The sequence below is a fragment of the Gymnoscopelus microlampas genome (genome assembly GCF_963454915.1).
Source record: "Gymnoscopelus microlampas genome assembly, chromosome: 17".
Classification (NCBI taxonomy): Eukaryota; Metazoa; Chordata; class Actinopteri; order Myctophiformes; family Myctophidae; genus Gymnoscopelus; species Gymnoscopelus microlampas.
Genome location: NC_139954.1, coordinates 12,976,320 through 13,048,408, shown reverse-complemented (window position 1 = coordinate 13,048,408; position 72,089 = coordinate 12,976,320). Strand labels below are relative to the sequence as shown.

At 40.8% G+C, this 72,089-nt stretch overlaps 3 protein-coding genes across 3 annotated transcripts; 1 reads left to right on the top strand and 2 right to left on the bottom strand.

Moving 5' to 3' along the window:
• Nucleotides 1–24,190: 24,190 nt before the first annotated feature.
• LOC311064304 (lactase/phlorizin hydrolase-like) lies at nt 24,191–47,916 on the bottom strand (the record flags this gene model as incomplete). Its single annotated transcript, XM_084084139.1, has 18 exons — nt 24,191–24,207; nt 29,187–29,423; nt 29,794–30,017; nt 31,085–31,216; nt 31,334–31,440; nt 31,811–32,001; nt 32,315–32,513; nt 33,067–33,357; nt 33,879–34,147; nt 34,942–36,483; nt 37,292–37,940; nt 38,039–38,702; nt 40,586–40,670; nt 40,935–41,025; nt 41,144–41,227; nt 41,720–41,784; nt 42,855–43,411; nt 47,885–47,916. 18 exons carry the CDS (start codon nt 47,914–47,916, stop codon nt 24,191–24,193), a joined length of 5,436 nt encoding a protein of 1,811 aa, XP_083940265.1.
• A 555-nt stretch (nt 47,917–48,471) lies between these two features.
• LOC311064303 (lactase/phlorizin hydrolase-like) lies at nt 48,472–64,308 on the top strand (the record flags this gene model as incomplete). The annotated part of the gene is made up of 16 exons (XM_084084138.1): nt 48,472–48,982; nt 50,140–50,210; nt 51,834–51,927; nt 52,342–52,426; nt 52,528–53,206; nt 53,293–53,941; nt 54,051–55,592; nt 56,062–56,330; nt 56,575–56,865; nt 57,926–58,124; nt 59,022–59,224; nt 59,885–59,991; nt 62,595–62,726; nt 62,924–63,147; nt 63,457–63,693; nt 64,091–64,308. The coding sequence occupies 16 exons, from the start codon at nt 48,472–48,474 to the stop codon at nt 64,306–64,308; spliced, it is 5,511 nt and encodes a 1,836-aa protein (XP_083940264.1).
• A 4,497-nt stretch (nt 64,309–68,805) lies between these two features.
• On the bottom strand, nt 68,806–69,640 carry LOC311064302 (gap junction gamma-1 protein-like; the record flags this gene model as incomplete). Its single annotated transcript, XM_084084137.1, has 2 exons — nt 68,806–68,821; nt 69,030–69,640. 2 exons carry the CDS (start codon nt 69,638–69,640, stop codon nt 68,806–68,808), a joined length of 627 nt encoding a protein of 208 aa, XP_083940263.1.
• Between the last annotated feature and the right edge of the window lie 2,449 nt (nt 69,641–72,089).

Genomic DNA, 72,089 nt, shown 5'->3' with positions numbered 1-72,089 from the left:
ACCAGCAGAGCCGAGTCATCTGCGAACAGGAACAGTTTGCAGTCGCAAGCTGAGGACATATCATTCACATATATCAGGAACAGTAGTGGTCCTAGTATGCTTCCTTGAGGAACACCACAAGTCACTGGGAGGGGAGGGGACTGGGTGCCGTTTACTTCCACCACTTGCTCCCTCCCTTCCAGGTAGGATCTCATCCAGTTCACCGACGTGTCATCAAAGCCTATTGCTTTGAGCTTATTGATCATAATTGGGTGATTAACGGTGTCAAAAGCCTTCTGGAGGTCCAGCATGACCATGCCGCAATATTTGTTTATATACCTTTTGTTTATATACCTCCTTACCATATTGCTCTCAAATGGTCCTCTTCTACTTTCGATTCAAATGTATTCACGATGATCCTGTGTTATTGTTACTTCAAGTGAATAATCGTGCAGCCAATGACAATTTGTCTTACTTTGCAGTTTTCTTAGGGAGAGAGACTGGTGGCTGGTGATGATGACGACGAAGACTGATGATGATAATGATGATGATTATACTATCAGCAGAACAGTTGAGCATAATATTCCCGTGAGCCTCTAATAATATGATAACAACAATAGTGAAGAAGAGCGATGGTTATCACTGTGGTTATGATAGCTCATGCAGATGGCGTTTAAATTTGTTATCAAATTGTTGTGGAATTACAATGTTTACGCAAGCGTGGAAAATCTCTCATATTTTCCTCTGAGCCTAGACACAGCAAAATCCTGGGTGTTAAATCTGACTGTAAAGATGGTGGTTCCACACACACACACGCGCACACGCACACACGCGCACACACACACACACACACACACACACACACACACACACACACACACACACACACACACACACACACACACACACACACACACACACACACACACACACACACACACACACACACACACACACACACACACACACACACACACACACACACTTATGAAGTACTTTCAATTGGGTTTCTACTTGTACACCCCTTTCAAGCTTTTTTTTTGTAATCATCTTGTAAGTAGAAGGTCATACTGTTTCTAAAGAATTATTGAGCAAGAACCCTTACTGTAGAGTACCTGCTCTTTGAGTATAGATTCAGGTCATCCCTGTGCCCGGCTATCAGATGAAGTCTGTCTTACTATCACAGTGAGAAGAAAGAATTTAAGCACATTCAGGTTTTACCTACACAACAACACTATAATTGTTTTTATTTGCAACCATTGTTTAACTAGTCCAACACTGTGTTTCAGGCTGACCAGTGGTTCTCAAAGTGGAGTCCAGGGACCCAGGGGTCCTTGAGGGGGTTCCATGGGGTCCCCAGCTAAATCAATTAATCTAGCATCAAACCACTTTAAAACCTGTCTATTGTCTATTTGAAAATAGCCAATCTACAAGCTCACAATGTGCCGTAATGCATTGCATTATGAGCCTTTAGATCGGCTATTTTAAACAAATCTTGAAAAGATTTGAAGAATTTTGAATATTTTTGACTACACAAATCTTGTATGGGGATGGGGGGTCTCTGGCACGGTGTATTTTCAGATGGGGGGCAAAGTATGTGGCCATATACATTTATATAAATACATATTAATTTATGTAAATGCATATAAATATATAATACATATTTATTTATTTATACAAATACATATTAATTTGGAGGTCCTTGACATGAAAAAGTCTGAAAACCATTACACTAGACCAGGGGTCTTCAACGTTTTCAGGCCAAGGACCCCCTAGCTGAGAGAGAGATGAAGCAGGGACCCCCTCTACATTGTATATTGTATGTTTCAGATTTAACTTTTTTTGTTTACTTGTTCTGCTCTTTTTTCCCTCTACACCTAACACCTCTTTGCCAAAAAATAGCCGAGCTTGTAGATCGGCTATTTTTGGCTAAAGTTCTCCTCAGAAAAGGGATGTTAGAGTTCAAGTGGTTAAGGTAAAAAAAAATAAAAAATCATATCACACAAAGATTTGGCGGACCCCCTGTAGTAACTCTGAGGACCCCCTAGGGGTCCCGGACCCCCTGTTGAAGACCCCTGCACTAGACAGGTAAGAGGAAGGCTGGTGTCACACAGCAAAAAAGCCTTCATGACATCAAAGCACACGGCAAAATCAGCGTTAAATCAACACTCAGGACTGTTACAGTGCATGTGCTGCTGACGCCGAAGGAACATTGCCTCAGCGAAACCACAGGATTTCAAATATAACACGGGTACTAAACTGGTTGATCTGTGAAGAAAGAAACTCTACCATGAACTTCCTCTGACAAACTAGAGCAGTTCTTTGATGTGGGCAAAGTCTTGGTGAACGCTGGTCAGCTCATTATGTGACGTCATTCAAAAGTGAAAAGGAGCTGCGCCTGGATTTGATTTAGCTAAAGAAAGATTACGTTGATTTGCTGTTACTTGTATTACTTTCAGTGATCATCTGAAGGTTGTCTTGGTTGTCTGTTACGAAAGAGTGTTTGTTTTACAGTTGACCAATGTTGGAAAATGAAATATTGCCTCAAATTCATTACAGATGCATCGGTCTATAAAAATGATTGTTCGACCTACAGTACATACATTTGTTTGTGATCCAGGGACTTAACCACACTAAGGGTGTGCGTTTAGATAGCACTGAGCGCACTGGCCAATACAAACTAATACGTGAGCACGCTCCCGGTGCGCATTTCCGAACGCACCCTAAGTCACACTTTATTGCATGCTCATTGCTCGCCCTGGGTAAATGTGTCCTCTTCATATGACCCATCTAAAGCACTGGTGAGCCACAGACCAGCACCCATGGATCAGCAGCCCTATAAGACACTAGCAGGAGTATCTCTAACATGCATGTCTTTTTGTGTGGGAGGAAACCAGAGCACCCGGAGGAAGCCCACGTGAACAGAGGGTTCATATACAAATTCCACACAGAAACCAAGTGGAGTTTGAACCCAGGGCCACCATTGAGCCACAGGCTACTTATCTGATTTATACTTTGTTGTGCATCAGGTCAAACACCATAAATAGCAGATCTACAAGCTCACAACCCGTTGCAACTCCTCCTATACGAGTTGCACTGTGCCTCCTGCACATCGCCTTTAACCACTTAAAACATTTACTGTACATTGACCAGGGTACTTGATCTCCTCCTTTCTTCCCTCTACACCGAATCTCTTCACCGAAAATAGCCGACCTACAAGCTCAGAACACGTTTGTTGATGGCTATTTTCACCGAATGCTCGCCTATTGTGACTAGCACAAAATAGGGACCCTAGGGTTCATGTGGTTAATCTCAACAGTGTGGCAAGTCACATCGCCTCCAACGCACATGATGAAGCACCGTCTCAGTGGGTGACACAGGCCGTGTAGCAGAAATAGACAACAGAGGCATCAGCGGCAGCCACTAAAATAAAGAAAAGACACAGTATCAGTGAAAACCAAAACAAATCACTGTGGGGGATTGTCTAGTTATTCTTTTCCTTGTCCTGAGAATTTCCAAACGCACTTTATCAACATGAGAAAACATTCTGCTCAGAGTTGATAGAACGAGATTGGACAGCTGTTGATAACGCTGGACTTCCATGATCAAAGCGGGCCTGACGTGAGCGTCCACCCCGCAACTCACCCCACCTCTTCAAAACAGGAGAAATGAGTGGAGCAGAGAATGGAGGAGAGGAGGGAAAGAGAGAATAAGGAGGAACACTTGGTTATACACAAACTGATGGATAGAAGTGTTGGAATGCAGCCAACGGTGATAACCGTGTGCCGAAGTCTCTGATCTTTGATTGTACTTACCGCTGTTTAGTTTTTGTTGGCATTTGGTCACTATAAATATTGCAAAACAGCAGACTACTGTCTGTCAATGTACACAAACAAAATCTGGAGTGTCATTTTTCAAATTGACCCAGATTTTACTGTCTAGGAAACAAATACCATCAATGACACAGACCCCTGAGTCAGTCCTGAAATGGATGTACTTGACATTACCACAACGTGTAATTGGGATTTTGTAAACACCAGTGCTCCAGGTTCAATGGTGAGAGAAATGGAAGAACTCAACCTGGCCATGCTCTCTCAGGGAATACCACTGACGGAATAATAAGCAGCCACTCCAGTTTGCCTGTCCACATGAGTGTGTTATGGAGGCTGATTTGAGCAGGAAGGGAACAACTCAACCCAGCCTTGCTCTCCTCTCAAAGCGGCCGCTGACAGTTTAATAAGCATCCTCTCAAACTCCACTGTCCACGTCACTAAGTTATGAACCACACAAAACTGAAAAGTTACAGGTTGTCCAGCCAGTGGTGTAAAAATGGGTGCAGTGCTTTATGGGAAAGGACATGGCTCACATGGAGTTCCATACGGCAAGAGGCAGAAGAATGAGCTGGGGTTAGGATTTCACAAGGACCCCTTTAAATTCATCAAAATCACTCTTTACCAAGGAAAAGAGTGGTAATCTGAAGGCAACTGAGCAGGCGCTACACAGCAAAATCTGAAGTGTTGATTTAACTTGAGAGAGTGTAAAAAAGTTAAACAGACACTAATATGATGCAGGAAAGTATTAGGACCAAAAAACATGATGACATTGCAATTTATCCAGGGTTGGGCCCTTTTCTTTAAACTTTTGACTAGACTATTAGGTCTGACCAGTCATGTAGGAGTGCCGCCCTAGTGATACGAAGGTCAGAAAGGGTGTCCAGGAAAAGCTGATGGTTGATTATGTCAAAGGTTACAACATACTAGGTTAAGAAGGATGATAACTGAGGAGTGGGAGGTAACAAAGGCAGGAATAAGTGCCTCTGTGGCTGTGAGAAGTGCTGTTTCAGTGGAGAGATCCAGCTTGGATCCTGATTCTTGACTGGTCGGGATACAACAGGTTATTCTGTGAGAGATGGAGAGAGAGAGAGAGTTGGTTAAAGAGGAACAACTCATTCAAGAGATCTGGACAGAAAGGGAAAGAGTGATACCAGTCTGTAGTTCTTGACATCTGAGGGGTTGAGTTGGTTTCTTGAGGAGCAGAGTAACTCTGGCTGATTTGAACGCTGATGGGACGCAGCCTAAGGTTATGGACGTGTTGTTGATGATGATGGTGATGAATGGGAGTAGATCAGAAGCAATGGATCTGAAAAAATTGGGAGGGGACAGGTACAATGGACATGTTACAGTGAATACAGTACACAGGAATATTTTATACAGATTAACACAGCCAGATGGTTCAGTACCCCTTTTTAGTAAACCAGTTCCGTTGTGATATAAAGTATATTTTTCACTCAAGACTGCATGGGTCAAGTGTTTTTTTATGTAACAGCCTTATAGTTTTAGAAAACATCTACTATTACACCCCTCTAACCTCACACAAATTCAATAAAAACTTAAATCCATCCTTCAATCTGAACCTATAGGGCTGCCCCCCCCCCCCCCCCCCAAAAAAAAACTCTTAAAAGTTGGCTTTATATTGTATTTTCTGTTTCTTTTTTCTTTTTTTTAAGATATGAGGTTTCTTATCTGACAACAGTATTATGTAACTCAGCCAATTAGCAGGGAAGATGAGAGGCAATGCTTCAATCTTGCTGCTAATTGGCCAGGCTCACCGCTGACAGCCGAGAGAACAGAATAGGGTGACAGGACGCGTGCAGCGACCTGCGGTGACTCCTGTTACACAGTCTCTCTCTCTCTCTCTCTCTCTCTCTCTCTCTCTCTCTCTCTCTCTCTCTCTCTCTCTCTCTCTCTCTCTCTCTCTCTCTCTCTCTCTCTCTCTCTCTCTCTCTCTCTCTCTCTCTCTCTCTCTCTCTCTCTCTCTCTCTCTCTCTCTCTCTCTCTCTCTCTCTCTCTCTCTCTCTCTCTCTCTCTATATATATATATATTTCATCGCACAATGGTGTAGCTCACCGACATAATATAATAATATTATCATAATAATAAACTTTACGTTCTCTCTCTCTCTCTCTCTCTCTCTCTCTCTCTCTCTCTCTCTCTCTCTCTCTCTCTCTCTCTCTCTCTCCTCTCTCTCTCTCTCTCTCTCTCTCTCTCTCTCTCTCTCTCTCTCTCTCTCTCTCTCTCTCTCTCTCTCTCTCTCTCTCTCTCTCTCTCTCTCTCTCTCTCTCTCTCTCTCTCTCTCTCTCTCTCTCTCTCTCTCTCGTGTAATTTCAGAGATTGTCACAGTAACGTTTGATAAGTAAGGCCAAGTGAGCATTGTACTTAAAGGAGAAGTTTCCAAATACAATTGGCAGTATACAGTATGCCATCCTTTGTGGGAAAAGAATCACAACATACCGTACAATATTTTAAGTATTAAAAGTGGGTTAGAAACTATGTATTTCCATGATTGGAGAAAGGTCTCTGTCTTGTTATTCAGTAATCAGGCACATAATACCTCTGCATGTACAGTGAACAGCTTGTAGGCCAACACACCATTGCTGTCAACAAACAAACTGTGTTGAAGTGCCAACACAGGCTTCTAAAACCGCCCGCTTCATCGGATCTGGCTGCTTTGGATCCAGATGTGATTTATAATTCTATTTCAGCCCCCCAAATTATCTAAGGCGTGCAGGAGAAAAAGCCATCTACCTTTTCATTGTAATATTGCTTTGACAGCAGTGGCTGGACTTCCTGCCTGTTATGACAGGAAGATCAATTCTTCCCGAACCTCTGATTACGGAGCGTTCTCTGGAGGACACAGCTTTATCTTTCAGGAGATAAGTTAATGGTGGCACATTTGTCTACTGCAAGTTAACGGAATTCAAACTGGGCAAGGGGAGGGGGGGGGGGGTGGATGCCAGAGCAGCGCAAAATGAGGAAATGCATTGTTGGCACTGCTGAAAAACCACAGTGGATCGTGGCCCTGAGAGAACAGGGCTTTACTTGTAGCCTCCCTGGTATAATCTAATAATGATCCTGTTTTCCATTATCTTATTTAATTTCAAGATTTCAGCCACCCACGGAAGAAGGAAAAAGGGCTAACAAGGCTTGTTTGTGGGTCTGGCTAACTAAATTAAGGCCAAGGGTTTTTAGTCCTTTTCTGCTGTGAAAGCTTGACGCATTGATTTGTCCCGTTTGGTCCGGCACAGAGGCAACCTTCTTTCAGACTTGGGTGAGAGTATCGAGGTGGTGCTGGGATTCTCTTCCTTACTGTTTGTTATTCAACATAGTAGACGGCAACATTTCTGACCAGAGCACATGAGGCAGGGACATATGGGCTACTGTAGGTCTGAAGAATATTGTAAATGAGCCACACTGGTCAATTATTGTTCTTATAAATACATTACTGGGGGGCTATACAGTATGCAATGTAGGCTGCAATCGGTTAATTAGTCATCAAACAAAAATGTACAAATTATATATATTTACCAATTGTATGGGGTCAATAATTAGCTATTAATGAATGTAGATGTGCTCCAAACTATAATTGTTACCGATTCTCTTTTGTATCTATTTGCTTTGTTTTTGTTTACTGGTTTTGTATACGACCTCACAAGCTCAGTTCTTCTTTGACAATAAAAGGGTTCTGCTTCCCTTTGATTGTACAGACAGACTGATGTTTTTTCATTAAGAGGGGCTTGACAAGCTGTGTGGACAGGTCACAGACACTGCTCCAGGCTTCAGCGAGACTGCTGCGCTTGCTATCAACAACCAACAATAATAGCGTACTGTATGTGGCGCCATTAAAGGAATGTTATATCCACTCAGCCAGTGTTCCCAACAAGACGTCCCTCGTGAGGTAAGGAAGTACAAGCTGGTGTGAAGTCATAATGTTCATTCTGTGTAACACAGGTGCTGATGGGATCTCTCACAGTGTTCAGGGTGCCATTAACAAGTTCCAATTAAAGCCTGGTCTCAACTAATAGTCCCTGTTTTATTGTATCTGAGTTGGGAAAAGAATCATTTCTAAACGTTGATCAGTGATGAATGAGTGTTCACTGTTCAGCGTAAATGACTTTGAGTTGAAAAGCACAGAGCAGTTTCTGGAAGGTTCAATGTACAACGATGCTTTTTAAAATCCCATCCCTGGGGCGCCCCATAGTTCACCTGGTAGAGCACGTACGATATTAAGGCTAAGTCCATCCGGGTTTGAATGCGACCCGAGGCCCCACATCACCCCCTCGCTCTCTCTACTCACTGTTCACTGTTGAATAAAGTTGAAAAAATAATCTCAGGAAAAAAAGAAGAAAATTCCTGTGTGTGTGTGTGTGTGTGTGTGTGTGTGTGTGTGTGTGTGTGTGTGTGTGTGTGTGTGTGTGTGTGTGTGTGTGTGTGTGTGTGTGTGTGTGTGTGCAACCCGATCGCCAGAGGAAACGTTCTCATTGAACGTTTTTCAACGTTTCTCAAAATCCGTGCATAGACTACTGGAAAACCACAAATTCCGCGCATAGCCGCCTTGCATCTCCCCCATTGTGACTAAACCATTTCGGAGCCGCGCAGTCTCAAGGGAATTGTCGCCGTGTGAAGGACCACCGAGCGAGCTAAAGCGAGCGAGTTGCCGTCCTGAACATTGCGACATTCCATTGAGCCTACTCAGCGCCGTTTGAGTTACGTACCGATGGGCACAGAATCGTAAATTTTGTTGTGGGGACTGCTCTACTTGCTGGTTTTTCCGGGTTGCGACTGGTTACGCCCACCGTGGGACTCCCCGTACATATGCACGGAATTTGGGGGTTTCTAGGCGACTATATGCATGGAATGACGTGCACAAATCCGTGCAATGTATACTAATTCTCTGGCGATCAGGCTGGTGTGTGTGTGTGTGTGTGTGTGTGTGTGTGTGTGTGTGTGTGTGTGTGTGTGTGTGTGTGTGTGTGTGTGTGTGTGTGTGTGTGTGTGTGTGTGTGTGTGTGTGTGAGTGAGTGAGTGAGTGAGTGAGTGAGTGAGTGAGTGAGTGAGTGAGTGAGTGAGTGAGTGAGTGAGTGAGTGAGTGAGAGAGAGAGAGAGAGAGAGAGAGAGAGAGAGAAAGAGAGAGAGAAAGAGATAGAGAGAGATTCACAGTCACTAGACAAATGTCAGCCAACAAAAATGGCGAACGAATGAACGTGATGGAGTGTTATCAAGAACTCTCCACAGGCAGCTGAGATGTGAGGCAGAGCTCTATATGCAGCGTGGCCTCCAGACAGCCGGGTCTCACAGGGCAAGGATAACCGCCTAGCGAAAAACGCCCGCTGACTATCCTCCCTCTACGGAAAGGTATAAGGTGCTGTAAGTGGATAAGACGGATTAATGGTATCCATACCACCGTTCACCGGTCCAATCCTGTTATGTCAAGCCAGACAAGGTGGCAGTGGTGGAAAGTAACTAAGTACATTTACTCAAGTACTATACTTAAGTACAATTTTGAGGTATTTGTACTTTATTTGAGTATTTCCAATTTCCAATACTTTTACTTCTACTCCACTACATCTCAGAGGCAAATATTGTACTTTTACTCCACTACATTTACCTGAAAACTTTAGTTACTAGTTACTTTTCAGATATAAACTATGATATAATAAAACATACATTAACCACTTTAGTCCTATTTTATACCTAGGCTATTTGAAAATAGCAGATCTACAAGCTCACAACGCGTCGCATCGCGACGCGTTGTGAGCTTGTAGATCGGCTATTTTCAAATATTTTGTACTTTTACTGTTGATACTTTAAGTACATTTTGATGCCAATACTTTTGTACTTTTACTCAAATCAAATTTTAATTCCGGACTTTTACTTGTAACGGAGTATTTATATATTGCAGTATTGGTACTTTTACTTAAGTAAAGAATTTGAGTACTTTTTCCACCATTGGAAAATGGTCTCAAACAGCGATGAGGTCTCCTAGCACCTGGGATACGACCTCTGTAAGCTATACAGTGTACGCTTCTGATCCCGTCCCTGCAGTATAGATTCCCCCCCCCCCCCCCCCCCCCCCCTCTCTCTTTCTTTCTCTCTCTCTCTGTTTTTAGCTTGCTCTCCCACTCTTGTTCTCCTTGCCTTTCTTCCTGTGCTTTTTCACGCGGTGCCAACCCTCCTTCCACCGGCACCCTCAGCCGGTCTCTTGCTCTCCTTTGGTATAAAACTGGCTCTCTGCCTGTCCTTGCTTTGGAGGTGCCAGTCAGTATCAGTCGAGCGCATAATTAGCTCACAGGCTTCATAACGAAGAGGGACAAATAAAGATCAAACAGCAGAACCGAGATGAAGAGCTTGCAGAGGATCAAATTCACAGTGCGTCATTGAAAGCCTTCAATGGGGAAAGTTCCAAATCTGATGTCAATGAGCAGCGAAGCGAAAAGGTGATTCAGGTTCATTTGAGCCAAATGACAAGCAGTCTCCTACAGTATTTCTGTACTTAATAATGTACTGTAAATGTTAAACCAGCCAGTCTGGTTCTACTGATCCAGCTATTTGAGCAAGTAATCACTTTATTAGTCACCTGGGATTTAGTTAAGATATGTGTACACGCACGCCCAATTGACTGGATGTGCACAGTTCCACTATTTCATGCAACCTTTTATTTGCACAAATACGCAGACACATCCACAATGCGTTATGAACTTGTAGGTCGATGCAATGAAGTATGAACCAGGCTTTACTGTTACACTGTAACAATGACACATGAAACGCCACTGATGGGCCTAAACTCCATCCTTTCTGATCCGCTGGCCACACAGACCCTCAATTCCAAGCGAGCTCCAGTAAATGCTTAGATTCGCCGCTAAAGCACTTTTCTTGAAACTTCTCAGGGAGTTCGCTCTATACCCCATGTTTTGTTTTTCATTAGATGTGGCTTAAGAGTCCAGCCCCGTAAAGACGGAGAGTGGCTTGTTGTTCCAGGTATTAGGTGTATGGTTGTTTCTGGAGGAGGACAATCGTCTGTTCTGTTTGTGGCAAATTTCACCCCAATGGCACCCATAATAATGCACACCTACTGCACGTGCATGCACCACAAGACAATGTTGAAAGGGACTCAGTGGGGAGCAGGTGACAGGTGTCGAACATGCTGCCAAACACAGCCCAAGTCCTGTGATAGAGTGACAACAACGGATGGTAAACACGTACGCTAATCCGCCACCGACATCAACGCTCTCTGGTACATGAACGAGGAGCGCGAGGAAAGCGATGATAGAGAGAGAGAGAGCAGGGGAGAGCAGTGGAAGAGAGAGAGAGTACTGTAGCTCCAGTTCCTGCTATCAACACGGCACATGGGAGCAGCATCGCCATGGTAACGGTGGATTAACCATCTCTTACATAACAGGGTCTATGCATTTAAAACCCTGCAGGACAAAGAGCCACGCTGTGCTGTTTTGTGTAATGAGTACTATCACGCTGCTACTATGGACGCAACAAATCACTGTGAATCTGTGCGAGTATCCGTGCTGTATCCACAAGCTCATTTGCAGGTTTATACGTTTTCTTTTATCATCCTTAAGTAAATCTTTGTTTACGCCTAGCCCAAACTGTTGAAACAACTATTTTGAAGTTAGCTCTTAAGCAGAATAATAATAAACAAGACTAGGTCAAAACCTATAGCATTTGGCTGGATCATGGAGGTATATAAAGGGTGGGCCTCTATTACTTTTTACAATCACAATTACAACACTGAGTGCACATCCCAAGTAGACAGACAAACGGGATTTAACACTCCAAATCAGCTCTCAAAAATCCCAAATATATTTTCGAGGTAATTAAGCCATTACATATTATGCAGCACTTAATTTAGAAAAGCAGTAGGTGGACAATTTAAGGCATGTCTTTAGAATCATAGGGATACTCGAGCTTTCGTTCATTTAATAATATGTTTTCAGCTTACAGTGCCACAAATAGAAGCTTGCTCAGAAAAGATTAATCACTGTCAGTTAATCCAAGGTGTAACTTTGTATAAAAGATGCAATCAACACTAAATTGAACACACATTAGAATAGTGTTATCAGGACACTATTCTAATGACACTATTCTACAGCCTACGGGACAGCGTGAGTTTGTCAGATGCACACCCATTCTGTCACACACACACACACACACACACACACACACACACACACACACACACACACACACACACACACACACACACACACACACACACACACACACACACACACACACACACACACACACACAAACACACACACAGAATAATCACCTCTATACTCATCCCTATAGCACTCTTTATTAATTCTTTACGTCTGCAATTGTTGCCTATTTAGATAGATGCTAGTTTTGTTATTTAGATAGATGTAGGTTGTGTTCATTCTTTGGGCACAAATGCTAAGTATGTTATTTTCATTGCAAAAATCAATTTCATTTCAATTAGATAGATCCCAGGTTCGATGCCTACAACTGACGAAGCCTGGATAGCCGGAACGTTTGTAAAGACAAATGGAGAAATAAAAGAAACTCACTGATATTGCCACTCTGAGTGCACTCTGAATACAAGAACACTCGCCCCAAAATACGCTCGCCCCTTGGCAAATCCGGCGACCACCAGGCATTCCTAAACGTGACCTCAGTAAAACTATGCCTAAACCTAACCTTATTCCTAAACCTAACCTCGGTAAAACTATGCCTAAACCTTATTCCTTAACCTCGGTAAAACTATGCCTAAACCTAACCTTATTCCTAAACCTAACCTCGGTAAAACTATGCCTAAACCTTATTCCTTAACCTCGGTAAAACTATGCCTAAACCTTATTCCTTAATTTAACCTCAGTAAAACTATGCCTAAACCTAACCTTATTCCTAAACCTAACCTCGGTAAAACTATGCCTAAACCTTATTCCTTAACCTCGGTAAAACTATGCCTAAACCTTATTCCTTAATTTAACCTCAGTAAAACTATGCCTAAACCTAACCTTATACCTAAACCCAACCTCGGTAAAACTATGTCTAAACCTTATTCCTTAATTTAACCTCAGTAAAACTATGCCTAACCCTATAACCTTATTCCTAACCTTAACCTCAGTAAAACAAATACAAGAACACAAGAACTGCTGGGGGCGAGCAGTCCGCGGAAAAAATGGGGGCGACTGTGTTTTAGGACGACTCTTCCGGTTACCTTTGTAAGGCATACTTGTTTTTGAAGCGCTCGGATTACTCCGATCATGCTTACTGTTGTTGGTTGACAAACATGTTGCAGCGTTGTTCATGCTGCGTACGCCTATAGTTCACACCAACAGCGATGTGTGTTTGCTTTTGGTGTGAGTGCACTTTATAAGTCGCTCTGGATGAATGTGTCAGCTAAATGTCAATGCACCAATCTGATGTACAGTATTAGTGTAATAGTTTTAGGGGTTGCTTTCAGTCCGTGTCTATGGGACATAAAGTAACATGAACTCACAGTGTTACAGTAAGTGTTCAAACTGGACTAAAAGGTATTTGTTACTGTATTATGCCCCTGAAAGGGAGAAAGTAACAAAAGAAGAATGAACGTGGTAAACATACACTGGGGGCCTGTAATAAATGCATTGTAATGTTGGAGTATACAGGAAAAGCCTTTTCGCTCAGGGTATCAGAACCCTGAACAATGACCCAACTGCCAGGTCAACGGTCTTAAAAAGGTCTTAAACACATACTTGCTCACTAACAGACAGAGCACACGCTGTATATATATATTTTTTTTGGGACAATCTCTTGCACAAACTGGACTATTGGATTCTTTGGATTGTATCTATTGTAGCTCAGAATGAGTAATACAGTCCCATAAAAAACTTCCATATGAATAAGCCTATAGTTATTACACCACATAATATGCTATTTGCAGTTTGCACTATTAGCCATGAACACATATTCCATAGCTGAATGGTTAAGCCAGAGGTCACAGGTTCAATTCCAGGAGTAGACAATGTGTCGCAGTGTCCCTGAGCAAGACACTTAACCCCTAACTGTTGCATGAGGCGCTAACCCTGTAGCGCCCACTGCTCCTGTTACTTAGAATGGGTTAAATTAAGATAATAATTTAACTCTATATGCAAATACCACAAAGGCATGTGGACTACCGGTATATTATATTATTCTGTATATCCAAGTTGCTAATTTATCATCATTCCATATTCTGGCTGGAACATTCTCTGCCTATTAACCAACAGTTATATGTTCTTAAGTAACCCACGCAATTCAGTCTAAATTGTATATATTGTAGTCCAACTAAGGTCATTCGCTAATCACTACACCAGTGTTTGTGTCTGTGTATATTGCTGCAGTTGTTTGCGCACGTATAAGGTTATGTGGATGTTGCTACGGTACACATTTTACATTTTATTACAGCTCAGTACCCTCGTATTTTAACCTCATTTACCTACTTTAATTATACTGTTTTCTTTGTATTATTATTATATGGGCTGGTCATTGTTAGTACAGTCTGCTGGAGTGTGCCACACAAATTGTGTCACACATTTATTGTGACAAATGGAACCTCTTGAATCTCGGTTGTACTTCCTTGAACACCAGCCTATATGTGTAAAAGCTGCTTGGTAAACCCTTCTAGTTTCATCAAATATTAGTTTTTAGCTTTTATTATTGAATGTCTAAGGAGGGTGCAGAGGGTAGACACCATCACCATGGTGGTGGGCGGGAACTTTAGCCCTGCACCAACTACCCACCGTTTGAACTCTAGTCAACAGTGAGATCCACCCGGGCAAGCATAGCCTCCTCTGTTGAAGGATCATGTCTTAAAATCCAACACAGAAATATGTTCATTTAACCCATAAAGACCTGAGACGATTCTTTAAAAAAATCTAAATCCTAACAGTTTTTTGAAAAGTTTTTTTTCACGATTTTTCAAAAATAGCAGATCTGCAAGCTCGTAACGCGGCACTCGGTGCCACGCTATGAGCTTGTAGATCTGCTATTTTTGAATAGCCCAAAGAAATCTTAAAATGAGACACAGATGCGTCCCCGGTCTTAATGGGTTAACTCCAGGTGTGCCAAGAAAAGTGAGCACAATTAATAATAATAAGGGTAATAATAATAATAATAATAACAATCTTTATTTGTATAGCACCTTTCGTGACATGAAATGCAGCGCAAAGTGCTTTACAGAGCAAGAATACAATTACAGTTACAACTAATTTAACAATGCAAAAAAAGAAAAGCATAAAACAACATTAAAATAATAGCAAAAGGCAGCAAAAGGCAATTAAGCAGAGAGCTGATATTTGCAGGGGGATAGATGGATTAACCCAATTACCGATTTGTTATCGTAAAAGTGATTTAAATCATACTGCAGGCTTTTTTTTCCCTTTAAGGCTGGTACATCATTTCAGATTCTCACTTCGAAATCAGAGGCTATGAAAAATGTAGAGAAAGAAGCAACCCTGATTGTAAAAGCTTGTGTCCGTATTCTTCTCTTAGCAACAAAGTGCATGCCCTTAAGTGTTTCCTGCAGCGAGGCCTTCCTTTTGATTGTGCCAATTATGAGTGTAAAAGGGCTGCTTTGTGCTTTCACCATATTATTAGACATTTTCAGGCTGTAACCTTAGATAGATTGAATATAAATAGCCCTTTATCGCTTTCCTGCCCCTGTAGCTGATTGAAACCCAAGCACTAAATTGAGCTGCGTTTGCTCGGCTACAATATACCATTAGATTTGATACAATGGCTAATCCCCTGACTTGCCGGGATCAGTTGCTTTATAATCAGGTTTTCTGATATAGCATTGTGCTTGTCAGTGCACTTTTAGAAACAAAAGAAGGTAAAAAAAAGAAAGAAAAAGCAACAAGGCTGATGTACTGTATCAGGGGAAGATATCACGCAGGCTGATTAAGATGCGAAATCCAAACCATAATTGGGACAGACATTCTGTACAGTAGGGACGGATTGTGTCACAAGCATTGTCACAACTTGGACTGTGTATACTTTATTTGGCTCTGTCTCTGTCTAACAAGGCAGCGTAGGTGGTGATGAGTCAGCCATTGACTCAATGTGACAGCTCCAAAATAAGAATCCAACTGTGATACAGAGTTGCACACTCTCCCAGAAACATTAGTTGGCCCGTTGAGGTATAGACAGAATAGTCATAGTACAGCAAATCATGTTTTTTTGCACTAGCATATGCTGTACAGTCAGAGAAAGTTAACACACAGGGACTATTTTTAAAGTTTATGTTATCTGTTATCTCCGCCTGGCGGGAAGGCCGGGAGGTGGGAAGTATGTTTTCGCCCCTGTGTGTGTGTGCGTGTGCGTGCGTGTGTGTGTGTGTGTGTGTGTGTGTGTGTTTTACAGATTTTGTCAAAAAGTCACTCAACTCTGGAGTCATGTGATGACATGACATGACATTTTACATCCGATTGGCTATGATTGCCATCCAAAGTTTGCAGGAGGGGCCTATTTGACAAAAAAAAACGCAATATCATGAACACAAATTGGAACTGCATTGAGGGACCTCTTTAGGGCACAGAAGTGGCGGACATTTTGTGGTGCTACAGATAGAAACCCCATTCAAAAATATTTGAATATTTAATTATATTATATACTATATTTAGTAAATACATTTTTTTTGCGGTTTTCAATTATCTTTTGACACAGAATCAAATGTTTTATGGTCATGATTCACCAGGAGCTTGGATGGCTTGGTTCAAGGCTTAAAATAACTCAAATAAATATTTTTGAAAATCTCTATGGGGAAAATGAATGGTGTTTATATCTGTGGCACCACAAAATGGCCGCCACTGCTTTGACCTATAGAGCACACCTCCAAAAGCAGCGCCACAAATGCAAAGAGTTATTTCTTACACAGCCCTGACTAAACAACCCAGCCTGGCGGAGATATTCTCTCTGTGGAGCGCCCTTTTCTATTATCATTTATTTCCCAAGTGCTGTACATTTGCACGTTGCCGCATGGGCCAGTGAGCACTGAGCAGAACCCGGGTACCAGCTCCAGCTAAGGCCAGTGCACTGACAGGATTATGTCATTAATATGCATGACTTTTGGTGTGGGAGGAAATCCACATGAACACGGAGAACCAACTTCAAACTTCAAACCTAAGACCAGCTTGCTGTGAGGCACAGTGCCTCAGTGCCACCCACCATCGGGCCACAATGAGCAATTTAAGCCTTTCTACAATTAGAACCCAATATCTAAGATATTGATTTTGGCACACAAAGTCAATTTGTGGGAATTGAATGAGTTACATACACATATACAGCAGAAAATAACCGATTGCTTGAACTGATTGATGTATTTACTCTCCTCGATTCAATATTGACTTGAGGAGTCTTGGAAGCAATTACTGTCGTGAGTCTATTTGGATTTGACCTCATGTCACCAGGCTTTCCACACATGAGAAAGCCTGGATATCATTATGAATTGACCAGTATCAATGACCGCTTTCCGTATCCTGTAATTTGCACGCACACATATGTACATGCAAGGTTTCCGATGTCCGTATCCGACCCAGACCGGATCCGGAACCTGCGAAGCGACTTGATACCAGTCTATTTAGTTTAGCTATAGCTATAGTATTAGCTATAGTCGCTATCAACTTTGTAGATCTGCACACTAGCTTTTGCTGAGAAAACCTTTGAACTAAAGTTATACAGGATTATCTTTAAGGGTCCACGTGGTATCTTTTACTTTAATTTCAATAATAATAGCTGTAGCAAAAGAGAATAAAGAATAAAGATAACACAATCGAGTTTTGGGCATTTTTAAGACAAAAAGGCCAATCTCAAAGTCCCGGTACTATATTGGCTTAATTGCTCACGCAGCATAACGGATACAGTATAACGTTTACATTATTCAATCTCATATCTCTCCCACAATCTTCAAAATCATTGGCATCCTAAGTCATAATTTATGCTTTTAGCGGGAAAAAAAAGTGTCATGTGACAGGGCGCTCAACACGTTTACACCGACGCATAAATTAGGCTTTTTTTTTGGCACAGCCTGGCACATTTTCACAGAGCAAGGAGACAGCGTCACAGCCTCTGCTCAGCGGGGCATGGGGGTGGGGGTGGGTTAGGGGGTACGAGCCTGGCAGGGAAACGAAGGTCTACATCCTGTCATGGTGGTGGCTGCTGCTAATTGTTTCCCAGAGACCAGTGGCACACCAGACAGCCAGGGCTAATTAGGATTCTGAAACAATCCGACCTGCCAGACGAGATTGTTCAAATCCACCCTGAGTAAAGGCACATTGGAGCGGAGGAGAATGACTTAGCAAGAGAGATATTCCCTTTACCCACTTAAACCGAATATAGACTTTGTTGACCGGGATCCCCCAGGGGTCTATACCTGACCCCCCCCTCCTTTTCCCCTCTACACCAAATTTCTTCACCAAAAATAGCCACGCTATTTTTGCAACATATCTACCCCCATACACTGTGAGCTTGTAGATCGGCTATTTTCGCAGAATGTTCACCTATATCTTCACCAAATGTTTGTTTATTATGACATGCCCATAGGGATACTAGGGTTCATGTGGTAAAAGGTATACGGCAACCGACAGGGACAACTTCTAATATTTACCACTAGTCCGTCCATATCTGGACAAGAATATCAGTTGCTTTTTTATGCTCATTTATTTTATTATATAGAAATTTCTTAAAATGAGAAGTTCGGAAAAGGTTAATGTACAGGTAGCAAATTGGAACTGCACACTAATGAGTAATGACCTCACAAGTAAAGGAAGTTGCTAGTTGTACATATTTGATATCCAATATACCAATATTGGCATATAAATGTACATTGTAAATGCCCAGCTTTAGCAATACTCTGGAAGACTTCTTTCACTCCTGACATCACAACCTTGTGTATTGGGAAATATAGGGGCGGGGAGATATATCTGTTCAAACACTGATTTCTAAAATGTGTAGGCCTATAACATAGTATTTTGTATTAAGAATACCAATTATAACATTACAACTTAAGGGTTTTCCCCACATTATTTGAATTTCTTTCTTGAAGTCCTATTCAAATGTACGTTAAAATGAATATTTTCAGGGTGTGTTAAATGAAAGCACCATTCATAAAAAATTAAAAAGGCAAGTTGCTATTATCTCGCAGCTGGGCTTCTGTTTTCTTTAATTTCCCCCTTTTTGGACAAGACACAGAAGCAGTGTGCTGTGCTGGCATGACATTCTGTTACATGAATTTGTGGGCTCGACCTCAAACTCCCAAACTGTCATTTGTTGTCCCTCCTCCTCTCTCTCCTGCCCATCTTTCATGCCTATCACCACCAGTACCACAAAACTTAATAAAATAAAAATGAAATTGGTAATAGCTAACCTCTCTCTAAATTTCACTCTAATTAGCAAGTGTCATAATCTTACAGGGTCTGCAAATTGGCTTTTAACACTGGTGGCCATTAAGCATGATTTATTCTTTTCACGCGCCTTAAAGGCCACTCTACAAGCCCACAACTCGCCTGTCCGTGACACGTTGCGAGCTTGTAGATCGGCAATTTGTTGGCGCGACACCGCCGCATGACGTACAGCTTAAATGAGGCATTAGCGGATAAACCACACAGAACCGGCAAGCTGTATGACAGCTGTTGTATGCCATGCTGCAGTTCTTTTGTAAGTGCTGTAGCCACTGTGCACTGCCAATCACTCACGCCTGGGGGAATGAGCCAGGACAGATAGGAGGTGCCAAATGGCACACTACAACCATGTCAGTTTCCCAACTGTAAAACATAACAACTGGTCTTGCATTTGTGAAGCAGTAACAGTCTCATGAATATCATGAATATTATTTTTCCTCAAGGTCTAAAAAGCAGGGGTGGGCAACTTTGATGATGGAGAGGGCCACTATATTTCCACACTCACTCCAGAGGGCCACATTGCATATACTGTCGGGCAGACACCTCTTATCCCCGTATTTTAACCTTTTTCGTCATTCTATGTCACACACAAGTAACAAAAGTAGCCGATCTACAGGCTCAAAACGCGTCGCAGCGCGACGCGTTTTGAGCTTGTAGATCTGCTATTTTTGCCATTTTTGAATTGGAATCCAAATTTTTTTTTTGCTATTGTGTTATTGGAATCCTGAAAAGTTACATTTTTATTTAATTTCAAATGCATTTTATACTTATGTTAACTTTATGAACTTAAATACAAATACATTGGACATAAAAAAGACGATATAATTTTAATACTAGTCATTAAAGGTAGGGTAAGTGATATTTTTGGGTTAAAACAAAAAGTATTTTGTTAAAAGGTTAACGCACTATATTCTGATAGTAATCATTGCTATAGAGTGTGTGTTCAGTAACAGGAGTCTCCCCGTCTCTCCAGCTCTTTAATAAACAGAAAATACATTTTCCGGTAGGTGTCAAAATCTCAGCCAATCAGGAGAAAGTACCCATTTTTAAGCTTCATTTTTATCGTGTTCCAGTTACAATTTTGTCTGCTCATTTCTTAGTGTCATCACTTCCAATTTCACTTGTTTAATCTATATCCTGATTGAGTTCTCTATCCTGATTGGATAAAATTGGAAATGAAACTGAAACTGAAACGAAAATGCATTTTCTGTTTAATAAAGAGGTGGAGAGACAAGGAGACTCCTTTTACTGAACAAACACTCTATAGCAATGAGTACTATCAGAATATAGAGCTATTTAACACTTATTTTAACCAAAGAAAATCACTTACCCTACCTTTAAGCTACTATAATATAGATTGAAGTAATTAAAGCGGGTCATGTTTGCATGTTTGGAATTATAACAGCTGAAATCTTAACCTGCGGGCCGCACTAAGTGAAGGTGGGTGGGGGCCGCATGTAGCCCCCGGGCTGCCAGTTGCCCATGTATGGTTTAAAGCCTGGTTTATACTTAGTCACGCGGCGTCGTCACTCACCGCAAATAATAGTTTTAAAGTCAGTTCTTTTCAACAAGCGACACCGGCATGTGACGAAGCATACCGTACATTTTGACTTGAGATATAGATATCGAACGACTGTAGACCGTCCCAGTCGCTGGTATTGATGACATTAGACGCTGGGTCTGACCACGTGAGACTAGGCTTGAGAGGGCCATTAGACAAAAACATACATCTGGTGCGTAGCCTACATAGGACCGGCATGTTCAAAGGAAATAGCAATAAGCTCAACAGGACCCCTCTTTTCAATTTCCTGCACCAGTTTCCCCCCCCCCCCCCCCCCTTGCTTTATTTCGTGCAGGGACCTGTAAAGTTGTAGCCGCAAAGGCAGAATGCAACATTGAGCTGATACGGCTCCACAGAGTGCCAAACGAGGAAACCGATTCTGTCAAAGGCAATATCTGTGATAATGATCACAATAAAGAAGCACAGGGATTTCAAAGAGTGTTATGAGGATGCTTTCCCCTCGGCCAGGTGCCCGGTAGAGCGATGAATCTGGCATGAAAGGAGTGTATATTCACAGTAAAATCCTGAGTGAACGTAGGACACCAGATAAGGGACAACTTCGTATAACTACATACTAGTTCATATCTAGAAAACAATATCAGTTGCTTAAAAAGAAAATAATCACATGGAAATGACTTGAGAAAAGTTACTGCTGAAAAAGCAGCTGTCCGAGTATGAAGAATCATCATGAGTGGAGGAAGCTGTAGTTGTACAAACTGTATTGACTGTACTTGAAATCCAGCTACATTTGCAATGCTCTGGAAACCTTTCTACTGTTAAATGTGAGATTAAATGTATATAAGATTTTGTTTCCACAGAGCTTGGGTGAGTTGTTTGAGCAGATGTATCTGCTCAAACACCCATTTTCCAGAGTGTATAACATATTTATTGTTTTTGAGAATGCCAAATTATAATACAATATATTTTATTGTCCAGCATTTAAAATGATCAGTTGCCATGTCTTTAAGTTAACTCTGACAGTGTTGGACCAGTTCCATTTGTACATTCTCAGACTTAAATTAACACAATGGTTTTACAGTATACTTATCAATTGACTGACGGACAGACTGTCAATTTTTTAAACACTATTTTATTTAAAAAAAATAATAATAATAAAAAAAACACCATTTGCAAAACAGCTTCAGAAATGTTTGATTTTTTACAGAAATTCAAATGGCAGTGTAGCCACGGACCATATAAAATCTGCCCTTGTACCACGATTGGCCCCTGAGTCGGACTTTGAAATGTCTGGCTTAAGTGATTCATTCATAATCTTTTTTTTTTTTTTTTTTTGGTCTCCAAGAAAAAACAAATTTTTCTTTTGAGTCTCGAGCTGAAAAAGTTGTCAATTCCTGCTCAATTTCATAACAAAACATCTAAGTTGTGTGTGTGTGTGTGGCTGTCTGTGTCTGTGTCTGTGTGTGTCTGTGTGTCTGTGTGTCTGTGTGTGTGTGTGTGTGTGTGTGTGTGTGTGTGTGTGTGTGTGTGTGTGTGTGTGTGTGTGTGTGTGTGTGTGTGTGTGTGTGTGTGTGTGTGCGTGTGCGTGCGTGCGTGTGTGAGAGCATCACTAATTAGCCTTGTAAAAGTTAACACACAGAAACATGTCAACCGACCTGGCTTTCCACATCTAAGGTTGTCATGGGTACCAGACACAACAACACCCAACCAACATTTACAAGTATAATTATTTACAGATGTTATTTCTGAGACTAAGAACCGGACTGCCAATTCCCCAATTTCCTCTCACACTTACTTTTAATCTATTTCTTGTCATGCAAATGTATGTACACCCTTTGTAACAGTAATACTGACTTAATATCACATTTGTCAAAATTACTATTTTATTAAACCTAATTACTTATTTGCTGTATGACAGTAGTAGGCTACTGGCCATGCTAGCAGCTTCATTTCTCACTGTAAAATTGACTGAGCTTTTACTAGAACAGACTCTGACAGCTAAGCATGAACTGCCCAGATGGATTTATATGTGTGGTTATAATAATCAGAATAATTTTATGGATGTACTCTTTAAGATTTTTTTATTGTTTCCCCCCAGAAATAAAAGGGGGGCCTTAAGTACTGTAGTGTCACCCACTGAAGATAACCTTAGCAGAGCTTAGCAGCACACAAGGTTAACTGTGCAAATCTGTGTTATTGCAGAGGGTGGTGGAACCAATAGCCATATCCCAGCTGGAAACATTCCTGGAGTATCACATTGCCATTATTGGAGTGAAAATATTCCTGCACCATTTCGGGAGGCTCCCATTCCAGTTTCCCATCCCGCACAATTCCTTTACAATAATGTTTTCCTGCTCTAGTGTTTCAACGAAGAAGACCTCAGTCTCTTTCCTGGAACGCAACAGAGTGAGATACGTTAGTCTGAGTGAAAAACACCCCACTGTTTTCTGTTGCCCTCGCTGAAAGGCAGTGTCCTTGGATAAGCATATCAGCTAAATACCTACCAAAAAGTCAAAAGTCAAAATGGACCCACGGCCCACGCCTCTACACAACCAGAAAGTAGAGTAAATAATGAATGAACGACATGACGACAAAGTGACAACGTTCTCATTTTTGTGACAAAACAAACAAACAAACAAACAAAAACAAAAGGAGTTGCAGTTATATCTGCAGCCGCTCATAAATGCTGAAGGCCAAGGGAGCAGAGATTGCTTGTGGCAGACTGCAATCACCATCTCTGCCTTCATGGCACAGAGGGGACCCTTCCACCCAGCAAGCATTTGATTAAAACAACAAACCAGGCCTGCGACTCATCTTCCTTGTTCATGGCAATGGCTTGATAGGTCCATGCACAGTCAAATCTTCGGTGTTGGTTTAACTCTGAAACTTTTGAACCAAATAGACCAGTGGTTTTCAACCCTTTTCATATCAAGGTCCATTATTTATTCAGAATTTGAGGCAAGGACCAAGGTTTGATGAGATTTAGACTCTCAGACTCCCATGCTGTATTGATTTTGGTACCATAGGAGAGATGACAGGCGAACGTTGATCAAAATAACAATTCTTTAACTAAGTAATGCAGACGTTTAACAATAATTCAACTCTTGAGAGAGTAAAATGAAACCAAATGGACCCATTTGGTTACCAACTCTCCATCATTTAGCTGGGGAACCACTGAAATAGACCGTTCCATTTGTACACGCTCAGAGTTAGAAATGGTTTCGGGTCCATTTGGTTCCATTTGTATACTCTTAGAATTTCAGATGAGTAAGTGCCCATTTGTAGACTTATATTAGCACTCAGGATTCCAGGATTGTGTAGTGCATGGTGGCGGTGTGTTGTGTTGTTGTGTCTTGAGTACTACGGCATTTGTGTGTTTCTGTTGTACCTTAATTGTGTTGTTCCTGTAGATTTGGTATGATTTCGTCATGGACTGGACTGCAATTTAACCGGTCTGTTCAGGACATCATGCATTCTGTGAGAAGAGACAACAGAGACGTTAAAGACAATTACAAATCTAAATAAAACTTAAGTTTTAACTTAATCACCTTCCTTACATTTTCATATATTGGAAGCAGACTTCCATTGTTCTTCTTTTCATGCACAGATACAAAAAGACGTAGCATATCATTTATCAAACCCTTATTTAACTCAGAGGTCCCCTTGAGATTAGAAATATCTTTTCCAGGCCATACAATTGCCAAGGAATGCAGAGACAGCTCCCAGTGCTGTTATGCTCAAAGCCTGTTCACAATTTAAACTCTCCGAGAGAGACAAGCTATTTTAGTGTTTTAGCTTTGTGAAGTCCTCATAAATGTCCTCACCTCACCAGGACAGAAACGTGTTGATTAAAAAAACATTATTTTAAAAAATTTATTGCGAATGATTTCCCCCCTTTTTTCCTCTTAAATTCATTGTTATGTCAATTCCTGAATTCCCCCTTGTTGCCAGTGAGGAGCTAGCTTCACTGGCAACGAGGCCTTGGATCACAAGACAGCCATCTGTCATATAATATATGGCAGTCTTGTATCAAGGCTACACCAGTCAGTGTGAGTGGCAGAACACCCTAGGATTCCTATTCCCCACAGTTGAACCCCCGCCCCTGCTAGGGCACTGTTAGCATGGGGCGGCAGTGGAGTCAGTGGCCAACTTGGAATCCGAAGGTTTGATCCCCGGCTCCTCTTGGATGCGCACGCGTGCGTGCGTGCGTGCGTGTGTGTGTGTGTGTGTGTGAGAGAATGGGTGAATGTGAAGTACATTGTAAATCGAGTTTGGGGAAAAAAAGAATGCCTCCATCCGGATTCCTTACTGTAAACGTGGGGAATTGTACTCATATGGCCAGAGAGGAGTCAAACACCTGGTTTCTGCGGTGGTGGACAAGAACCCCAGTGCCTCCCTCTAAGATAAAAAAAAACGTAAGGAATTGATCAGCTTCTTACTTTCCAATAAGACATTAGGGTCAGATAAAGGATTATAGGCTAAAGGGTTAAGGTTAATCACCAGGGCTATTTCAATCTATTTTTGTATTCTGTCATGCACAGATTTAGTTAATGTTTTTATATAAAATGCTGCTCAGATTCAGGGTCAAACTGCATGCATGAATTAATAATCAATAGTGAAGCTTCACGTCAATAGTTAAAAGTTTAGTTAAAGATTAGTCAGTCGGTGTAGCTTTTGACTCAGTTTTATTTCAACACAAGGCTAGATGTTGGAGGGAGAGTGTGTGTGTGTGTGTGTGTGTGTGTGTGTGTGTGTGTGTGTGTGTGTGTGTGTGTGTGTGTGTGTGTGTGTGTGTGTGTGTGTGTGTGTGTGTGTGTGCGCGCGCGCGCGTGCATGCATGCCCACACGAAAGTGTGAGTGTCTTTTTGTGTGCACGCGCATGCATGTGCACTTATGCTTTTCATCGCATCATCGAATCTTAGTGACCTAAAAACATTTCATGAAACTGCAGGAGGTGGTATTTCTCGTCAGTGTGAACCATAGCGTGTCCCGGCCACATCTCCGAGGTTCCAGGACGGACCCCCCGTTGGTGTGAGCTGTTGAGGAACAGGGAGGAGGAGGCCATGCAGGAGAGACACCTGGCGTGTGCTAGCGCGTACATCCTGTTGAGAAGGGTTGTCCTGGAGACCAGGGGCAGAACTCCCAGCAGGGGTCCAGAAAAGATCCACCATATAAGCCGCTTCAACGCCAGTGGTGGAAGAAGTAAAAGTAGCAATACAACAATGTAGAAATACTCCCGTAATCAAAATGTAATTGCGTGAAAGTATAGGCATTGAAATGTACTAAGTACCAAAAGTAAAACGTGTCACTTGTCTTTTTCAACTTGTTTCAAAGAACGTCCAACTTTTTCAAAAATAGCCGATCTGCAAGCTCACAATGCGTCACATCACGATTTGCGACACATTGTAGATCGGCTATTTTTGAATTGCCAAAGTATAAAATAAGGCTTAAGTAAATGTATGTTAGGTACAAAGAGTATAAACAATTACAATATTTACCTCTAATATGTAGAAGAGTAGAAACATGGATATGCTCAGGTACAGAACACGCATGCTACCTCAAAAGGGTATAATTTTGAGGCCTACAGCTACTTGAGCAGTTACTTTCCATCACTGTTCAGCGCCTTAGAGATATATGGTCTCTGTCGGGTGGAAACATCATCATCATCATGTCTAAAACTGTTACTTTTCAGGATTCAAATTAAAAAATGGCAAAAGTAGCAGATCTCCAAGCTCAAAACGCAAAAAGTTAAAATAAGGAGATAAGCAACGATATGCTGAGGCATAGTTAACTGGGCTGCTGTGATACATACAGAGTTTGTTAGCTAATAGTCATTGTTATTCAGAAGCAATGTGGTTAGAGAGCTTGTGACATTGAAGAACAGACTGTTACATCTGGACAAGGAAAGTAAACAAACTAATGCTTTCCTTTCCCTCAACAACTCGTCAGGGTTACCTTGACCATGGGAATTCAATTAAGTGATATATGTTTGGTTAAAAAAACACTCCATCACATAAGATTCATGATTGGCTTAAAGTTGTTACCTGGCCATGTAACTTAAATATTGGCATCGAGATTACAAAATTGATATTCCAAATTGCACAGTGAAACAGGTCTCAAAGTCACCTTTTTAGCACATGAACGTAAATAAAGCAGTTTCTGCCAATGTATAACATTACAAAACACGACACAGCATTTCTTTTTAAACGACAACGAATCGAAAATAGTAAAATCAAGACATTTCTTTTTAATAAACAAAATTGCACTAAAAAACAATAATGTTATCCATTGGCAGACGTCAACGAGGAGACTATTTTCATGAATGTCTAATAACCCTCTTCGTCAAAGATGAAGATGACAAAACGAGGAAGGAAGTGAAACTATTGTACCGACGTCTGCTGCCTGGTCAGCGCTGCATGCATTTCAAATGATGCATTATGGTAGCTGTCGTGTGGAAACCTTGTAGTAGCCCATGTTCAAAACTGTTACTTTTCAGGAAATGGAAAAAGAAAAACCTATATGTAATTATTATTTAGTCACAAAAACTTTTCATTGGTTCAACATTATAAAACCCACAGACTTAACCACTTTCACTTCACTTGAAAATTGTTTTTCAAATGTTTTTTTTTTTCTTCTGTAAAACAGATATCCGAAAGAATTGTTACAAAGTTGTCCAGTTGGGCTTTAATGAAGTTAATTTCTACATTTTACTACGCCCGTTATGTTTACACATACTAGAAATGTGTCTGTCAGGTTGATGAACTACACTGATTTATGACATTTCACAGTAGTTACTTTTGAACTACTAGAATAAAGATAGGCCTACAGGGTAAACTAATATGCTATACAAGTATATACACAGTACAGTGCTACAATATAGAATTTGATTTGATTTCTTTAATTGCTTGCAACCATCATATAGACTTCAAAGACTTATTTCCACTGTTGTCCTACACATAATCCAAAGACAATGAAACACAATTTACATCAAATACAATCAAATATAATACAAATCTCTTATATTCATGTCCAGAAACGATCCTGAATGCTCTTAGCCAATCATCTTTTGAATTATATTTGTGAGGAAAGCATTCTTATCTTTAGTTGAAAAGACAACTGCTATACAGGTCTGGGGGGAAAAAAACTTATGTGATGGCGCCACCCACTGGTCACAATATGACAAGTTCAGCATTGGTACCATCACTGGAGCTGCAGTCACTAATGACTTAAAACTTAAAATAATTGACAAAACATTGTATGATATTGGCAGCCATATAGCCAATATCAGACAGTGGCCGTGGCTATTTTCAAACCACCAGAAGTAACTGCAAGTATTGTAATATAGCCAGGATAGGATAGGCAGTCTGTTCATAGTCGTTACATTTAGTAACAAAAAAGATAAGATAAGAGCTTCCATTCTTCCAAAGCCTGCAGTTTGCTCTCTCCAAGATGACAGCATGTTTGTGTGAGCTACGGTACATTGCAATGTGTATACTCTCTGTGCAGTCATTGGCACACCATGAAAGTGTTATATATAATAAGTGTCATATACTATTTTCACACTTAAATGGTAGTGTGGCTTGCAATTAAAGGGTATTTCTGTATCCTTTGCACATTAAGCCCTCCATTCAGCTCACATCTTCTTCATTCTAAGAGATTCTACAGCCGTTTTCTTTAGTTTACTTTTAGCTTTGAAGAGTCGGTACATAACAAACATGATCCCAATGGTACTTAAAAGAAGTAACCCAAAGAAGACATAAAGAGCCACCTCAGCATCACCAGCTAAAAGTTCCAAGCCCAAAAAGCTCACCCTGTCCTGGGGGAGAGTAGTAGGCACAGCCGTCTCCAGGGTTGTATATGGGGCACTTGTAGCTGTAGTGAAATGGTGACAGAAATAAAACAAAAAACAGAATGAATTATTCTTATTAATTGCAAACGAAATATGCTTTCAAATGCTATACTTTCAAAGAATATTATTATGGTCTGAATGATGTTTCCACCTCGGTTCATATCTGAACCCCCTCCTGCCTTACCCTGTCTTATAATAAATAATCATAGCACACTGTGAGATGCCTTTGTAAGGTGCTGTGTGCATAGGTCCTATTCCTAAATGACATACATATATATAGTATGTTGTTGCTGTTGGACAGAAACCTTGTAATCATTTCCTATTTTTTATATTTTTTCATACATTTTTCAATAATGTTATACTTGTATGAAAGTGTCATGCAAAAGTATGTGTATGAATGTATGTATGTATGTATGTATGTATGTATGTATGTATGTATGTATGTATGTATGTATGTATGTATGTATGTATGTATGTATGTATGTATGTATGTATGTATGTATGTACGTACGTACGTACATACATACATATAGGTCTTAATAAATGTGTGTGAACATCTGTCAGAATTACTACTTGCGAAAACCTTGTGAGCGTACAAGTTTTACCTTCAGGTTCAGGGTTCAAACACTCATGGGGCCCAAGTGCGGGGTCTGGAAAGCCGTTACAATTGATGATGGCTGTGTAGCGAGAAGCCGAGCCCTTGGCAATGCGAGGAAGGGTTGGGTCTGAGCGGTTCACATAGAAAAGACCAAATCTCTCTGCAAAGCCGGCGGCCCACTCAAAGTTGTCCATCAGCGACCAGGCTGTGTAGCCTCTCAAATCAACCCCGTCCAGTACCAGGGCTGAAAGATTACACAGTAAAATCCTTAGTGATCAAGACATAATGTTCGCTCTTGGAGTTGCAAATGGATAAATTAACACTGAGTATTTTACTGTGTAACAGAGTCAGTTATGTTCACTAATGTATACATGGCAAACATTTAATGCCTAAATGTGTTGCATGACAAATTGAGGGCTCATTTTGATGCTCATTGAGGCATTAATTTGTAAAACTAGTCTAAACTAAACTAAAAAGTATGCAAAGGAAGATGTGACATAAATGTAATTCTCACTTGTACAATAAGTCTTAATTAGAAATATTGGAAACGACGTAATGGATGCCAGAAAATGCAACAAACACCTGACTGCCTTTTGCTGCATCTACTACTGTACCTTTCAGGGCCTGGTTGATGTAATTGTTGTAGTAGTGTGTTCTGTGGAGGTCATTGAGGTCCACTGCTCCACGCTCCGAGATCCCATTCTCGGTGACATAAATAGGTGGGTTTCCATACTCCTCCTTGATAAAATTGAGGATCCTCCTGAATCCAAATGGAGTAATCTTCAGCCAGAAGGAGCCCGATTCGATCCAGCTACGGTCCTGGATAGTTCCAGCACCCCTGTGGATCAGATCAGAGATCAGCTGACACTGTATTTAGCGCCTATAATGCTGGCCAACTAGACCTCTCATCCATCATCATAAAAAGACACCTGAAAGTCATTTCCAGATGCATCTACTGTCTGGTAAAGATGTTAACTTCATTCTGGGCATCTACAGTAGTCCTAAAGTGCTGTCACTCACATTGCTATGTATTCAAATTTAGTGTGATTTTAGTTCCAAACAACATTAGTCTCACTCACTCTCACCCTGTCTCTCGATTTAACCACATGAACCCTAGCGTCCCTACAGTGTTCTGGGAGTGAACATTCAGTTGAAAATAGCAGATCTACAAGCTCACCACGCACCACATTGCGACACATTGTGACGCGTTGTGAGCTTGTAGATTGGCTGTTTTCAGCATAGATATTTAGTGCAGAGCGACAACAGGAGGGCCTAATAGACATCTGGAGGACTCTAGTCAACAAAGTATGCAGGGTTTAAGTGGTTGAGCAGGCGGAGATGGCTCCAGCTGGATCCGGCCAAACAGGATTACTTTTACTTTACTTTTGGAAAAGTATTGAAGAGTCTCAGCCTTCAGTCATGATAATCATGAAACAATCAGGATTTAGAATTTCAGTTAGCTTTGAACCTATAGGGCTCACTGAATTGGAGGGATTCGTTGGTGAAATGGTGACGGTCAGTTACAGACCTATGAAAGGTCCATCCGGTTCCTACTTCCTAACCAGCGATCATTCAGCTGGGGACCCCCTGCAACCCTCTCAATGACCACTCGGGGTCCCCAGGCCAGACCCCACTTTGAGAATCACTGTACAAGCTTTGAGCTTGTAGATTTCTTAAACTTTTTGAATAGGGCAAAAGTGTTCAAATAAAATTAATTCTACATTAATGTTCTCAAATAGAAACTTTAATCAAGTCTTTCAAATTGATTAGAAAATACTGAACTTTTTGACAAAATATATGTAATCAGTGGTCCAAGGACTCTCCAAAATCTGCATTGGACTATAGATTCTGGCATAGGTCGGGCTCTCGGTAGAATATTTTAGTTCTCTAGCCAACTCTGCTTACCTGTCACCGTCATAATCCTGTCGATCTCCAAAGTCATAAGGGTAAGCCAGGACAGTGGTGTAATGGTTGAAGCCAAAATAATCATGAGTTCCTTTGATCCTCTTGATTTCCTCAGGGGTGAACTCAGGAAGCCTTGGTCATAATGAGGTAAAATAGGTATTTAAACAGAAGCGTTTTTCCATAAGTTCTTCCATAAGATGCAGACATTTTTTTAATAATACCAGCAGCACATAAACCTCAGAATCTTACCTCGAAGTAGGAAGACCAACGGCAAGACTCCTCTCTCGAACGATGGTCTTCATTAAATCATTATAATCTCCATTGAAGATTGGATTGGCAAACCAGCCAATATAAAACTGCATAATAAAATTATATTTCATCACCACTGCTGAGATACAGAACACTGATGAGATTCAAATGCCCAGATCTGGGACAAATTCCAATTGCAAATAATTCTCATTTAACCAGTTTTTGGTATCAGATGGGTGTTTTCTTTTTTGCACATAAACAACACATTGAATTCTAGAAAGGTACCGAAAAGTACTTGAATGTCATTGACAAAGAATAATTCAGGCTTCAGTGTCCAAGTGTCCTGACTAAGACACAGTAGGAATGAGGTTCAAATGTGATTCACAAAAATCGGTTTATTTTGTGTTTAGTCTTTTTTTGCTGGCAGTCTAAAACATAGCCTTTGCCAGGCCTGTCCCCAAATAATACAATATCTACCTGTAAAACACGCCTGGCTGCATCCACATCCTCTTGTTTATGTGGATTCCGTGGCTCTGCCCAGTCAGAGTTAATGGTAATGGAGATGAGGCCACCTTGCTTTGCACGGTACTCATCATTGTAGAGGTGCCAGGCCTCAGCATGCGCCTTGATCAGGTTGTGACCTGCAATGTACTGCTTACCCACAATGCCTGCAACATGGGAGACGTTTATGATTATTATAAAGGTGTCTTTTGGGTGATGATATCAAACATGACTTTAATGGCTTCTTAAATGTGAATATTTTCTGATTTCTTTATTCCTCTACGACAGTAAACAGAATATCTTTGGGTTTCCTGACATGACCAAACAAATATTTTTTTCAAGAAAATAATCCAGATAAATTGATAATGAAATAGTTGTTAGTTGCAGCCATACTAGTTCAAAGTGATAAAAGGATATTGAAAGCTTCTTGTTAAGAGCTGGAAGAGTTTCAACTAAGAACAGATAGTTGTTTGTTTGTACCTGGAGCAAAGGAGCCATATCCGTAACCAACATTAGCCACAATGTAGGGTTCATTAAGCGTGATCCAGAACTTCACTCTGTCTCCAAGTCGGCTGAACAGAACGTCAGCGTAATCTCTGAATCGCTCAACAATTGTGTCGTTCTCCCAACCGCCTACTTTCTGAAGAGTCAGAGGAAGGTCCCAGTGATAGAGGGTCACCTACACAATGGGAAACATTTAAATCATTTATTTTCCTTTCAGACATCGAATATTAACCAACTAAACCCTATATGCTATTGTTGACATGGGCTCTATAGGTCCGCTATTACTTCCCGCTACACCAAATTCTCTTGGCTGAAAATAGCTGAGTGATTTAGATGCTCAGAAGCTTGCAAATCTCGTTTGTTCCAGAGTAGGGACACTAGGGTTCATGTGGTTAATTTCAGCTACAGCATTATAATTCTCAACAGTGTCTCACACAACCAGTGGAATTGCTGCAACAAAACTTTCATTTGGAAATTATTTTTAGTTTTTTTAGAGGAAGCTGAGGGTAGAGAGCAGGACAGACATATGGCTCCAGCTGGAATCAAACCGGACGACTGAAACCATTTGGTTGGCCCAGCACTAACCATTCACCCATCGATGCACCCAAAAAGGTTTATTCGAGGTAATTCAATAAAGCATTATGAAACATTTTAACAGTAGTAATTCCAATGCGATTAATTTATGACAGTCAAATATAATGTAATGAAATCATTGCAACACTGGTTACCTGAGGTTCAATATTGGCAGCTTCCAGTGCATCTAACAGTCTGTGGTAGTAGTTGAGTCCAGCCTCATTGATGTGTTTGTTGGTTCCATCAGGAAGCACTCTGGTCCAGGATATGGAGAAACGATAGTGGGTCACCTTCAGATCCTTCAGGACCTCCACATCTTTGTCAATCTTATTGTAGCTGTCACAAGCGAGATCGGCATTGTCATTGTTGCCCACTCTCAGAGGAGTATGTGTAAACTTGTCCCAGATACTCAGTCCCTTGCCATTAGCCCTCCAGCTCCCTTCAATCTGGAATAAAAGGAAGGCAAAGTATGTAGATGGGCAATTTGGCAATGCTTAGGTACTCATTTGAAATGTAGTTAGGTAGTAAGAAATAAACACTTTGATCCTAGTTTCTTTATTTAGGAATACAGAGCACAATTTCACCAGAAGCCTGAATGCATTGACTATTTGTTGATGTACATGAAAAAAAAAAGAAAATTACAAATCGTTGCAGAAAAATATCAAATTATTTTTTCCCCCTTAGACTAAATCAAAAATCCCTAAAAAATTCCTAAAAAATAGCAGATCTACAAGCTTTTTGGTATTTTGAAATATGTATTGTTTTATTCAAATCGGTATTTGTTTATTATCGGCTTTACTGTATTTTTGAAATCTATTATTCTATTTAAATCAATATATTTTGTAATATTCTATGAAATTGATGAGTTAACAAGCTCACACAACTTGTGAGCTTGTCGATCTGCTATTTTCTGTGAAAGCTTTCCCCACAATACGGATGCTGGGGTTTAAGAGAAAAATAGACGTACCTGGTATGCAGCACTAGCAGTGCTCCAGTTGAAACCATCAGGGAAATGTCCATAAAATAGCTTCTCGTCATCAGTTATAGGGAAACCATTGTCTTTCATGACTTGGTAGTAGTAGAGAGCTGAGCGTTTCAGTGTCCTTGGTCTATTGGGGTTTGTGAAGTCCACATGATGAAGTCCAAAGCCTACTGAGTATCCATTGAGCCACTCAAATGAATCCATGAGAGATACAGCCGTGTACCCTCTCACCTTCACTCCATCCAGGTTGTGAGCTATAATGGAGAAGGATTTTTTGAAAATAAATAATAGAATTGTCCACAGAAATAACAGTGTGTGTGAATCAAGTATAATACCTAGAAATGTGTAATAAACCGGAAATATTTGACCTTTTTGGCATTGACCTGAGACCCTTATACAGTACCTAGACCAAACTACAATGAGAGGAGCACAGTGTTTCGATAGTATGCTGTGTGGCTATTGCGCCAAATCAAATAGATAGTGTAGATGTTGAGTGTGTGTGTGTGTGTGTGTGTGTGTGTGTGTGTGTGTGTGTGTGTGTGTGTGTGTGTGTGTGTGTGTGTGTGTGTGTGTGTGTGTGTGTGTGTGTGTGTGTGTGTGTGTGTGTGTGTGTGTGTGTGTGTGAAATTATTCTATCTAATAGTAATTTATGGAAGGCCCAATCTGGAATATTTTTTAATAGACAGTATAGATTCTTCAATAGTTTGATTTCTATAGAAAATATTATATTTGGAATGTTTCAAATCCATCATGAATCAAAATACAGGTCTGTTTACTTCAGTGTTTACAAATATTACCAATACCAATGCAGACAAATCCATTACAGCTCTACAATACAGTGAATACAGTTAGAAAAATCATGCACGTGTTGTCTTTAATGTTAGTCCTTCTATCAAGAGCTGAATCAATCACCTACAAGGGAGAAATATTTGTGATGGTAGGGATACCCATTTGCTTACATTTGTATCACTGATCAGGCCTTTGAACAATGGAGTCAATAATTCTACCCCTCAACAAATATAAATAATAGTGTACTGTGAATAGTTACCTTTAAGGGCCTCGTCAATGTAGGTTTTGTAGTATAAAAATCGATCTGTGTCATCAACTGTAGTCTCTGCATTAGTGGCTACTCCATTCTCACTAATGTAGATCTCTGGATCGCCATATTCTTCTTTGATCCAGTTGAGGAGCCTTCTCAGCCCCCATGCTACAGCTCGCTGGTTATTGATGGCGGTGCTGGGAGATTCACTTTCCTCAGCTTCAGACAAGTCACGATCCAAGTCATAAGACGCAGGGTTTAGCCGAGCTGTAATATGGCTTACTATCTTTGTTGAGAAATGGTTTATACAGAAGACATCAGCAGTGCCCCTGATGTAGGCCTTCTCCTCTTCAGTGAAGGACGGTAGTCTGGATTGTGGAAGATCTTGGAGTTCACTCTTGTTTGCAACTTGCCACTTCATTGCATCCGGATAGTCTCCGTTTTTAAAAATAGGATGTGCAAACCAGCCAAGCTGGAACTGCAAAGCACGATCAGCAGCCCACACTTCTCGTGGTACATTGACATCTTTGGGTTCCATCCAGTCAGCATTGAGCGCAATAGACACCAAACCATGCTGGGTTTTGCGATACTTCTCATCATACGTGTGGTAGGCCTTAGCGTGTGCCTTTAGAAGGTTGTGAGCTACTCTGTACGGTGCATCCCCTGGCTTCTTCACGTTTGGTGGGATCTGTCCGAGTCCATAACCTGACCATGCGATTGTATGAGGTTGGTTGAAGGTCGTCCAAAACTTTACTCTGTCTCCAAAGGTGGCAAAGCAGAAGTCACAGTAGTCATTGAAGATGTCAATCATATCAACATTGTCCCAGCCACCAAGGTTTTGCAAAGCCTGAGGAAGGTCCCAGTGGTAGAGCGTCACCATAGGTGTGATGTTATAAGCTAGGAGACCATCAATAAGTCTGTTATAATAGTCAACACCTTTTTGGTTCAAGGGAGTAAGTTGACCATTAGGAAAAATCCTGGACCATGAAAGAGAAAATCTGTAGGATTTCACCTTCAAAGCCCGAAGCATGTACAGGTCTTCTTCCAGTCTGTGGTAACTGTCACAAGCTACATCTCCATTAACAATACTGCCAGGTTTGTGGGTGAATGTGTCCCATACACTGGGTCCTTTCCCATCAGCATTCCAGCCACCTTCAATCTGATAAGCTGAGGACGATACTCCCCAATCGAAGCCATGGGGGAACGTACCATAGTGATAGAGCTTCCTCTGAAAAGTGGTTTGGCTTGAAAACCTCCTCCATACAACCTTAGCTTGTGATGGGACTTCGGATGGGGGAAGATGAGATTTTTTTGTGTCTATGGTTTTAAATCCCTGAGCATAAGACAGTTTTTTTGTCGATGCAAAGCCATTTCTCTCGATGAGTTTTGAGTAAAGATAGGCAGACTGTTTTGGAGTTCTGGGCCTGTCAGGATGGTCAAAGTTGACATGATACAATCCAAACCGTTGACTGTAGCCTTGTGGTCCTTCAAAGCCATCCATGAGTGACTGAACAGTGAAACGCCGTACATCCACTCCATCCAGATGGATTGCTGTTCAGAGAGGGAAAGAAATATTAGCAAATGTTATTAGGCTGCGATTATATTCTTCAGCAATTATTAGTATCAATTACTTTTTAGATTAATCAAATAATCATATTTTTAATATAGTATCAACGAATTGACACGATGAAAATTCAAATATTTTTTTTGTTATAATCAACTTAACTGATTAAACACTCTATAAACCCTATTTTGCAAACATGGCAAAAAAAAAGCTAGTATTACTCCACTAGCTCACAACACCTTGTAGATATACATATTTTTGATTGTTTTAAAATGCATTATTTTTTATAATCAAATAAATCGATTGGTTAAATTAACTGTTGCTCTAATTGTGATTGCATAAGACATTATGCAATTGAACCATAAGACCAACATTAAAATTGCATAAGATGTTATGAATGATTTGTGTTATGATTTTACATGAAACAATCTGTTATTTAGGTATAAATAGAAATAAAAAGGATCTTCTGTTATCATGGCTTGGCAGGATCAATCTGGCAGATATTTCCATGTACATATTAAAGAAAATAATCAACAAATTGTTTATTTAAAAGTTGATTTTATTATTTTACTTATTTATTTTATTTGTATTTTTACTTTTTAAAGTTTTATTTTAGTAACTTTTTAGTTTTGTGTGATCAAGATTCATTTCGTGTTGAGCAGAGGGGAGTTTGGGAAGTGGGGTCGACCTTATATTGTAATTTATTGTTTATTTTTACATTAAGTCCTGACATTAATGAAGGAAAAAAATTAAACTAAGTTAATAAAAAGTTGAAAAAGAACAACATAGGCCTACCTTTCAGCGCCTCATTGATGTAGCTTCCCATGTACTCAGTTCGACCGGCATCATTCAGCGTTTCCCCGCTATACTCAGTGGGCATACCATTCCCAGTTATGTAGATGGGCAATTTGGCAATGCTTAGGTACTCCGTTGAAATGTAGTTGAGAAGTCTTCTAAGGCCCCACGGTGCTGAATGGATCCAGTCTGACGCTGTGGAGGACCAGGAAGGGTCTGCGTGTGCCTGGTAGTCACCGACCCCCTGAGGTCCAGGAGTGCAGCCCCCATCACTGGATTTGACCAAACGGGACGTATAGTGGTTTAATCCAAAGAAGTCAGCTGTTCCTTTTATCCTCTGGCTCTCTTCTGCAGTGAAGACTGTTAGTCTGGCAGGCTCAGAGAGAGGACAATCCATCGTTTTCTGTTCAATCTGATTCTTGAGTACTAGTGGATAATCTCCATCTACAAATATGGGATGGGCAAACCAGCCCAACATAAATTGTAGATAGCGATCTGCTGCATTTACATCTTCAGTCCTGGAAGCATTGGCAGGTTCAGCCCAGTCTGAATTTAGAGCAATGCCAACTTTCCCTCCTTGCTTCTCCCTGTACTTGTCATTGTATGCATGCCAGGCCTCAGCATGGGACTTGAGCATGCTGTGAGTGACCTAAAGGGGACAAGACAATGTGTGTTTAACACTGCAATGTGGAGAGAAAATAATACGTTTCTCATGTTTCTCATCTAGTATTGAGACAGCAATCTTACCTGATAGGAGGCAACCACGTAGTCCTTTATTCCAGGGGGATGCACACCTGTTCCATACCCAGCATGGCTCACTACCCAGGGACTACTGAAAGTGTTCCAGGTCTTCACTCTATCCCCAAACCTAGAGAAGCAGAAGTCTGCATAGTCCTTGAAGGCTTCAATAATGGACGCATTGGTCCATCCACCATAGTCCTGCAGTGCCTGAGGCAGATCCCAGTGGTGTAGGGTGACAACTGGTTCTATACCAGACTCAATGAGAGCATTGATCAATTTGTCATAGTAAAGAACCCCTTTCTCAGAATGGCTCCCCTGGTGGCCAGACGGGAAAATACGGGCCCATGAAATGGAAAACTGGTAGGTGTTGACAAGGAGCCCTCGGAGGAGGTAGACATCATAATCTACCTTATGGTAACTGTCACAAGCCAGATCAGCTGTCTGATTGTCAAAAACATTGTTCTCATGACCGAAACGGTCCCAAATGGTCTCTCCCTTCCCATCTTCTGACCAGCCACCTTCAACTTTGAAGGACTCACTGGAGGAAGCCCATTGGAAGTCAGTGGGAAAGGATTCATTCAGGAAGGTGTCTCGCTCCGATGAGGACATGAGGGAAAACATGCTCCAAGTCTTTTGGTAGCTTGAGGAAGGAGTTGGTGATTTAGTATCCCTGTGAAGAAGGGAATTTAAAATGTTTAACTGATCCTTTGTAGACATGGAAAAAATGCAGTTTTGAAAATGTAGCATTATTTTCCCACCTGAAGAACACAGCATGCTGTGTCATGCATGTGTCTCCCCCCACACACACATAAAGGTTAGCATTACAGATTTTGTACAATATACTATACATATTTAGAGGGGGCCAATCCTTATTTAAAACCTCCAAGTGCTTATGCCGCCGCAAAGTGCAGTAAACAGCCCAACATCTCATTTGGGGATTTTATAGCATTTAAGTACCATTCTTCAAGTGTATGAGACACACCAATCTACATGTACATGTGTATGTGCATATTGTTATTGGTTTACTGCCATGGTACAGTAGCAACATGTTTACATACAAACTGAGGAATAACATGAGGCAAGAAAGGAGCCACGCAAAGAAGAGATGTGGACATTTAGTATTGCAAGACTCCTTCCAAAGCAAATCATCTCTTAACCACATGAACACTAGCGTGCCTATTCTGGGGCGAAAATAGTCGATCTACAAGCTCACCATTCTCGCGCATTCGGGTGTATGTATATCTTACACACACTTTCACACACGTGATGGTGTGGGTAAGTATGAAGTCATGAATGTAAATATTGAAACATTTTGAGAGTTCGATTAATACGAACAACTAAAGTAGTTTTGAATCTAATTGCGGATCATTTTTGAGTGTTCATTCAATATGAACTTTGTAACTATGAATAACTTAAACCAACATGTATAAAGGATAGGCATAAATAAGCTTTTCGATCAAACAGTATGAAATATTGAATTACAGTGTGTTATGTTTTGTGTAACTGTTGATGTGGATCGAAATAAACTAAACTAAACCATTAGCCTTACTGTATGTGGACTATGCGGTCAAACCTGACACCGATACTCCTCTCTGCACCTTAACCCCATGTACAACGCACTGATATTTTATTATTCTTGGACCTTAACTAACATATCATGTACAGTATATTGACTGATTGAATACTTTATTAGTCAGAAATGTACGTACAGTCAGACATTAAGGCTAAAAGGATAACACAAAAAGTACTGGGGACACTAACCTCAGGTACATACCACACCGGATAGATATACTATGTGTAAATATATAGACACATTGTTATTTTTATTGATCTTTCTCTCTTTTCCCCTTGCTCCCCTGCCCCTCCCTCTTCTTATTCCCTTTTTATGGAAATAACAAAAACAATGGAACTTGGACAAAAACAAATTTCACCCACTGTTTTACACCTGCATGTAAACCTGTGATGTAAGTCTGATTCTGAACGTGAAGTGTTGTGAGCTTGTAGATCGGCTATTTTTGGCAAAGAGATTTGGTGTAGATTGAAAAAAGGTGGAATTCATATAGAACCCTGGGGAGCCGAGGTCAACAAAGTATTCTGTAATAGTGTTAAAGTGGTTAAAGCAGCACTATAGTTTGGGGCATCAGTGGACACAACTAACATGGCAGCCAACATCTTTGACTTCATTACCCAAGAGTCTCTGCAAGCATGTCTGGCGAGGACGCGCTGTGATTGGCCAGTCTTCGCTGACTGGCAGTTCTGCCTTGGCAAATGCCAGGATGAAACTCATTGTAATACAGTCAAGCCCTTAGCAGGGACCCCCCTGAGTCTATGCATTTATGGAAGGATGATTGTTATCTCTTAAACATGTAACTTTATAATTTTGTGGGACATAATATGCTATATAGTTGTTAAAAAGTTACATAGTGCTGCTTTAAATGAACTCCAACCAAGGTTTGAATCTAATCACTTTCAGACCATTTTACTGCTACTGTGTGAATGGGTCATGTTGTATTTGTTAAGTCAGTTATTCATTCTCGGTTTGAATCACTTTACCTCTGAGGGGTTATCTCATCCTCAAGCATTTCAAACAAGTCCACCACATCAAAGCCAAGTACCAGCTGGTCTTCATTGTTCATCCCTGCAAAAATGTCATTACAATTAGACATGTGTTGTTCTTTAATATACTCTTCGGTGTTGCATGATAGACTGTACAAGTCTATCATTGTGATACATACAGGAATATATATCACAGTATATATTATTTATTATTAGTATATCAGTAGTATCAGAGACATTTAAGAATTGGGGACAATCGTTACTTTATGATTTGTACATTTTGTTGTACTATGTACATAATATGAAACGGCAACTGAGGGGCATCTATAATTAATGGAGGATTTACCTTGTAAGACTCTGCTAAAGGACAGGAACTCTCCAAATGAGCAGTCATTTATGTTCACCTCATAAAAGAGGATGGGTTTCATGCTGGTCCTCTGCAACATTACATAAAGCATGAGTACTGTAAGTAACAAGATGTACACTGTACAAATAAGAGTGTAAAAATGATCAACCAGTAAAACATTTAAAAAAAAAATTGCATGGAACACACACCTTTAAGTTCCCGAGCTTCTCCTCTAGGTTTTCTCTGGTAGAACAGTCGTACTGGATGTTTAATGACAGGAAATCTAAGGATTTCTGAAAATTAAGATTGTGTAATGAAATAGTCAGATGTGGTCTCTGACATAAGTGCATTTATCTTCATTTTATGTGTTCTATACTAGGTCTGGTGTCCTGTGTTATAATGTAGCTAATCTCTCAAGAACAGATTCAGAGCTATTAAAGGTAAAAACAAAAAACAGCAGAGGGCGCTGTTCTTCCTTTTTTTTGACGATAGGTTCCCAGATTGTAACGTAGCAGACATTTTTCTCCCATTAAGTATTAAAAATACAATAAAAAAATATTAAAATATTATTTGTTTCTATAGTATACTGGCACACAATCACACTATTTGATACTTAGCTGCACATTTCATTCTTTAAAACAAAATGCTGATCTTGAAGCAGGAAAAGCATCCAGCTATATGACCATGGGTGCGTTCGGAAATACAGCACTGAGCGCACTGGCCAATACTAACTAATAGGCGAGTGTGCTCCGGTGCGCAATTTCCGAACGCACCCCATATCTTACCTCCATTTGAGCATCATGCACAATCTGGATACTGCTAGCCATTACTCCAAATGATACTCGCCCACCTGAAACACATGGCAGTCAAATACAATTAGTTTTTCACCTCCAATCTAAAAGAAAGAGACAAAGAGAAGAGTATCTGTATTAATGCAAAATCTCACCATGACCTTTGTTAAAAGCGGTGATCAGATAAGAAAACTAATGTCTCCTTGAACCATATTGTGTCTATTCTGGGCATGTCATAATAGGCCAACATTCTTAAAAAAAATACAGATCTACAAGCTCACATTGCATCACACCGAGTGGTGTTATGACGCGTTGTGAACTTGTAGATCTGCTATTTTTAGCAAAGAGATTTGGTGTAGAGGGAAAAAGGAGGGGGCCAAGTACAGACCCCTGTACTTGGTCCATGGGTTTACGTGGGTAATCAATGCAGATGTATACTCTATTGAGTGCTGTCATTAGAGTATACATAGTTAAGTTTGACGATGTGACATTTCTGAAATGCATGATTTATAAAATACAGTAAACTAATTATTTAAAAAAAAATGGCTAAAGATGTGGAAAAGGATGTAATCAGAAAATCATTCTACTTCTACATCTAATGCATGCAGGAATCAAGCCTTTTTCTGTCCTTTTCACATTGTAGAAAATCACTTCATAGCACTTTCGCAGGAAGTTCCCCCGACCTTTTCCTACAGTATGCAAAAAACTGTGAAACCAATACTGTTAAAAGTAAGTACTTCAAAACTGAACATAGGTATCTTTACAGCTTTCTTGCCATCAAAACAAAACATGTCGATTTGAATTGAAAAATATGTGAAATAAACAAATGCTAAAATAACAAATAAATATAAAATAATGAACCGATTCCGTTATATTTGCCGCAGCCTTTATGGAAGAATGACAGATCTGTTTTAATATACGTATGCTGATGCTTGAACAATTTTAACTGAAAATAGTAACACTTTAACACAGGGCCTTAACTCTTTCTAAGTGTCTGAATAGCAGCATTTAAGACTCATTACTCACCCCTGCTCTATAGCATCCGATTAAAAGCCATTTGAGATTTTTCATTTCCCACGTGAAAATGCACATGTTCTTAGTGCCTTTCTGTTAAAGACTCAGCACCCACCTTTACCAGGAAACAGCTGATGGTAATGTTGGTAGACACTAGCATGTGCAGCAAGGGCATTTTGTAACTCAGCATCTCTCAGTTCATCCAGGTGGCTCAGTGTCACCCAGGAGTGACTCAGTTCTCCAAACTCTTGAAAGGCAAACTCTGCGTACTGCTCAAACACGCTGATGAGCTCAGGGCTTTCCCAGTCCCCATACTTTGACCTGAGGGTTTCTGGTACCGCAGAATCATGAAGAACAGCCAAAGGCTGGAGGCCGACCACCAGCAGTTGTTTCATCAGGGTCCGGTAGCAGGTCACCGCAGCATGCTGGGGCTGGCTGGGGAGGCCCGTGGGCAGGAGCTGAGACCATGATAGCGGCACCTTGAAGTGGGTTACTCCCCTGCTGTGGAGGTACTCAAAGTTGTTTTTAGAGCCTGCGTGTAAGGCATGGATGCAGTCAAAAGCCTGACGTGATATTCCTCCAAAATACTTGGCATTAAGGTCCTCCACATGTTGATCGGTCAAGGGTCCAGCTAGAATGATAGCATCTGTTTGCACATTGTCTTCCTGACACCTACACCCGCAGATGCACAGTAGGCCTATATAAAGGGAGACAACTTTCCCCGGGAATGTCATACTGCCCGAGTGAGGGCCGGGGAATTCACAGAAATGGGAGATGTCTAACTACTTATAGCGGCGGCGTTTATCATCTTGAACTCTCACACTCAGACCCCGAGTTTCATAAGCGCGAGTACTGTATAGCAGGGTCACCACTGTTGTGATAGTTTATGGCGCTTGTGGCGATAGTGGCCACAGCCTTGAAAAGCTTCTGATAAAATGAGAAGGGTCGCACTGAAGGTTGATACTATCTGATGATAAACATCTGTGCACAGGTCAAGCGGTGAATAATACTGCAGATAGCAGAGGCCATAGTTGTGTTTAATGCTATAGTAGTCCCATGATATCATATTGAGACAGAGGTAAATATATTTGACCAGACATGATGACAAAACACTAGTTTATAAATGCAAGGGTGCATTTACAAGTGGAATAGTTTCCAAAATAATTAACTTTATTGCAGGACCGAAATGTTGCCAACAGCAGGGGCAGAGCCAGTTCCTTGAACATGTATTAAAGAAGGGTCCAGTGGTGGAAAAAGTACTCAAATGTTTTACTTAAGTAAAAGTATCAATACTGCAATGTAGAAGTACTCTGTTACAAGTAAAAGTCTGGAATTCTAAATTTACTTGAGTAAAAGTACAAAAGTATTGGTATCAAAATGTACTTAGAGTACCAACAGTAAAAGTACTAAAATGTTTGAAAATAGCAGATCTACAAGTTCACAACCCGTCGTGATGCGACGCGTTGTGAGCTTGTAGATCTGCTATTTTCAAATAGCCTAGGTATAAAATAGGGCTAAAGTGGTTAATGTGTGTTTTATAATGTAATAATTTACTGTATATCTGAACCACTGGAAGGGTCAAGGATTCTGACTGGGTCAAGGTAACACAGTCAGAATCAGAAGCATTGGACACAGCTGGAGCCACTAGAAACTCTGTAACAACAAACTGGCAGTGTCTGAGCATAAGGAGTCCAGTTTTACACAGGATACGATGATGATACAAGAAAGCACAAACAATGACTCAAATGGATGCTGTAAATGATTACATAAAGCACATACACCAAAAGGCTATTTAATGCCACAAATCAGAGCAAGCCTTTGCAGGTGACAAAGGCAGTGTAACTGTAATGGGAAGCTGAATACTTCTGTATGGAAGGGGGTTGGAATGAGTCACATAGAAACGTCTGCATCTCTCCCACGCATGGTTGTCCATCAACGACCGGCCAGAGAGAACAAAGATAGATACTCATGGAATGGCTGTGAACGATGCTACTTTCAGGGTTAAGACTGATTAGAAGCCAAAAGGAGTCTTGTTTCGCTTAACTCAGAAACCAGAGAAACAACACTGCCAATTTGTGCTGACATATGGCATTATCCAGACAGACAGACAGACAGACAGAACTAATAACTAATAAGATATAACCAACCATAAGTTATACTTCTATGGGTAAATGTATCCTCTAAATTGCAATTGTAAATGACTTGAGGATGAGATAACCCCTCACAGGTAAAGTGATTCATACTGAGAATTAATAACTGACTTAGCGAATCGTCACTGTCGGGTGGAAACCTTGTATCTCCAAATCTGTGACTTATCAGGAAACAGACAAAAGAGCAGTGAAATAGTTGAGATATGGCGATACAAGGTTTCTGCTACGACAGTAACCAAATGACCCATTCACAATGTAGCGATACAAAAACAGTCTCATGTAAATGACTGCATGCAATAGAAGGATATTGACACAAACGTCAGTAGATAATATTCACAGTGGTGCAGTTGGTCTGTAAGATTTGACCAAAATGTTTCTATCTACACTTACATCACTTGTTTTGGCCAAGTTATAACTGTATAAATGCAGACTTCAATCAGCATTTGTATTATTTAATCATTGATTATTGCTGTTCTCAGGGTTAAACACATAGCAGTGATTATGGGATATATAGTTATCATTAAAAAACAAATGAAAAGAAATATCACATAGCCATAATATCAATGATATGACCTAGCCCAGGGCATCTCAAAGTGGGTGCCGTCATGCAAGTCCAGGGTTGCCGCTGAATACTTTGATAATATTTGGAATTCATCAATATCACTTCAGTTTAACCACTTAGACCCAGCTATACTGGACTAAAATGGACCTGAGTTGCTCTGTACTTGTACTTTCTTTTTCTATCTACACCAAATCTCCTCACCGAAAATAGCAGATCTACAAGCTTACAACACGTCACAACGTGACGCGTTGTAAGCTTGTAGATCTGCCATTTTCGGTGAATGTCCCCAATTCACCAATTATGCTATGAGGCTAAAGATATGTACAACTGGTAATGCTGCACTATACTGTCATAGGTAGCATTTTCATTGCATTTATCCTGGTGGTGATTTGCACTCTGAGAGCACCTTTCTAGTTGCCACTGGTTGACTGATACATCATGCACCCATAGATGCATAGTAAATCAGGCGAGAGAACCGTCCCCAGAAATGTCATAATGATGTCCACTCACTCAGACAATGACACTCTGGATGGCTAACCATTTATAGGGGAGTTGTTTATCTTCTTGAATTCTCACACTCAAACCCTGTGTTTTATAGCCATGGCAGAGTAATGATACTGTAGCTTATGGAAGTTGCAATGATAGTGATCAGATCACAGCCACTCGTCCATCTTGAGACTAGAAGGGTAAAACTGCAGGCCATTGAGATGACTGTGATCTCCTCCTGCCACCAACCACAAGTCTCACAATGATGTCTCCAGTGTGGCATACTTGTTTAGTTAAAGCTGCACCATGTAACTTTCCTGTTCTACCCCGGATTTGAACCCCGGTCTCCTGTGCAAATGCTGAAGTTTTTACCATTGAGCTAATAGAGCCTGTCTGCTTGCTCAGAGGATAAATTGAATCTTCAGATACAGGATCGTGTCAAAGGTCATGTCTCACCTAGACACAGAGACCAAATACAACCGCCCTGATTGTATAAGTTATATTGTATTAACATACTCTACCATACAGATTTGACAAAATTAAAAAAAAGTTTCATAGTGCCGATTAAATTAATATCTTAATAGAATCTATGAATTCACTTAATTTATCTAAATTCTAAAGTGTTTCATTTGTGTGTGCGTGTGCGTGTGTGTGACAATCAATCAGTGCATTGACTTCAAAATATCAAAACACTGATCTTTTGAATGTTTCCAATGAAAATATACCGCATTCCAAAGTAATCCAGTAATATCAACCAAAAAATAAACAGAAAATCTTCTGTCCAAAAAGAAAGTAGCAATGCATTGCATAAAAAGAAAAAATATATTCTTCTCACCCAACGTCAGGACGCTCCAGCCTCTAGGAGATTCCCTTGTTCCTTTAATCTGTTTCAGTTCAGAATATCCACCATCAGAGTTAATTTCAACCAAGCTTCCCTTATTCAGGTCTTAAAGTTTATCGGCCACAATATTGAATGGTTTAATGTTCTGATTTGGATTACAGTGTAGGCTTTACAGAGGTTCTTTGTCAAACCACACCAAACACTCTTTCACACCCAAAATGCAACCCCCATACCTCACTTAGTTCCTGGAACTTGTATAGCTGTTCCTGCATGGTAGCCTACCTCACTTCCTGGAACTTTTATACCTGTTCCTGAATGGTACATCACTTCCTGGAACTTTTATACCTGTTCCTGAATGGTACATCACTTCCTGGAACTTTTCTACCTGCGATCGCCTGATATAAAATGATATTTTATGATATAAAACCTGACAATAGAGAATGAATGGATGTCTTCATCAAAACAAAACACCACAACACAACTTTCCGTGGTGTTAAATATTCAACCAGCCAGTGTGTGTGTGTGCGTGGGCGTGCGTGTCTGTCTATGTGTGTGTATACGTGTGTGTGTGTGTGTGTGTGTGTGTGTGTGTGTGCACGTGTGCCCAGAATATAGGCATCATCATTGTTGTCATGTTCATATATGGAGATCCCCGATGTCTGTGCAAAACCAACATTGTTAGGCAATGGTACAGTAATAGTGTTTTAATTATGCCTAAAATACGTCACAATGCTGACGTCATAGCTGACTGACATCATGGGTCTCTCTCTCTCTAAGAGAGAGATAGAAAGAGAGAGATAGAGAGAGAGAGAGAGAGAGAGAGAGAGAGAGAGAGAGAGAGAGGGGAAGGGACAGAGAGGGGGAGGCCGGGATGGGGAGAGAGAGAGTGCGAGACAGAGTCAATTTGGCTTCTCTAATCAGTCGTAACCCTGAAAGTAGCAAGATCTACTTTCCCAAGCATTCCTTGACTATTTCTCTGTATTTGTACAGTTTCTTTGTCATTTAACATACTGCTTGACAGAAGGTGTGGACAACTGTGAGTGGCCTGTTGGCTATGCTGAGAGATCGTGATTCTTCTATGTGACTCATTCCAAACCATTACACACTTGTGTTGTGCCTTCAGTTTCTGCAGATTCATCTCATATCACGAGCTCCCACCTCCACCCCTTTCCTGTTACTCTCCAATGAACAAATAAGATATGCGAGAAAATACGAATCTTCTAAGCCTAGATTTGTTGGAAATATGTAAGCAAATATTAGCGCCAGTGATAGTGTGCATGTCATGGGTTTCCGGCACAAGAGTAAAATGCGATCCTAAGCACAATGTTTTCAATTTACTAGGATGCCATTATCAGCTGACATGTGAGTCCAGAGTCCTTCTGACTATACTGATAGTCAAAGCGGCAATAAACCCTGCAATTTAACTCAATCTGATATCTATCATGATAATCATATAATGATATGATAATGTAGGTATTATAACCTATCTATTATGTAATGTTGCAATAGTTCAAACTGGAAAACATTATTGCTTTAAAGAGCTTGTCTGTGGGTGGGTAATATCAGTTCATCTAGGGGAGCCAGGATGAAGGGCCCATGGTGGATTCTCTCTCTCTGCCTTTTGTCTCTCTTTGGTTGTCAGGGTCGTGATGTGAGTGGACGAGAGGAGTTCATGCTCCTTGCAGGATCGTTAATGAGACAGTCAGGTAGAAACTCAGACAATGGGGCAAATTATGCCTTTGACTGCACCGAGTCCATACCAGCAAGATCCAGGGCCTATTTTGAGCATCTCAAGAGCAGGGGAGTAACACACTTCAGGGTGCTCCTGCCATGGTCTCAGCTCCTGCCCACGGGCCTCCCCAGCCAGCCCCAGCATGCTGTGGTGACCTGCTACCGGACCCTGATGAAACAGCTGGTGGAAGTGGGCCTCCAGCCTTTGGTTGTCATTCATGACTCTGCAGTACCAGAAACTCTCAGGTCAAAGTACGGTGACTGGGAAAGCCCAGAGCTCATCAGCGTGTTTGAGCAGTACGCAGAGTTTGCCTTTCAAGAGTTTGGAGAACTGAGTCACTCCTGGGTGACACTGAGCCACCTGGATGAACTCTGGAGAGATGAGCTGCCTGATGCTGCCCTTTCACTGCAGAATATCCTCCAGGCCAATAGAAACATCTACCAGCTCTACCATCGCTTGTTTCCTGACAAAGGTACAGTAAGTGCTGAAGATTGAATGGTATTTGATTTGGCGGGAGCTTATAGCTCCAATCTGGATTCATAATGTTGTACCCCGCAGATATAGTATCCTGCATTAGTTAACTTTCTTGATATTACTTAATATTTATAAAGGACGTTTGCTCCTTGAATGAGTTCTTGAGCAATTGAAATAGCTCTTGGTTTAAATGTTAGCTGTATAATTGTACATTATATTGAATCTGTAAATCATTTCTATTGTTTGCATTAGCACTGTGGTGAGGATCAGAGAGCTAATATTATCATTTTTTAAATGTCCAAAATACATTTGGCCTTTGTGTAGTTGATTATTTTCGATATAGTGAAGCTGTTTAGATAGATGTTGGGGCGGTAGTGGCTCAGGGGTAGAGTGGCCGGGTAGAGTGAACTGGAAAACTGCAAGGTTCCCAGTTCGATCCCGGGCTGGGGCGCTCCCCTAGAGTTAGTGTCGAAGTGTCCTTGAGCAAGACGCTGAACCCCTAATTGCTCCCGATGAGCAGGTTGGTGCCTTGCATGGTTTCCTCCGTCATCGGTGTATGAATGTGTGTGTGAACGGGTTAATGGCACAATCAATGTAAAGCGCTTCGGATAGAAGCGCTATATAAATGCACCATTTACCATTTACATACTTGTTATCGCAGCACTATAATCCCTCAACCATGTTGTTAGTTGACCAGGGTTCATATACTGATCTTGCTTTGCAAGTTACTGTGGACAAGCTTGTGTGCTAAATGCCTATACATTGTCAGAATGTACAGTATATTCGAAAATGTGTTAAATTGTTTGTCAACTGTCATTTCCCTCGCTATATTCCCACATCATCTGGGATAAAAACTATTGCCAGTAGGCTGTGAATCAAACTTTCATGGTGAAATGGCTATCTTCTGTTGTACCTTTCATCCAACCAACACACACACACACACACACACACACACACACACACACACACACACACACACACACACACACACACACACACACACACACACACACACACACACACACACACACACACACACACACACACACACACACACACACACACACACACACACACACACACACACACACACACAGAGAGAGGTAGAAGTTCATTGTGATAAGAGTGCTCTTCATGGCTTTTATCTCTTCACAGGAAGACGTCTGTCAATTGGCTTGAGAGCTAGAGATGTTAGTATTATTACCCAAATCAAACGTCTCTCCATGGTAAGCTGCATCCTGTACTGGAGTACAAATGAATCTACACACAAAGAGTGTTAGGGAATCAGTGATGATTTTTACATCTCTCAGTTCGGCAGTTTAAATATTACAGAAGGGACATGGCTCACCGTCTGCCTGCTTATTTAAATATCACTTCACAAGAACCATGATGTCTTTTAACCACTTTAAGTCCATTAAGACCTGAGGCCGGTTCTAAAAAAAAAAAAGTTTTCTAAATCCTAACATTTTGGAAAAAAGTATATAAAAAAATGTTTTCACGATTTTTCAAAAAAATAGCCAAAGAAATCTTAAGTGACACAGATGCGTTCCAGGTCTTAATGGGTTGACCACTTTAAACATGGCATCCCTATATTGGGCATGTCATTATAGGCAAACACCAGGGGTCATCAATATGTCCGTACACAGACAAATGTGTCCACGGCAAAGACTTGGTCTTGTCCGTGGCAAATGTTTGATTTACACACCATTATAATGTTCTTATTTTGATACACAACACCCAATAACTGAATGTCAAGTCTCCAGGTTTCCTTCAGAATATGTATGACACTTATTTACTATGACACTATGTACGGCACATTAGGAGTCCTACTAGTACTAGTGGTTCTAAAATGTTTTATTTGCAAGGACCACCATAACTCTGAGAGTGTATAAATGGAACCAAATGGACCCGTAAGGGTCCATTTGGTTCCATTTGCACACCCTCAGAGTTACAGACCTGTTACATGGGCGTGTTTCTGGTAATATTGTTGTCCACTCATTTTGTATGTCCGCGGCAAAATTGGAATTTTGACCAAAATGTCCACCACAAGGAAGCATGGTGATGACCCCTGGCAAACACTCTCACAAAAGTTCTCACAACCCTTTGCATCAAATATGATTCAGGCTTAAGTGGTTAAAAACAATTTCAACATAGTCAATCAGGACTGTTAATTTAACACTGAGAGGTTTAACATTGAGAAAATGGCTCAATCTCCCATAGTAACACAGATTTTGCAGTACATATTTGTAATACATGTTTCATACATTGAAAGTGCGGTGAGCCTTCCTATTACACAGATTGTTCTTTCAAGAATGTTCTACAAACAAATGGCCATCTTGAAATAATGCAGATCATTCTATCAACTGCCAGAACATTCATGAATCAACTAATGTTTCCATCAAAACATGTTCACTCATTTCACTAATATTCTCCCCCATTTAAATACAAACAAATTGTTCATATTGATTCCGAAATTAATACACAATTAAATCACTTGTATAGGTTTCTGCACTGAATGTATTAGGTTTCATTCATTATATATAAAGACTTATTTTTCTCCTTCAGGTGGATTTCTTGTCTGTGCAAATTGATTGTGACTGTACTTCGCCCCCGAGATTTGAAGAGGAACTGAGAAACCTGCAGGTGCAGTAAACATAAAAAAAGTCTTCATAATTGCTGCTATTCTTCTGCACTGGCAAATATTCTGATATACATAATAATTATATACAGTATGTAAATGTATATATCAAAACTATTGACACTGTTGACATACCTTTTATACTAAAACAAGTTGAGAAAAAAACTCCAATGCACCCACCCTGTATGACTGTTGATACTGTATGTTATAGAGATCCAGCGGAGAGACCTCTATCCTGCTATACAAGATAAACATTCAAGGTTGCTCCTCCAATGAATTCCAGCCACTTGGCATCATTTTGCAAGGTAACTGCTGACTGTGCTGAACTTTTAAACCAACCGTGATCTGATTAAATGATCCACCATGTAAGCGCTATTTAATTGATACTATAAACTTTTACAGCACAATAATACAGCCTCCTTGCTGTTATCAAAGGGAATAGATGTCAAGTTCCTTGTTTAAATGTTCCCATGAAAGGTCAAATAGGAACTTGTATGCATTATCAGTGGCATTATTTATCTTATAGCACTATTATGATGAATTCAAATGACAGTACAACTCTATTATGACTTCAGCTCATAGCTCAACTCTGTTATAATGTCATTTGATAGGTCATTTCTGTTATGAATTATAGTGATAGCTCAACATTCATGAATTCAGCTGAGAGCTCAACTTATTACTTAATCTAATAGCTCAACTCAGTTGTGTATTAATTACAGCTCTACGTAATGATGACCTCAATATTTTGGGGTGTGACATGTTGGACATTTTTGGTAAGCTGGACATTGATGACACTCCAACCAGGTAACAGTTTACTGTGATAACATGCATAGATCCAGAACTTCTAACATATACAAGTCTAATAAGAGCATCAATGTTTCACATAATGTTGCATCCACCTGCAGGGTACCAGACTACAGTGGCAGCAGAGTGGCAGACATTAAAAACAGTTACCAGAGTGTGTGGGATAGGTTTGGAGCCCAGATCACATCAGAAAGAGATGTCTTTCTGAATGAATCCTTTCCCACTGACTTCCAATGGGCCATTTCCAGTGAATCCTTCAAGGTTGAAGGAGGCTGGTCAGAAGATGGGAAGGGAGAGACCATTTGGGACCGTTTCGGTCATGAAAACAATGTCTTTGACAATCAGACAGCTGATCTGGCTTGTGACAGTTACCATAAGGTAGATTATGACGTCTACCTCCTTCGAGGGCTCCTTGTCAACACCTACCAGTTTTCCATTTCCTGGGCCCGTATTTACCCCTATGGTCACCGGGGGAGCCATTCTGAGAAAGGGGTTCTTTACTATGACAAATTGATCAATGCTCTCATTGAGTCTGGTATAGAACCAGTTGTCACCCTACACCACTGGGATCTGCCTCAGGCACTGCAGGCCTATGGTGGATGGACCAATGCGTCCATTATTGAAGCCTTCAAGGACTATGCAGACTTCTGCTTCTCTAGGTTTGGGGATAGAGTGAAGACCTGGAACACTTTCAGTAGTCCCTGGGTAGTGAGTCATGCTGGGTATGGAACAGGTGTGCATCCCCCTGGAATAAAGGACTACGTGGTTGCCTCCTATCAGGTAAGAGTGCTAATATTTAAGATGTGCCAACACTGTTATATCGGAAGCCTTGTTTGTTATGTAACCATTATGTTTGGCTTTTATAGGTCACTCACACCATGCTCAAGTCCCATGCTGAGGCCTGGCATGCATACAATGACAAGTACAGGGAGAAGCAAGGAGGGAAAGTTGGCATTGCTCTAAATTCAGACTGGGCTGAACCTGCCAATGCTTCCAGGATTGAAGATGTAAATGCGGCAGATCGATATCTACAATTTATGTTGGGCTGGTTTGCCCATCCCATATTTGTAGATGGCGATTATCCACTAGTACTCAAGAATCAGATTGAACTGAAAATAATGGAGTGTCCTCTCTCTGAGCCTGCCAGACTTCCAGTCTTCACTGCAGAAGAGAGCCAGAGGATAAAAGGAACAGCTGACTTCTTTGGATTAAACCACTATACGTCCCGTTTGGTCAACTCCAGTGATGGGGGCTGCATACCTGGACCTCAGGGCGTTGGTGACTACCAGGCACACGCGGACCCTTCCTGGTCCTCCACAGCGTCAGACTGGATCCATTCAGCACCGTGGGGTCTTAGAAGACTTCTCAACTACATTTCAACAGAGTACCTGAATGTTACTAAAGTGCCTGTTTACATAACTGGCAATGGAATGCCAACTGAGTATAGTGGAGACACGCTGAATGATACCAGTCGAACTGAGTACATCAAGAGCTACATCAATGAGGCGCTGAAAGGTGACTTACACTGTTGCTACAAACAAATAACATTCATATCCAGTGAAGAAATTGAGAAATGTAATTTGTAATTTGATTTGAATATTTGTATTTCTGTTTTAATATTTAGCAATACACTCCGACAGAGTGGATGTTCAGCGTTTTACAGTGCAGTCACTCATGGATGGGTTTGAGGGGCGACAAGGTTACAGTGAAAGGTTTGGTCTACATCATGTCAACTTTGAAGATCCTGACAGGCCCAGAACACCAAAGCAGTCTGCCTACTTCTACTCTCAAGTTATCAGGCAAAATGGGTTCAGTTCAAAAAACAATGACGACCCTAAAGGATTCGAGTTTAAATTAAACGGGCACCAGCTTAGTCTACCACCATCTGAAGTTCCATCGAAATCCATGGTTGTCTGGGAGAAGTTCTCGCACCAGTCGAAATTTGCGAGGAAACTCTACCATTATGGTACCTTTTCTCACAGTTTCCTTTGGGGAGTATCATCCTCGGCTTATCAGATTGAAGGTGGCTGGGATGCTGATGGGAAAGGACCCAGTGTATGGGACACATTCACCCACAAACCTGGCAGTATTGTTAATGGAGATGTAGCCTGTGACAGTTACCACAGACTGGAAGAAGACATGTACATGCTTCGGGCTTTGAAGGTGAAATCCTACAGATTTTCTCTTTCATGGTCCCGGATCTTTCCTAATGGTCAACGTACTTCCTTGAACCAAAAAGGTGTTGACTATTATAACAGACTTATTGATGGTCTCCTTGCTTATAACATCACACCTATGGTGACGCTCTACCACTGGGACCTTCCTCAGGCTTTGCAAAACCTTGGTGGCTGGGACAATGTTGATATGATTGACATCTTCAATGACTACTGTGACTTCTGCTTTGCCACCTTTGGAGACAGAGTAAAGTTTTGGACGACCTTCAACCAACCCCATACAATCGCATGGTCAGGTTATGGACTCGGACAGATCCCACCAAACGTGAAGAAGCCAGGGGATGCACCGTACAGAGTAGCTCACAACCTTCTAAAGGCACACGCTAAGGCCTACCACACGTATGATGAGAAGTATCGCAAAACCCAGCATGGTTTGGTGTCTATTGCTCTCAACGCTGACTGGATTGAACCCAAAGATGTCAACATGCATCGAGAAATAGTTGCGGCTGATCGTGCTTTGCAGTTCCAGCTTGGCTGGTTTGCACATCCTATTTTTAAAAACGGTGACTATCCGGATGCAATGAAGTGGCAAGTTGGAAACAAGAGTGAACTCCAAGGTCTTCCACAATCCAGACTACCGTCCTTCACCGAAGAGGAGAAGGCCTACATCAGGGGGACTGCAGACATCTTTTGTATAAACCATTACACTACAAAGATAGTGGGGCATGCAACCACCAGGCTTTCTCCTCAGTCTTATGACTATGACCGGGACTTATCAGAAGCAGAGGAAAGTGACTCGCCAACCACCGGCATCGATAACCAGCGAGCTGTAGCATGGGGCTTGAGAAGGCTCCTCAACTGGATCAAAGAGGAGTACGGAAATCCAGAGATTTACGTCACAGAGAATGGGGTCGCTACAGAAAGAACGACCACATGGGACGACTCCGCAAGAGTATTCTACTACAAGACATATATTGATGAGGCGCTAAAAGGTCAATAGCCAGACACATATTTAGAACACTTTTAACCCATTAAAGCCGGGAATGCATCTGCGTGTAACCACTTTAACCATTGCTTTACACTTTGGGCTATTCAAAAATAGCAGATCTACAAGCTCGTAGCGCGGCACTATGAGCTTGTAGATCTGCTATTTTCCTTTTTTTTATACCATGAATTTTTTTGCAAATCTTTGAATGTATATATATATTTTAAAAAAGTTTTTTTTTTAATAGCAGATCTACAAGCTTGTAGCGTGACACTCGGTGCCACGCTATGAGCTTGTATATCTGCTATTTTTGAATAGCCAAAGAAATCTAAAAATGACACAGATGCGTCCCCGGTCTTAATGGGTTAATGATAAAATGATTACATTTTATCCATTGCCTACTCAAAAATTATTTGAATATTGCTTTTGGAATATCTCACTTTTTTCACAATAATTGCTTGTGTGTCCATGCATAGCCTATGACCTGGATGGTGTTAAGGTGAGAGGATACACGGCTGTATCTCTCATGGATTCATTCGAGTGGCTCAGTGGATACTCGGTAGGCTTTGGACTTCATCATGTGGACTTCACAAACCCAAACCGTCCAAGGACGCCAAAATACTCAGCTCACTACTACTATCAAGTCATTAAGGACAATGGCTTCCCAAGGCCCGCTGATGAAAAGCCTCTGTATGGACACTTCCGCAAGGATTTCATATGGAGTACAGCAACAGCATCTTACCAGGTGTGACTACTTGAGATTGAGATTACTTGTCAGATGTATTTCCCCCTTTTTTGGGGTGACCTTATGATTTAAGTGTCCATCTCCTACTTACACTAAACAAAAACATTATCCAAATATCCCAAATTCATTCAATGATGAATGATTTAAAAAAAAAAGCATCCCTCTTTCAATAACGTAAGATGAATTATTTAAAGAAAGCATTAACAGTATTGTAATCTTAATTATAATTTGACATAACTTTCAGATTGAGGGGGGGTGGAGGGCACACGGAAAAGGCCTCAGTATCTGGGACAAGTTTGCCCACACTCCCCTTCGAGTGTTCAACGACGACACCGGAGACATCGCCTGTGACAGCTACGACAAGGTCGAGGAAGACGTTGCGATGCTGAAGAAGCTGAAGGTGACCCACTATCGTTTCTCCATCTCCTGGCCCAGGGTGCTCCCCGATGGAACCACCAGACACATCAATGAGGCCGGACTCGACTACTACTGCAGACTGGTGGATGGACTGCTTGCTGCCAATATCAAACCTCAAGTAGGTTTAACTGCTGACATATAAAAAAAAGATATATATATATATAATCAACTACAGATTGACCACGTAGTGCAGTGGTTCTCAAACTTTTTCATGTCAAGGACCCCCAAATCGACACTTATTAGCCCGCGGACCCCCCATTTGAAAAGATACGCCAGGGACCCCCCACAAGAGAAGATTTTTACGGCTCTAGCAGTGATTCTCAACCATTTTAATTTCAAGGACCCCCCCCCAGTTTGACATGCATTAGGGCTACGGACCCCCATCTAATGGCATTTATATCTCTGGGACCCCAATTCATATTGTTCAATCAATGTTAAAGAGGTGGTGCCATGGTTTTGCACTTTTTCTGTTTTTCATGTGTCTATGAGGTTGATAGAACTTCATTAAGGCCCCCGCTGGTGGTTTTATGGTGTTTCATGTCTTCTCTGACTATTTGGAGTTTTTTCCTGGAGGCTGAAACCTTGAGAGTCAAACGTGCCAATCCAAAAACAGGGGCATAGTGACATCACAGAGCCCCCAAAAAACATACCCTCCCCCTCATTATCATAACACAACAGGTGTGGGCATGAGGAGGAGGAGGGACTAGGACAGGTGGGTGGTGCTAAGGTGGTGGAGGAGGTGCTAAGGTGAGAACCAGGCATACTTAATGAACTGGAGGCGTGTCCACAAAAACATTTTTTTTAACAATTTCTGTACACTTTTTTTTTTTGAAAAAAATCCTTACATAATAATAATACCTTATGATCAGGTTTTAGGGTTGAAAATATCATGGCACTCCATCTTTAATGTAACTCTGAGAGTGTACAAATGGAACCAAATGGACCCGTCAGGGTCCATTTGGTTCCATTTGTACACTCTCTGAGTTACATTAACATTAGGGTCCATTTCCTAACTATCCATCATTTAGCTGGGGACCCCCTGGAACTCCCTCAAGGACCCCTGGGGGTCCCCGGACCCCACTTTGCAGAACCAATGACGTAGTGTACTGCATTTCATCACATACCGTGTGTCTTTAATTACTTCTCTCCATTGTCTTCATAACCCCCCCCCCCCACAGATTACCCTTTTCCACTGGGACCTTCCACAAGCTCTGCAGGACGCTGGCGGCTGGGAAAACATCACCACCGTCGACCGATTCAGGGACTACGCTGATCTGATATTTAGCCGCCTTGGCCACAAAGTGAAATTATGGATCACCATAAACGAGCCCTACAACGTTGCAAATGTGGGCCATGGCTACGGAGCCGCTGCCCCGGGTAAAGTGTAGAAAGACTGAATGTAACCGATAACAGTATTCTCCAAGTACACAGTACTCTCAGTACTATTGTTGAGTACCAGCTTTCCTTTACTTTTGCAGGCCGATTGATTAAGTTAACGACAGGACAGTATACTAAATGTGCATTTTATGCCAATACTAAATGTGCATATTATGCCAATACTAAATGTGCATATTATGCCAATACTAAATGTGCATATTATGCCAATACTAAATGTGCATATTATGCCAATACTAAATGTGCATATTATAGAGCACCGAAGTCTGATGTAATTTACACATCCTATGTTTGTCTACCTGGTTCGTGGTTTTCCACCCCCATTCTGAATCCCCATAGACGTATTTAATATCGCGTCAAATAAGAACTGTGTTCCAAAAATAAACAAATGACCCCGGCGGTTTGACTCTTATGGATATGAATCATCAACTGACGGTGAGAAAATGATAATGTTACTTCCGCCGAATTTGTTTCATTTTCGCCAGAAACAGACTGTATCAAATATAAGTGACTGACTATCATAAACGATACAGAACCTCCTCCCTGACAATATCGCCGAGACAGTTTGTTTATTTTTGGACCACAATTCTTATATGAGACGCGAAATAACTTTACGAACCTGGGGATGAACGAGTGACGTCAGGACTTCTGTACTCTATGCCAATATCAAATGTGCATATTATGCCAATACTAAATGTGCATATTATGGCAATACTAAATGTGCATATTATGGCAATACTAAATGTGCATATTATGCCAATACTAAATGTGCATATTATGCCAATACTAAATGTGCATATTATGCAAATAAATACCATTAACATGGAAATATCTTTTGATACATGAACCCTAATGGATTTGCACCTTATCAATGTCCAGGCATCAGTTTCAGACCAGGCACTCTGCCCTACATCGTTGGTCACAACCTGATCAAAGCCCATGCGGAGGCCTGGCACCTCTACAATGAGAAGTACCGCCCGAAGCAGGGTGGACGCATCTCCATTACCATCAACTCTGACTGGTCAGAGCCCAGGAATCCATACAAGCAGGAGGACATTGATGCTGCGAGACGTGTGGTACAGGTACAGTATTTGGCTACAAATTAATACCTGGAAAGCATCTGTGTCATTTTTTGATTTGAGCTAAAAAGTCATTATTTTTACACTTCGGGCTATTCAAAAAAAGCAGATCTACAAGCTCATAGCGCGGCACCGAGTGCCGCGCTATGAGCTTGTAGATCTGCTATTTTTGAAAAATCGAGAAACTGTGTGCAAATCAATATATTTATATTCTTTTAAAGCAAACATTTTAACTCAAATCTTCGCTTCTGGGGGTCCCTCGAACAAAATATTTTGCCAAATACACATAATTCTGGGGGTCCTTGAGTTTGAGAACCACTGATGTAGAAACATATGTTTTTCAGATACTGTTAGGATTTAGAAGACAGTAGTAAGAATCGGCCTCAGGTCTTAATGGGTTAAATCACACACCGACATATGGGTGATTGAAAGACGAAGTTTGTACAGAAGTAAAAACTCAAATGGAAAACCCCGTACACCTTGGAGGTAATCTATTAGATTAACTCTGGGAGCATGAGCCAGTGTGCAAACTCTGTTTTTCCTATTCTACCAAATAAGTACCTCTAAGCGGTGTTACATGTCATGTTCTTTGCACCAGCTAAACATAAAACATGAAATGGACAGGCAAGTCAACCGTTGGATGTCTCTCTCTTTTTGGTGCAGTTCTACATTGGCTGGTTTGCTCATCCCATATTCAATGGAGACTACAGCAATATGATGAAGACAATCATCCGTGAGCGAAGTTTAGCTGCCGGCCTCCCAAAGTCCAGGTAAGATGATGAAACAGTGTGCTGTGTGCTGTGTGTGTGTGTGTGTGTGTGTGTGTGTGTGTGTGTGTGTGTGTGTGTGTGTGTGTGTGTGTGTGTGTGTGTGTGTGTGTGTGTGTGTGTGTGTGTGTGTGTGTGTGTGTGTGTGTGTGTGTGTGTGTGTGTGTGTGTGTGTGTGTGTGTGTGTGTGTGTGAGAGTGAGTGAGTGAGAGAGAGAGAGAGAGAGAGGATGTATAGCAACAACACTATAAAAAAAGGTTGGGGAGGTGAGACAATAAGATGGGGGGGGGGGGACTACCAGAACCCTTACTCTAGCCATCTGCACCTGGTCTGACGTGAGTTCAGTTGACATAATGTTCTGTATATTCTATCAATAAATATAATGAGATACACTGTATTAATCCCCAGGGGGAAATTAAGGGTGTTAAAGCAGCATGACATGAAATAAGCAAGAGACAATACAAACAACAATCAACAATTCACTGATAGTGTTGCCAGATTCTGTGAGAGAAACAAGCAACCAGGTCTAGGAAAACCAGCCCAAAAGAACCTTAACATATACATCAGCTATTTGAAAATAGCAGATCTACAAGTGAGATTGTGAGCTTGCAGATCGGCTATTTTCAAATAAAATCTTGCGGGGAAATTATAATAAGCAGATCTGGCAACCCTGTTGTTCACTGAACTCCTTCTCTCAACCATGCACACCTCGTACTCACACTCACAAACAAACCCACACATCCCCACATCAGGGACTCACTCACACGCAAGCAAACTCACACTGGTTTGTTCAGTAGTCTGATAAACTCTTCAACACACAGTCCAAGATTTATGGATGACAAAGGCGGGGGGGGGGGGGAGGAGTTCTCATACATTGTACAGTCTGCCAGCTGTTGGACAAAGGAGAGTCTGTATACCGCTCCGCTTTAACCCATTAAGACCTGAGGCCGATTCTTACTAATGTCTTCTAAACCCTAACTGTTTTTTGAAAAAACGTATGTTATTATAATCAGTGGTTCTCAAACTTTTTCATGTCAAGGACCCCCAAAATGATATGTATTTGGCCGCGGACCCCCATCTCAAAATATTTTGTTCCAGGGACCCCCCAGAAGCAAAGATTTGAGTTACAAATGTTCGCTTGAAAAAATATATATATTCAAAGATTTGCACACATTTTCACGATTTTTCTAAAATAGCAGATCTACAAGCTCGTAGCGCGGCACTCGGTGCCGCGCTATGAGCTTGTATATCTGCTATTTTTGAATAGTGTAAAATAATGCTTTATAGCTCAAATCTGAAAATGACACAGATGCGTTCCAGGTCTTCTCTGGCTAAAGGTGCTCGCCCTCTTCCTCAGCTCATCATAGAGTGGATGGGAGGGGTTTAAGGATGGAGTTGAGTTTGTCCCCCCCCCCCGGGGGGCAACAGGCTGTGCGGCTCCAGTAGCCTACAGGTCAACGACGGAAATGGCCTTCTTTATTATCTAACCCTTTAAGACCGGGAACGCATCTGTGTCATTTTAAGATTTCTTTGGCTATTCAAAAAAATAGCAGATCTACAAGCATGAGCTTGTAGATCTGCAATTTTTGGGAAAAATCATGAAAAATCAGTGCAAATCTTTGAATATATATATCTTAAAGCGACCGTTTTAACTCAAATCTTTGCTTCTGGGGGATTCTAAACATTCTAAATCCTAACATCCTTATGTTGTTTCAATATCAGTGGTTCTCAAACTTCATGTCAAGGACCCCAAAATGCATTTGGTGCTACTGCTACACACAGACGTACGCCTCCTCAGGAATTACAGCCTGCTCTGTTCCTTGCCGTCGACAGCCTCAGTGTTGTGCAAGTTAACACCCAGGAACTTATAGAAGCCCATATACAGTCTATCAACAGTGGATGTAGTGGCTATTTGTCCTCAAAACAACAACCAAAACCCAAAAGGCCACTGAGGCACCGGGGTAGCGATACTAGCGAATCTTACACATGTCAGGGATGGAAATTAGTTGTCCAGGCAAATATTATACGTTTGCGGTGTCATTTATTCTATTTAGCCTCTTACAGGTTAAAACAGCAAACCTTTCAAGGGTTCAAGGTTGTACAATATTGGCCTACAATATTGAGTAGGCCTATACAGTATGTACAGTTATTAACATTGAATGTAGTGAGTAAATATACAATCTATCAACAGTAAAATGGTCTGTTAACAGTTAATATAATGGGTAAATATACAATCTCAAGAAAACAAAGAAAGAAATGGCACTCAAAGATTAAGATTTGTGTGAGTAAATGAATAATTATTAGAATGAGTTCAAGTGAAACGACGAGGGGGAAGAGGCTGGATGTTGTATGGGTTCAAAGTAATGGATGATCTTGATCCACTCCAACTTTTTTCTCCAACACAAAACAGCCTAAACTGTAATTTTCAACATCTCATGGCCACTTCACTACCATACGATTCATGGACCTTATTGTGTAATGCTATACTAATATTGTCATGCTGATAGTTCAGCTGAAATAAAACAGTGCAGTCTCATATCCACTGTAGGTTTGACATTCGGCTTTTGAATTTTAATCAAAGTAATTTCTTCAATTGACCTCTGCAGGCTTCCTGAGTTCACCAGTGAAGAGATCCTTAGGATTAAAGGGACCCATGATTACTTTGGCTTCAATCACTACACCACAGTCCTGGCGTTCCCTGTTGACTACGGAGACCTGCAGCACTATGACGCCGATAGGTAACAAACTACCTACCAGAAAATAAACAGTGGCTGCTATGCATAGTATAGTACAGAGAACCTGGCCTAATAAATGACTAGAGCTAAATGAATTGGTGCCATTAATGCCATTTTATTATTTAGTGTGTACTGGGGTTTTACAACACCTTGACCACATTAAATCAGATAATTTACTCGATGCCGGTATTTTAAATCAGGGGTGCAGGAACAATTGCTGACCGCACCTGGCTGGACTCTGGCTCTTCGTGGCTGAAGGTGTCGCCGTTTGGATTCCGGAGGATTCTCAACTTCATCAAGGAGGAGTATGGCAACCCACCCATTATTATCACAGAGAATGGCATCTCAGAGCGTGGGCCCATAGATCTCAACGATGTCCACAGGAGCCACTTCTATGAACAATACATCAACCAGGCCCTTAAAGGTACAGTATGGCACTACACATATTTACACTTCAGCAGTGGAAGACAATCCTGGCTCTAATAAATTAGAACGGAGAATGTAACTATTTGGTGTGTGGATCGTTCATCTCGAATCTATAAGGTCCAGCACCCATTGCATTGGACATTGGGATGTGCATGTCAATTCTATCTTTTCTTATTAGAAAATCATAGCATCACAAATAGCTTGAAACACTTTTTACACAAATTGTTTGAAGTACAGATTTCAGCTATACTGTTTGCTCAAATCACTTTCTTCCAGGTAAATGATGATGCTTGTTGTCTCGTTGCAGCTTACTTAATAGATGGGGTCAATGTTTGTGGATACACCGCTTGGTCCCTTATGGACAATCTGGAGTGGGCCACCGGATTCTCTGAGCGATTTGGCCTTTTCTATGTCAACCGCTCAGACCCTAACCTTCCACGCGTAGCCAAGAACTCTGCTGCCCGGTATGCAACCATCATCTCGTGCAATGGATTCCCAGATCCAGCTTTAGGTCCCCATGAATGTCTGAACCCTGAACCTGAAGGTAAACTACAATAGATAGAGGATGGAAAGGACATTTGCTCCAAATGATTATTTTATATACATTAGCTGATCATGAATCTTTATTGTTCCGTTTGCCCTCATGGTATGATTGGTCTATATGTCATTTGTTAAATACAAGTATACCAGTATAAAGTCAAAACAGTAGCTTGTCAGTTATTACAGTGTAAGTGTTACACGTGTTCTTGGAAGCATGCAGAGTATTAGAAGATTTGAAAAATATGTGTTTCATTGGAAAATTATTATTTGTTCCCTTATAGGAACCAGTGCACCAACCGCACCACCTGTAACAAGTGCACCAACCGCACCACCTGTAACAAGTGCACCAACCGCACCACCTGTAACAAGTGCACCAACCGCACCACCTGTAACAAGTGCACCAACCACACCCCCTGTCGTGGACAAAGACAACATAATTCACTTCCTGGGTATGGAAATCTCTCCTGGTGATGCCGAGACTGGACTTTACACAGTGTTTGCGTTGCTCATTGCAGCCACCATAACAACTATATCTGCAACCTATTGTTTCCTGAAGATGAAAAATAAATCCAAGAATCCCTCCTTTGTAGAAGCTTTGAACATGGAAAATAAATTATAAAAACTAAATTAGTTTATTTTTTTTCAATCATACACAAAACAAAGACAGTAAAACAAACAAAATAAATAAAGAATAAAAGATAGTAATCAAGTGGTAAAAGCCAATGGGGCAGGGGGGGACCCCGCAAAACCCCCCACCACCCCGATGAGAGGAGGACAACAATGTGCAGCGCCGAGGAGGGCCCCACGCCCCTGCAGCCCCCCGCCACGGACAGGAGATGCCAAAAACCTCAACCCACACCACCGGGCACAATTCTTATGCCCAGTACTATGGGACGGGGCAACGCCACCCCGCCAACCCAATCCTCCCACATCCGAACAATGAGACGCAGGCCAGAAATCAGCGGTGCCCCCTGTATGTCACTTAAATCATAATAAACCAGCCTAAATAAAGATCTTGAACCAGTCTGAATCAATTAATCTCTTCCATAAAGTCCAAAAAGGGGGACCATACCTCCAAAAATACCTCTGCATTTCATATTTAAGCCTCCCCAGGGGTAACAGAGACATTATTTGGGCCATCTACATATGTTCATTTGGAATATTATCAGTCTTCCATAAAATGTAAATACATTTGCCAAAAATCTAATCAAATCAAACATTTTTCTGTGTGGAGAGCTCATAATTACATTTAAGTCAACTCCTAAGAGGTACAAAAGAGGAGGTTTCCTCAGTTAGTCATCTTAAAATTTGTTTCGATTAAAGCATGAATTGTTTGCCAAAAGTTACATTACATAATTACATTTAAATCTTTTTCCCATATCCTTTTTAGAGGCTGGAAGGATGAAGTCACTCGCCTAGCCATGGTTCACATGACGCTCGTCTGTCACAAGCGTCATGGCGCTACTTTTTCCTGGGTTTTGACATTTCTACATTTACAACTCGTACATCTACATAAACGTTCAGATTTCAAATATAAAGTACTGACCCCACGGCCATGGATGTAACAAGTTGAAACGCCAGGGTCTAAGTACCCGTATCTTTCGTATTGTTCAACAAAAAGCATTTTAATCCGATCGGTGGCTATTTTCTTAGAATTTTCTGCATATGCTTTCAACTAAGTGACCCTATCGTTTGGGAGGTGTACTGCACTCTGATACAACATAACTATGAAAGAATGGCCGCCGATAGGCGTAAAATGCTTATTATTGAACAATACGGAAGATACGGATACTTAGACTGGGGCGTTTTAACTTGTTACGTCCGTGGCCGTGGGGTCGGCACTTTAAATTTGAAATCTGAACGTTTCAGTAGATTCCGGGTTGTAACTGTAAACATTTCAAAAAACAGGAAAAAGTAGCGCCATGTCATGATGATACTCATGTTTCAGGGCTAAGACTGCTCCCTGGGTGCTGTAATAGAGTCTGGCCTTCGAGGAAGCCATGAAGTTTAAATCGTATTCTCAATCTCCACTAGGAATAACATTCATTGCCTTTTTGGTGTGTGAATTACTGCTGAATTCTTTCTTGGCCAAGTTTCAAATGGCAAAGCTGTGTGTAGTGACTTTACCTGTATAGCTCCTTCGTCCTCCTACTGCGAGTCAGACGCGTGCATAATCAATAGGCTCTATTCACAGCCATACTATGAAGACATTCACAGGTGTTACCAATGATACTAATGAAGGCTCTGTTCCATTCTGGTCAAACAGAGTCAGGGTGCTGATATTGTGCATGTTGGCTCACTGGAAACACTCTGTTACACCAGTGGGTCTACAGTTGGGGTCCAGGGAAATTGAGGAAGTCAGTGATTTCAAATTTTTGGGAGTCACTCTTGACTCTCAGCTCAAATTTGATAAGCACATCAAAAAGTTAAGCAAGACTCTAAAAATGAACCTGAACTGTTTCAGAATGACCAGACAATATATACCACTGCATGTAGCCCAACTGTTTATGCATGCCATGATATTTTCCCATATATCATACTGTATTGCTGTTTGGAGCCAGGCTTCACAGTCAATCATAAAACTAATTGCATCATTGTATAAACAAGCACTGAAAATAATGGATAAACGAATGAAATGGCACCATTGCATAATCCTTAGAAAATATAACATGCTTAGTTTTGACAGTTTTATTAAATTCTCCTTCATCAAATTGATTTTTAAATGTGTTAATGATCTTGCCCCAGCTGTACTTTGTCCTCAGGTGAAAGGGACAGGTACTAATAGTCACCAGGGGATCAGCGAATGGAGACCACAAGGTATAGCAATGCGCAGCACCACTTTTGGTCAGTCATCTTATTCAGTGAAAGGGATACACTTGTGGAATGCCCTACCAACTGAAATACAAAAACTAACAGATCTCAAAATATTTAATGAAAAGGTTAAATACTGGCTGAAATCAAACCAAAGCTGTGGACACTAATGTTAGGCACGTTTTTAAACGTAAATGTCACTGCTTTCATTAATGTAATTTGGGAATGTTATTGTTATTGTACTTGTTTAGATTAGAGCTTCATGCATGTCCTTTTTGTAACACATTTTTTTAGGTAGATATTTATATTTGTATAGAAAGGTCTAACCGGGGACTGGGGTCGCAAATTAGCCTTGGCTATTCCCCTTGTACAATTGCAACGGTTTCATGTTTTTATAACTGATTCATTGTTTTTTGTATTGTCCCTGTCAAATAAACATATAAATAAAATAAAAAAGTCAAAGCCGAGAGGCAGGGTGCAATGGGTGCATGATCGGGCACCCGAAAAGCTTGAAGCTTGAAGTTACATCACTTTATTCCCGCAACTGCACGCTTACAACAAGCATTTAGCATACTGTAAGTCTATAGCTAAATTTCTGTCACACAAATAGGCAGGACTTCAGCACCACGGACAGCGACTGTACCACCTCTGACTGCAAACCTCTGTGTGAGACCAAGAAAGTTTTATTATTTGTTTATCTGGTCACAACTTACTATAGGGAGCATATTCATACACTTAATTAACGCTTACTTTTTGATTAACTAATACATTATTTAAGCATCCATTAGCTAGATGATGTTTAAGTTTGCGGGCCCTGGGTAGGCAACCTGGTCTTGTTGAGGCCTCACCCTCACTCATAGTTTTAAGTTAATTTAAACTACACCTACAAATAATGCCCTGGAGTAAGCTTTTAAATGAATTGCTATTTTAATTATTATTAGTATGATATATTATATTATTATATATTTATATATATATATATATATATATATTATATATTATATATTATATTATTATTATTATTATTATAGTTACTGTTAATTTGATGCTGTTTGTCCTAAACATTCCACTTGTTTAAGTATTTATTGCACTGCTCTCTAATTCACCTTTCATCAATCAGAGAATGGACTCAAGTCATTGTGTCAGTAGTAATACTGTAAATTTCCATGATTCAGAGATGGAATGTTATCTCCAACACTCCTTCCAAATGTCCTTCACCTCTGTGGGAGATTTCTGTTCCAAAAACCTCTTTGGGCTATAGAACACATGGACAATAGACTGGGATAAAGCTCAATAATTCCTAAGACCATCTACACATTTCTACAAACAAACAACCCAAACAATTATATGGTATCTAAATTCTGGTTAACCTGGTTGACTTTCTCATTAATATCAGTGGTTTTGTATTTTTCTTTTACATTTGTACATTATCACTACGCTGGTTTTGACAAATAAAACACATTATACATGCTGGAGACAAATTAACAAATAACAGTTAGTGAAAAATGCTTTATTTTAACTGCCTGCATAAGAGTAGAAAATGAATACTAAGAAAAAAAGGCACAAATGACATTTTCTTAAAGGAGTATAGTTCACCCAAAAAAGTACTTATTTTTTTATCAATTACACACCCCTTCATGGAGATGTTTTTGTTTTTGTCACATTCTTGAGCCAATAATTTGATGATAATAATAAAGATGCTAATGTATCCGGTATAGGAGTCACAAAAGGAGACTCTTTGTGTCTCTTTAGCAATTCATGCATGGCACTGCTACTTTAGCAATGTTGTATTATTATTGAACATTTCTTAAAAAAGAGGGGGGGGGATGATATTTACATGACCAGTAATTGTTCCGGCAACCCAAAATGGGTAACATTATGTCTGACAAACACTGCACTAGCAATGAATGGTCTAATCAATGTATAATATACAAGTTACAAACTACATTGAGAGACTGAACATGAACAGGTTAAAGTCCACAAATTGATGATTTGGACATGCATTATTCTCACAAACATGTCAATGATCAGAAATAAATAAATGCTGGTCCTTTGTGATAAGGGAGTGTTTGCTGCTTATGTGCAGCAAATGTATTTAACCACTTACGCCCTGTTAAAAAAAAAGAAAATAGCAAAGATAGCCAATCTACAAGCTCACAATGTGTTGCATCCTGACAGGCCTCAAGTGAATCTACAAGCATACAGACACACACGTCCATCCATGTGAGATCGCCTTTTATCTCTCTGATGTGATGTTTGGGGATAGGGTTGGGTGTCCGCAGCTGTGAGGGCCTACAGTATATGCTCACTTGCTCAGAGACCTGCAGGGAGACAAGAAAAGAAAACATGGAGGTCTTACTACACTTATTGATTTTGTCATTGAAGCCAAGTCCTGTAAATATCCTGTAAATCTTCTACTTACAAAATCGTCATTTTGAATAAAGTTATTCATCTGATTTAAACATTAGTCCAGATTCAATTTAAATCAATACTACAACGTCTAAAGAGATGGAACTGTACCTTTCTCACTCACGCAGCTCAGCCAGGGGAATCAGGGGGCGAGGGCGGTTGCAGACTCTGCGGAGGCATCTAAACCCCTGGTAGAGGGTCTCCAGGACGGTGCAGGCCAGGCAAATGCTGCTGACGGTGAACATCGTGCGCATGAAGTAGGTCTTCTCATAGGGGCGTGACACAACGCATCTCACTGGCTCCCTGCATGCTTTGCTCGAGCAAACGTGGTGCGGCTTCACCTCCAGCCCGTACATCGTGTACAGAGCGTACAAGTACAGGGCCTCCAACATGGCCCGCACCAGCATTTGGAACACGTACAGGCCACGGCTCATCATGGGCACCCTCTTGCTGTTGTCGGCACGGATCACGTGCACGAGGATGGGAAACATGATCGCCACGGTCACCATGCTGTGGAAATGCAAGAAGCGCATGTACCCGAGGCCGAGAGGTGCCATGGCAGAGTAGCACTCGATGTTACAACCGGTATTCTGGCTGTTGCAGACAAATTTATCCTGGTCGTCGTTGTAGATGGCCCGTCCACCGTAGAAGGTCAGCAGAATGCGGACGGCGATCATCAGAGCGAGCCAAATGTTGCAGAAGACAGTGTTGATTGCTTCACACAGATCCATTGTGACTCTTTGGATTCACAGAGGGGCTTCTGAGATCTGCTTGAAGAAAAAGAGAGAGAATGATAAGAAATATTGCAATATTATTGGCCACCGTTTGCTGGGGTCGGCAATCGAGTGACAATTCAATTCAATTCAAACTGTATTCCATACACACAGGGGGTCCATAGTAGAGTGCATAACATCATCAACATCACACAACAAATTAAACAGTAAATAAAAAAATGAAAATAAACATATAATCATAAGTACACAGATATAGATGGATAGCTCCGTTGAACCTCACTCTCCTGGAGACGGGAGAGTGTCCTGGTGCGAACGAGCCCCTTTTTAGACTTATTTCACTGATCAAACACTATCAAGCTTTTAACACAGAAGAAACCAAACAGACAAAACCTATATAGCCTACTCAAAAAGCCATTAACGCTCAATATAATTATTCAAATAACTAATTTTAAATGCAGATGCTTGCTTAACGCATGGACACAAATAAGATATAAATAACCGTTTGGCCTCAATGACAGACTTGGCTGTTTTGTGTTTTTGTTTCCGTAATTTTAGACGGGAATTTTAGAAAGAAATATCACTCAGATATATTTGTCAAAATTAGCCAATATAGGACATAGAGAGGTATAGCCTCAAAAACAGAGACTGAGTGACACTGGACTATTACACGTATTAGGCCTACATTTAATTTTAATAGCATATGTGTCGTTGGCCTACTTGTTCCGAATAATCAAATAGAAAACTTACGTTAAAATGTAAATGTCTCCTCGTCTTTAGATGAATTCTTCGAAATTATTCTCCTCTACTGTCTAAGCAGTGGCGCGTCTGAGAGAGAAGAGGGAGAGAAAGAGAGAACGAGGGAGGGTGGTGGAGATCTGATTGGTTGGATTGAGAGACCTGCCCACCTACGTTAACGTGCGGCCGCACGTCACAATTCAATTTAAAGGAGTTTTATTTTTTATTGGCATGAGAAAACGTCACTTCAAACACTTAACATATCTATGTTTGAAATGTTGAATACAATACTGGGGAAACAAAATGTAAGTATATTAAATACGTAAATATGTTATTTCACGACCTAACTTTATAGGCTATGTACATACATTTTCATGGTGTGGTCATTACTTAATTTATTTACATTTTGCAGTCGAGACAAGGCTGTGGAACTACAGTATCCCAACATTCACCTTCTCATATTGTTTTCCTCATTCGCATGCATCCCTCAGCAACACATTCTCACTCATGCATTACATTTCTTGATGGCTTTACAGTGGTGTAAAAATTACAGGCACATTATGCATATAAAATTATTTAAATAATTGGTGCCTTGCATGGTTTTCTCCACCATCGGTGTATGAATGTGTGTGTGAATGGGTGACCACAATCTATGTAAAGCGCTTTGGATAAAAGCGCTATATAAATGCACAATTTACCACAGAATAATGGGTTCATGTTGACACAAAACGTCAATTTAAAAGTTAGGCTATTTTTCTTTTACAAATTTACAAATGTGTTAAAAAAAAGCTTATATGAACATCAACCTCAATAGTTACTTTTCTTTGAAATTATACGAATTAAACTGTTTTGAAAATACAAGCACATAAAGCGCTTGTTAACATATAGAAAAATGTAATCAAATTGTATGTAGCCTAGTAGCCTACCATAGATGTGTCAATCTTGAAATCAAATTAAACATTACTATAACTCATAACTAAACTACAATAATTTGGGCCAACCACAGAAATGTTAAGAATGTTGTTGGAATTTAATTGCCAGTGCAATCTACCAGCTCCTTGTTGGTAGAGCCCACCTGTATCCGGGAATACAAGAAGACTCACCTCAAGACAAACTCACCTCAACTGAAAAAGGAATACTCACCTCGGGGGTAGGAACAGTCACCCCGGGGGGTGGGTAAACTCACCTCAGGACCTGAGAAAACTCACCTCGGAACACTCACCCCGGGGGTAGGAAAACTCACCCAGAAAAACTCAATGGTGTAATGTACAGTGAGTTTTTGTTTTGTGGGTGGGTTTAACCTTTCCCCTCTACACCAAGTCTGTATTTTTTAAAAAGGCACATCTACCCGCTTGTGAGCTTTCCTTTTTCACAGAATGCTTTCATAATGAGACACGTTTAATCCATACTGGATTAAATTCTGTCTTTGAAGGTATAGAATTACCAAATTATGTTGTTCAATGATATATTTGTGTTTAAAATACACACACACACACACACACACACACACACACACACACACACACACACACACACACACACACACACAAAGAGTAAGGCATCAAAATGTACCAAAAGTAATATTTCTAAAAACTAAAGTTCTCAAACAATGCATGTGTGCAATGCAATGTTCTATGCTGTTATCATTTATACCAGCAAAGTAGTAGGTAACTAAATATCCTAGGTAAAAATAGGGAAAAATGTTTAATGC